This window comes from Ammodytes marinus (assembly GCF_949987685.1).
Source record: "Ammodytes marinus genome assembly, chromosome: 2".
In the NCBI taxonomy this organism is placed as follows: Eukaryota; Metazoa; Chordata; class Actinopteri; order Uranoscopiformes; family Ammodytidae; genus Ammodytes; species Ammodytes marinus.
Window position 1 is genome coordinate 19,143,104 of NC_137231.1, and position 72,089 is coordinate 19,215,192.

The following is a 72,089-nucleotide window of genomic DNA, read 5'->3' on the forward strand; positions in this document are numbered from 1 at the left end:
TGAAGTGATGACTTGAATTGATAGTAAAACTTTTTTCGTCTATCCCAAATCTGACTATATAAAAACTCTTTTCCCTCAGACTGAGTGTTGAAGACTTTAATGTGTGCGCATGCATGCATATGATAAGCATGTAAGTCCTAGTGTAATATGTAGATGTAGATGTGTGTGTAGATTGTAGATGTGTGTGTGAGCGCTTGCACATTCCACAGGTGTAATACTGCAGAATGTGTATGCCAGTTTAAATTCACTTGAAACCCCCTCCTTCCCATGGCTTGCACAGTTAATATTTATGCGGGCGCTATTTTCTCTCTTCACATAGACACAGCCTGAAGGCATGATTTCCGGCTCTTCTGTCCCTCCCACCTTGTCTGTCTCCTAGCCCCTCTCAGTATGAGTAATTGCTTTCACAGGTAGTGGCTTGTCGAACGCATTGAAGTGCAAACCGGTGCAGTGTAAAGTTGTGGGTGCTGGAAGGAAACTGTGATAGGAATGGGGGTCGAAGGAGTCTTTTCTAGAGAGTATGAATGTCCCTTTTTTTTAGTAGTCATTTACATCTTTTTCTTTTTCCCTTCAATCTCTACTTTGTATTCTCTTTCTCCTATTTCTTTGCCACCCATCTCGCTCCTTATGTTCTTGGAGATATTTTGACATCATTGGACAGAGGCATGACAGTGTGACTCGTCAGTTACCAGTTGAGTGCTTTTGATTGACAACAGGACACTTTTCTCCCTGTGTGTGTACAAAAACAGCGAAACACCTGAATAGCTTATTGTAGCGTCTGCATATGTACCCTTGACTCCTGTAAATAAATAAAAATAAAATAAAAAATAACTACATTGACAGCAAACATTTTTAATACATTTTATATAACCTGTCATTGACAATCCCATTTTAATTTTTTTAACCATCTCATTGAGCCGGACAGATTCACCAATACTTACCTACAATATTTAAATGTAGGGGCAAATACAGGAAAACTTAAAATACTAAAAACAAAAACAAGGGTCCAATTATGCTTCTTCCAATTGCCCTGAAAATGAGTTTATAATCCTATAGTGGGATGAAGCTGGAAAGATTCCGATCCTGCTGTAGTGTGTTCCAGGTTGAAGGGAAAGAAAAAGGAAAAGCCACTTTGCCAAGCTATCTATATAGACTGACAGGATGTTGAAGGTTATAAAGGCCTGGGAGCGTAGGCTATACAGCAGTGTTAGCGGGACATGTAAATGGATAAATACTGTATGTTGGCAGCAAACCAAGTACAGATTTGTAGATGAAGATATACCAGTATAAAAGTCTACGTGTGGATAATGATGACTAATTGACCAGAGAGTACAGAGTGCAATAATGAGTAAGAGGTTTTGCCTAAACTTTTTTTTTATGTTGTTTAGTTGGCCACACTTTTAGTGCTGTGCAACCTGAACACCTGCTACACAGTACAGTGGAACAGCAGCATCTGACTTCTTGAAGTTTAGAGAAAATAACAGACATTTCACTGTAAATGTTAACTGTAATGCCTTTAAAATACTATTTGACTTTGACATTTGTCTAAAGGCTTCAGTATCAGATGTGTTTGCTAGTTCTACATTGATCACACTCAGCTGATGATGATTGATCTCAGAGTGCCTCCTGCTGGTGTTAATGCAAACTGGGGTTTCAGCCTCTGGGTGCACAGTAGATGAGATGGGATATAAGATGGCATTTGTCTTCAAATAATTGATTAGAAAAACCAGTGATAAGTGCTAGTGTGCTACCCCAGTAATATTATATTTTGGTTATTGTTATTATTATATATGTTTCTTTAAAGCTACTAAAAAATATTTAAAACAAGCCTGGTCCCATTGGCTCTCTCAAAGTGCTGTCAAAGCACTTTGAATTGCCTTGTGTCTGAATTGTGCTACATAAATGTCTTGATTTGGGATTGCAACCAGAGCAATTTAGTTAAGTCTAGATGTAACGGTTTGACTGATCTGTTGTTTATGATTCATCTTTATTGATTCTATTCACCACAGACGACCCAGGAGATCAGGCGCAGGCAACTGTTTGCCTAAAATGTGAAGATGGTTTCTACCAGTAAGTCTCTTCGGTTGAAAGCTTCATTAAATCTGAACCCCCCTATTCTCATGTCCTCATGTTGATACTATCTGTCTTTATGTCTGTCTGTCTGTCAGGTTAGGCACAGACTGTCATCAGTCTTGTCCGGATCTGACCTACAATGTGAATGAAACCATGGTGTGTGTTCCGTGTGAGGACAAACAATGTGTCATCTGTGACCAGTCCCAGTGCTACTGGTGCAAAGAGGGATTCTTCGTCTTTGGTAACATTTGTTTTTTTATGACAAAATTGAACAATTAGGATGTAAAAATAATATGCTGATATTGGGCAAGAATAAAGGGAATCATTAATGTCTGGATATGGCAGACGTGGGGCACTGTACCCTGAGGAGCTGACAAATCACCGTAAATAGTAATTGTATTGTCCCTACTGTATCCCGAATTACAATTACAATTCAAAACATTCCCCTACGGGACAATTTTAGGAAAATTATGAGCTGCATCTGATTTTGATATAAAATACTGTAAGTTAGTAGATAGATATCCCAGATGGCATAACAACAAAAAAAAGTGAACTTTCAGACTGCAAATTATTTACTTCATTAAAAGAATAACAAGTGAGATGGCATATAGTGGAAATAAAAAAAAGTATTCTTCTTTTGTGTCCAGATGGAGAATGTGTTGATAAATGTAGGGAAGGTTTCTTCGTGGATGAGGAGAGCCGGGACTGTGAGCCTTGTCACCGGGCCTGTGGGACCTGTGGAGGGCCACGATACGATGACTGTGACTCCTGCCAAGATGGATTCACCATGGAGAACGGGGAGTGTTTACAGGGCATACAGTTGGCCCCCTGCTCTGAGAAACACTTCAGAAACAGTATGGAAAATGTTATGACCAATCAATTAATCTAATTTCCTTTGCTTCGAGAAAACTAAAAAGCATGTTTTGTGCTTGTAAAAATGTGAGGCCGTCTTTCTACAGCTTCCCTCACTTAACCGTTAAACCCAAGTGAAACTGAATGTTCCGATCTCAGCTACTCCAAGAAATGTAGAGCTATTACATTTATTTTTCTATATATATTTGGGTGCTTAATAACACATCCCTTTGTCCATTTTTCATCCCATTTCCTAAGGCTTTCAGTTAGTTTGAAAATGTATGTCACCCCCTCTTCTTTATTCCTCTCTTCCAAGTCATTACTGTCTACATATTTTATTCTGGTTTTCTGCTTGCTGTTTACCATCAGGTCAGGGCGAATGTGAGCTGTGCCACTCGTCTTGTAAGAGTTGTTCTGCTGCAGGGAAGGAGAACTGCACCAGCTGCTTCTCAGGTAAACATTTGCTATCCGGATGCCATATTACATGGAGCTTCCTAATTTGAAAAATGTTTAGTATTTTTTCTTTTCTCAGACCTTTCAGGCAAACTTCCTATCAACGCACATGTTTTTTTCTTTACCAGACAGTGTGTATGATACAAAATCTAGCCTAGATTTGTCGACTGCTGACAATCTTTAAAATCTTTATTCTTTTTCTTGCATCAGTGGTGTTGAGTTGTGTGTCTGTATTCAGGACGCTTTTTGACGGCTCGACAGACGTGCATGTCGCGTTGTCCATCTGGTTCATTTGCCAATAAGACGTCCAGCCTGTGTGAAGACTGCTCCAAAGGGTGCGTCTTGTGCCAGGATGTCCAGCAGTGCCAACAGTGTCGCAGGGGGCTTTACCTGCTAAATGGAGTGTGTTTGGTGGAGTGTCAGAGGTGCTTGTCCTTTTTTTCTCACATGAAAAACCCTGCACCTTCATATTACATCAATGAAACCCTAATTGTTCGTTTCTCTGCCTCTTTCCCAGAGGGTTTCCTCAAGGAGGTGTTTGCCAGCCGTGTGCCCCAGAGTGTATATCCTGCAAGGGAGATGCCTATCACTGTAATAGCTGTGAGAGCCCATACTTGCTGCTGGACAACTCCTGCAGGTCACGCTGTCTAGAGGGCTACTATGCCACGGAGACAGAGTGCCATCGCTGTCCTGCTCACTGTAAAGAATGCAATCAAGATGGCTTGTGTAAGAGTAAGTTAACTGGGTGGAGCAGTAAAAAGTATATGGATGGAAGATGTGGAGTGGGGGATCTATGGCAAGGTGCTGTTTTGAAAGGTGACTTAGTTTGGTGTTGAAGTAGAAGAACAGAAAAGGAAGAGTATTCTGCCCATTGATCACACATGAACACATTGATCTACGATTCTTTTTACTGATGTTTAATGTGGTACTTTGCCTCGTCACACAGCTCCCATCTTGTGTAAACACTGTCCAAACACATTCTAAACACTGTAAAACAAAGAATACACACATAGGAGCGCTATATACATGCATACATACATACATACATACATACATACATACATACATACATACATACATACATACATACATACATACATACACACACACACACACACACACACACACACACACACACACACATACACACACACACACACTCACACACACACACACACACACACACACACACACACACACACACACACACACACACACACACACACTCACACACACACACACACACACACACACACACACACACACACACACACACACATAAATACATACATACATACATACATACATACATACATACATACATACATACATACATACACACACACACACACACACACACACACACACACACACACACACATACACACACACACACACTCACACACACACACACACACACACACACACACACACACACACACACACACACTCACACACACACACACACACACACACACACACACACACACACACACACACACACACACACACATAAATACATACATACATACATACATACATACATACATACATACATACATACATACATACATACATACATACATACATACATACATACATACATACATACATACATGCATACATACATACATACAATGTATGTATGTATGTATGCATGTATGTATGTATGTATGTATGTATGTATGTATGTATGTATGTATGTATGTATGTATGTATGTATGTATGTATGTATGTATGTATGTATGTATGTATGTATGTATGTATGTCATACATACATACATACATACATACATACATACATACATACATACATACATACATACATACATACATACATACATACATACATACATACATACATACATACATACATACATACATACATACATACATACATACATACATACATACATACATACATACATACATACACACATACATACATACATACATAGGAGAGTGGGTTGAGTTGTGCCAGCTGGGAAGAAGTAAACCCCCTATTTCTAGAAAACCATAGAAGAAATTAGCATATAGAAGTTGTTGTTATAGAAGTTAAACGTGGATAAGAAGAACACGGTAGTATGAGTAGTATGTAGGGCTGATTGAAGGAAAGAATGAGATTTAAAACTTTCATTATGTAAATCACACCTAGTCGTGATTGGGCTACATTAGTGAAACATTTGGTCTTTAGTGCAAAGGAAAATGCACAAAATAAAGGCTAAAGCTAAGACATAACAATCAACAATTTCCCTCAGGATGAATAAAGTTGTATCTTATCTTTAATACAAGTCAAGAATAATATTTGAGTTATTCATAAGGCCTCCCCCCTAGGTAAGCAATTAAGTCAAGTAGGCCTACAATTTGTTTTGTAATGTTTCATCATAGGTTCTTATAGTAATTAGAAAAGTCTGGTTTGTAATATAATAATAATTTTTAGTTGTAACTTAGATGAAAACTTATATTGAATTACTCTTTATTCTACTCTCTCTCCCAGAGTGTGATCAGTACTACTTCGTCCATGAGGAAAAGTGTGTGGATGACTGTCCCACTGGCTACTTTGCCAGTGAGAAGCAAGACGAGTGCGTGCGCTGCCATGTTGATTGTGCCTCATGTGACGGACCTGACTTTGATGACTGTGATGTGTGTCGCAACGTGAAAGCTGTCCGATACAATGGAGAGTGTCTGCCTGACTGTCCCAGCAGCACTTACTATGATACAACTACTAATGAATGCAGAGGTAGGGGAAGGTTATTTTTTGCTCATGCAAAATAAAAAAAGGAAAATTATATTCCATGATTGTCGTGTTATTGCTTTTTTATTTTCCCAGATTGTGACAAGTCCTGTCTGACCTGCTCGGACAGTGAGCCCTCATCCTGCCTCAGCTGTGATACCAACATGCGTAAAGATGCCAGCGGACACTGTGTCTGGTACAGTCGGTGCTCTCTGAGCTCATACATGAACCAGAACGGGGAGTGCCAACAGTGTCACAACTTCTGCCATCGCTGCTCTGGGCCAGGCAAAGACCACTGCCTCAGCTGCAACCAACCACACTACCTACTGAGTAAGCTATTTGGAATACGCCAGAATTAGAAGAAATCTTTTTTTTTGCACCCAAGAGTGTTGCTTCTAATCCACTAAAAAGAAACATTCACCTTTTTTAAGATTGTAACTTTATGTCTGTCAGACACCACATGCGTGGAGGAGTGTCCTCTGGGTTACTATGCAGAGGACCAGGATGAACGTGTGTGTGAACACTGTCACTTCAGCTGTCAGTCATGTGCTGGCCGTCACAGTGTGCAGTGTGTCACCTGTAAACCTGGATTCTTCAAGCAGGGGAGCAGCTGTGTCGAAACCTGTTCAGAGAGGTTTGTAAAAACACACAGACACACAAAGTCTCCTCATTCCTTTTACAAAAACAAAACAAACAAAATAATAAACTGAATGTGTATTTCCTCTTTCCTTTTCAGTCACTTTGGCAACACTACCACCATGGTTTGCGAGCGATGTGACCCCTCTTGCAGGCAATGTTGGGGTCACGGTAACAGAGAGTGTCTGAGCTGTCGGCAGGGCTATGTTTACCTGATTCAGTTTGGACAGTGCCTGAAGACATGCCCAGCAGGCTACTACCAAGACAGACGGGCCAAGACCTGTCACAAGTGTCACCCCACCTGCAAGAGCTGCAGTGGTAAAGGAAGCCTTTTAAAGGCTTATTTCTGTAATGTGTTTTTGTAGGTTTTCACAGTATTGAGCATGAATTGCTGTACCAGTTTACCTTTTAAGGGGATTTACAGTGACATAAAAATATTAGAATAACTTTTAGTTCAGTTTCGTTTTAGGGTTGTAATGATACTTTGCACATGTGGCAGAGCACCTCTTCTTTAGGCTTTCTCTTAAACTGCAAATAAAACACATTATGATGATTTCTATAGTGATACATTTCTGGCAACACAGTGCAAGGGTCAAGAGCAAGACAAAATATATTGAATATATTTTGGGAGGCATTTTTTATAGCGTTTTATTGGAGAGTACAGTTGAGTGAAAACATCTCTCTTCCACCCACCCTTTTCTGCGGGGCATGGCATACTTCTGATGTTCCTTTTGATAAGCTTTTAAAAGGCTTTGGAAATTCCAGTCCAGCCATGTGATGAGACTTGAAACCATTTCTTATCGTGTTTTAACATGTTCTCTTTGTCTCTCTCCATCCAGATGAGGGCGCTCTGGCCTGTCAGTCCTGTTATGAAGGATACACGTTTATGGGAGGCATCTGTGAATCCCAGTGTCTTATAGGCTTCTATGCTGCTTCACAGGTGACAGACCTAAGTGTTTACATTCAACTAACCTTTAACATATTTAGTATATTAGAGCAAAAGCTGCCTTTAGGCAAAACTGCCCTGTGAGGCATGAATCAGTAGTATGTGGTGATAAAATGTGTGAGAGTATAACTAATTCTGCTTTTGCTCCAGGGCTCTAAGTCCAGGATGGATGAGCCAAACTGTACGGCTTGTGACCCAACCTGCCTGGACTGCCGAGGTCCCAGCTTGTGGAACTGCACAGTGTGCCCCGCATCCCAGATCCTGTCCAATGATGGCCGCTGCTTGACCTGCTGTGGAAATCAGACACACCACGATAAGCCTTTACCCAGGGAGTGTTGTGACTGCACCTCCCTACAAGGTAATCATAAACCCACACTGGAACACCTCCTGGTAAATGTTGTTTATGCAAGCATGACTCCTCAGTGACATCCATCTTTCTTTTAGTAAGTTCTGCTTTACATTCATTTAATTGCACTGTGCAGTTTCAAGAGAGGGGGATTTGCAGAGCCTGCAACATATTTTCAATACATGTAATTCTGAGTATTGAATAATGTTATGATTATAAATCTATCTATCATACAAAACTAAATAATTTTGAGGAACCTGGAACAGAATGTAAGACTAGAATGTATTTGTATATTTGATGACCTTTGTCTAATCCAACCCAATGGTTTGCTTCATCTCCTTCTTCTCAGTGGAGTGTGTCCTGGGTGTCAACTTTGTGATAAGGGCAGCTGAGGAGGTTCAAGACAACACGGCCAAACTCTTTGTCACTGCCTGTGTTTTACTTGTCCTCATTGTGGGCAGTGGGGTCTTCCTTTTCCTTAATTATCGATCTAAATCGCTTGCCATCGCACCAAAAATCAAATCTGGAGGATATGAAAAACTGGAAACAACCGGAGGCATTGCCTCACAACCCACCACCTCTTCATTTGGGGAGTACAGTGACCGAATCATTGACTGTGAGGAGAATGAGGAGGAGGACGATGACGACGAAGACATTGTGTACATGGGGCAAGATGGAACGGTGTATCGGAAGTTCAAGTACGGACTCTTGGATGACGATGAGATTGAGCTAGAGTATGATGATGAGAGCTTCTCATACAGATGAAAGTAAACCAGATGGGATGTTGGGTTGGGGATATGGCTCATTTTTCTGATACATGTTATCTTTAAACAAAAAATACTTTTTTAAGTTGGATATCTTCTGATCACATTTGCGCAATCAGCCAGTGGTTGGTTAAGGAGGTTTACAACACACTGACATAAAAGGCATTTTAGTCATACCAGTGAGCTACAAATCTACACGTTAACATTTGTGATATTTATCTGAAATTGTAAAGAATGATAATTGGCATAATTAAAATTTTTAAACCTGGTTATTGTGATATATCAACATCTATTGTACCAGTTTAATTGTCCTCTAGCCATTGTTGTTACACAGGCCCCATATCTAATATGTGGTTCTATTGTTGGCACTAACCAGGTTCTTTCACGTGTGTCTTTAAAAATAACAGAAGGTTGGATTCACAACACATTGTCTATGCTTGGTTTGCCTGCTGGTTGTCTTTTACAGTATCTTTCCAATAAAATTGTTATATTTTTTGTCTTTGAATGGCATCTTTTCATCAGGAGTTAAGCCTTATGTCAAACCATCACCAATCAGAGGGGTGTATAACGAAGTGAGTTGTACATAGCCCAGCTCATAGCTGACTCGAAACCTAAAATTCCAATCAGAGATAATGACTACACTGGGGTTATTTACTTGATTTCTAACCCAGATTTTCCCATTCACCTCACAAAAATGGTAACCCTTTGTTTATCCGTTCATTGGTCTCATCGCTCTAATGTTTTTCTGAGGCTCTAGTTATGTTATTTGTGTGCTCTACGGCACCTTTGAAGAGAATCTGAAAGATTGTATAAGAAGATGGAGCTTTTTAGAGCAGATTTTAATCCAAACTCTGAAGAGAACCTTCTCGGAGCAGATGATTAACTGTCTACTCACAAAGACTTTTAGGCTTATTTACAACATCGCCCTCTTATTCTCCTGAGACCCTTGTGATGGCATGTAAATCTGTTGCAATTTGTGTTTTTAACAAATCCATGTAAAAATCAGGGTGTGTAAATCTCCCAGGTAACATTACAAAAATATTCAGTATAGTTTGGCAACAAAGCACATTGCAATGAGTTCAAGCTGCTGGAATTTAAGAGTTTGGTATGTTTCATTCATGTAGTCTATGGCTCAAGTTTGCAGATATAACTTGTTTCCTCAATGTGTATTTATCGCTCATAGTAAATATCGGAAGTTCCACAAAGTTTCAAAAGAGTGGATTAATAAACGGGTGGTGCTTTTTAGCCGATTTCAATCTCAAACTCTGAACATAACCTCCTTCATCACCCTGCCAAAGGGAGCCTAAATTGCAGTTTACGCAGTGTAATAATATTAATAATAGTGATAATACTTTATTTATATAACTTAAAGGCCTACACAACAGAGCTAAAAGTTATTTCACATTTCAGAACACAAAGAGTGGTTTAAATAGTGATACATAGGACACATAATGAAAACTGGATTCACATGACCTGGGAGCTATTAAAGAAAAACACATGGATTTCCATAAAAAATATCGATATAAAATAAAAATGCACTCAAACCCTCATTTGCGACACTAGATAGACTATATTATATTTGTTAACAATGTATATATATTATCAATCAAAATTAGGGTGCAATGAGTCCAATTTAGAAAACATTGATTAGAATTGATTATCATTTTCAATAACATTTAATTTTCAATAACATAACAAAAAAGGTATAATTACAATATATAGACGTGTTATATCCAGCTGTTTAAAAGGAAGGCCAACTTATTTTGTGTGTAAGCGTAAGTTTGCATCTAACCTGAAGCACACTAGTGTCCTTGGTCCATTTAATTTGTGTCTGTAAAATTTGGTTTGATTCCGTTCTCAGGACGATTATCAGCTCCACACAGGGCAAATTGTGTCCAAGGCTAACCTCCATTGCTCTATGCTAAATTTGAACAAGTTGTGACTGCATCTATAGGCCTACTCCTGGGTCACGACTCACAATCACAAAGTACTCTGGTATACGAGCTCTATTCTTTCAGCTGAAATAGACTACCTTAAAATCTATTCAGTTATATTATGTTATTCAACTTTATCACTTTATTAAATACATATAATTTCTAATAATGTTTATTTGTTCACTTCCCCTTCATTCTTGTAGTTAGTGCAGTATATTTTCCGGCCTTTACTCAGAAAAACGGCGTTGGTGGTGGGTTGATGAAAGAAGATGCAGTTTGAGGCAGATGAGGAGGTCTCAGGAACAATTATTTTTTATTCAAACAACAAAACTCATCCTGCAGTCAAAAACGAAGCCAATAAGAATTTAAAGTGTTTGTAGCCAAATAAACTAATAGAGGTACCTACACAAAACAAAAAGCTATGAAGAGTTCCTTAGTTTGAGACCTGACTTTTTCCAGAATTGTGGCTGCTTTTAACCCTAACCAGCTCCACCCTAATGGTCAGAGGGAAACCTCTGGCCCCCAGAGGACATCCTGAGTTTAGTCATCACCTAGAGTCGATATGTCACGTTGGCCAAGAAGTCTGATTCAGACACTTTTAAGACAATGCTGATGATGATGATGATGATGGCCAGGGTCAATAAACTACTGTTAACTCTTAGCCAGACTGTCTTTGATTAGCTCACAAGACAGTCACATTTGTGTGAAATTTGAATGATCTACAGGTCAGCCTTGAGGGTTTCCTCACTCAAGCAGCTGACATCCCTGACTTTGCCCCCTGCCAGATGAGGCTAACTGTCTTTGACTCCTCTGTAGCAGTAGACCTTAATATAAAATGTATAGTAACATAATACACTACAGTAATCTTAGAATGTGTCATAACAAAATACACTATATTAGCCTCCATGCAAGCCACATTCAACCTCATAGAAACTTCAATGTCAGTAAAGAAAATACACATGGCCAGGCTGAGAGAAGAATGTCAACATTCAGAAATTGCAGTCATGTATTTTACTTGCTAAATAAAACTTTAATAAATTGAAATACAATACAGACTTAAAATATCCAAATTCAATCCAAATATATAGCTTGACTCATATATTTAATTCATTAAGAACAATTATTTACAGAATTTGGATTGTATGTATACAGATTAAACGTAGTGTAGGGTTCTCTATTCAGACTTCTATATTATTCTTTCAATTTTACATTTTACACGAGATGTACATGTACTGTCCTTCACATGAATGTTTAATTATTTATAAGGTAGGCTGCAGTTAAAAAAATGATATTTAAAACATTAAACAAATTGCACAATAACTTGCTTGGTTTTGTAACATTAGTGTTCCTCATATTCTCTTTGAACCCAACAGGCTCATAATGGAAATATAGAGAAGTATCGAGAGAGTACCACTTAGAATACAGAGGGCAAATATGTTATGATTTTAAAAGCCTATACTTAAAACGATTTATTATACCGTTTATCAAATAAATAACCATGCTTCTGGCCATTACATAATTCTTGGCAACAATCATTTAGATTTTTCAAGTTTTATGCATAAAATATACCCTGAATCCAATTTATGGTCCATAGTCATTCATTTTTAGGGCATTGATAATCAATAGAGTTCTTTAGTCACAAAAGACAGAAAGACATTTTCTCAGGACAATTAATGGAAAAGCAAGGATAATTTAATACCATTCAATTTACATTATTTCATAATGTAATCTCCCTCTCTTCATACAGATGACTTGCATTCATGCCACATTGTTGCATAAAGTCCTCTAAAGGTGCTACGGTTGTTCTCATTACAGACAATAACCTATACTTTCTCTCTCACATCTGCTAAATAAACAAATCGCTACAGAACTTGTGTTGTGTTGTATTTTCAGTCATATGTGGTGTTCTTTATAGACAGATTTTTACAGAACTGCTAGGATTTTGTAGTCACCTTCATCTCACAATATGTAATATGAGGTAACCTCCCACATTAAAGATTCCAAATATTCAGTTGGACAAGAAGTGAGACCCAAGAGCTTCATACACAGTTAGTATTAGATGAGGCAATCTGGTGCAATTATATACAAATAAACATAACCTATTTAGTGATTGGATGTCTGCAATAAACCCATAGATGGAAGCCTAACAGCTCTTTAAACAATAACATTTACAAAGTAAAAGAAAAATACGATAAAAAAAGATTGGTTGTGATGATTATGTCCATGTGCAGCCATGGTAACAGTAAAGAGATCTCAGAAGAGAGACTGTACATTTTCACGAGTAGATACAGACACAAACACGTGCATTTTTTTAAACCTCTGTGTTTTTCTGTCAGTGACCATTCATAATAGTCTGTGTTTCTGATGTGGTTGCAGTCGGTGGGGGCAGGGCTGAAGATGAGCTGGAGGCATTGGTGAAGAAGTTGTCGTCTCTCAGTTTGAGGTGCTCTGGGAGCTCTAGTTTGACCTTGGCCTCCTCAATGTCGTTGTTGATAGCCGTAATGAGGGCTTCTATTAGGAACAGAGATATAATGAAGAGTGAGTGTGACATAATGAGTTTATAGGAAAGGGGGAAATCATGATGCATTAAGATGAAAAAAAACAGTAAAGTCAAATTTAGAGACACTGGAGATCTTTGAGGCCAGATGGGTGTCCTATGAAGCTAGTTCTATATTGCCCAACTTAATAGGCTTTATCCGACTGGATAAAACCTAAAACCCCGATCAGAGGTACAACGGTGGTTGTTATCAACTTGTTTTGTCAACCCCGGTTCTCTTTTTCAGGCGCTGTATGGGTTACCATAAAAGTTTGACGAGTCATTTGAGTCTTCTTTTACACAAAATGGAGCAATTGCGTACCGCTGACTACACTCAAGAGGCACAGGTTGTCAGCTTTGAATAAAAATAAAATAAAAAATAAAGCCAAAAGCAACAGTGTTGCTGCGAATATGGCAAAACAGGAATGCTGCAAAATAAAGCTGAATCAATATTTTCTTTTTACCACTCTTAGTACTTAGCCTATGAAAGGTGACAACTGCACATTTTAAAAGGTAATTAAACTTGACACAGCATATTGAAATACTATACTAACGAACTGCAGTTTTCTTGACATCGAAAACTCTGGCATGAGCATTGAAATACCTTACTAACCCTCACATTCTACAACACTCCTTAGATATCCTACATACAGTCCCCTCAAAGTATTGGAACGGTGAGGGCAATTCCTTTATTTTTGCTGTAGACTGGAAACATTTGGGTTTGACAACAAAAGATTAATATGAGACAAGAGATCAACATTTCAGCTTTCATTTCCAGGTATTCACATCTGGATCTGATACATAACTGAGAAAAAAATCATTATTTGTAAAGGAACACCACATTTGTAGGTGAGCAAAAGTATTGTAACAGACTTAAAATTATTTAAAGTGAAACAACTTAATATTTTGTCGCAAATCCTTTGCTTGCAATAACCGCATCAAGCCTGTGACCAATTGACATCCCTAAACTTTTGCATTCTTCTTTTGTGATGCTTTTCCAGGCTTTCACCGCAGCCTCTTTCAGTTGCTGTTTGTGTTAGGGGGTTACTCTCTTAAGTCTCCTCTTTGGCAGGTAAAATGCATGCTCTATAGGGTTTAAGTCAAGAGATTGACTTGGCCAGTCTAAAACCTTCCACTTCTTGCCCCTGATTAACTCCTTTGTTGTGTTTTGATCTTCCAATCAGTTTGGTTGCCATCATGTGTTACATCATCAATGAAGATTAATGAGCCCGTCCCAGAAGAAGCCATGCAAGCCCAAGCCATGAAATTGCCTCCACCATGTTTCACAGATGAGCCTGTATGTTTGGGATCATGAGCAAATCCTTTCTTTCTCCAAAATTTTGCCTTTCCATCACTTTGGTAAAGGTTCATCTTGACAACAACACAGTAACCCATGATGGCAGCAGCAAAATGAACTCAGAAGTCTACAGCAACATTTTGTCTGCCAATTTAAAGAAAGATGCAACCAATCTGATTGGAAGATCCTCCATCATGCAGCAAGATAATGATCCAAAAAAACTGCAAAAACAACAAAGGAGTTAATCAGGGACAAGAAGTGGAAGGTTTTAGACTGGCCAAGTCAATCTCCTGGATTAAACCCTATAGGGCATGCATTTTACCTGCTAAAGAGGATACTGAAGGGAGCTACCCCCCAAAACAAACAGCAACTGAAAAAGGCTGCGGTGAAAGCCTGGAAAAGCATCACAAAGGAAGAATGCAAAAGTTGGGTGATGGCAATGGGTCTTTATATACTTTTGGAGGGGACTGTATGTGAGATGAGAGAGAGAAAGAGGTTTGTCGTACCAAGTGAGTTGTAGCTTCTCTCTGGACGGATGTAGCCCACCATGACAACACTGAGAATCTCCCCATAAAAGTCCTCTTTGAATGTGTGAATCACATGGGTCTCCTACAAACACAATGAAAAAAAGACAGCATTTTTACAAAATTATATCAACCTTCAAATGTGATGTACGGCATTATCTGAAATATATCAAATAAGTCAGTTGGGTAAAAAAAAGGGTCAACAATGGCAGTGCATGGAGTTTTGCCTGCTATGCTTGAGGTTTGAGTCACGGCAGAGAAATGTAAATGTAAGAAATACAAAATGGTGGTTTAACAGTGAGGACGTGACAAGAACTTTCCCAGCTCATTACTCACGCTGATCACAAAATACTTTTCACTTGACACAAAATTGCCTTTTCTCAATATTTCATAACATTTTTCCAACAGCAGATGAAATGAGTCTGTCGCCACATGCCGTCATATTGTTTGCAAGATAAATAACAAATTGAAACTATTGAATTTAATTTGTTCCAAAATGTTTTCCTCTGTTCGTCTCCGGAGGCAGAGTTTTTTTTTACGAAAAGACCAATTCAGTCTCAGTCTTAAAGTCAGTAAAACCAACAAATGTAACCAAATGATTTTCCACAATGATCTTGTGATCATTACAAGTTTTAAATCCTTTATTTATGGTCTGTAGGCCTCATTGGTTTGAGCTGATACAATTATTTTCTTGAGTAGAAAAAGCACAACATGTGGATTTTGTTTTCGGTAATAAATATTTAGGTGTAACATATTGTGCTATCATCACAGACATTTGTTTTTAAACCATTTGACATTTATAAATAGTGGCTCAAATTAGGCTTCATCCATTGTGTTCCCAGTCAAAAGGCAATGGTTCGATTTCATTAGGGAATGGACTAGAGAATGAACTTATACATGAACACTTATTACAAACCACATTACAAAATAAATGTCTGAACACATAAAGAACAATTTTGCATATCGCCCAGTGTTATGATTAAATCTATGATCAAGAGCTTGAGCTTTAAGATTGATCAGGAAGAACATTATCTAGATAGATCGACAGACAAGCAGAGTATGTATGAATTAATTGTATAATATAATGTATAATTGTAATGAATAGATTCCCACAGAAATAATTTTGAGCTGTGAGAAAGTTCCTTATACTATTGAAACAATTCTGCGATTGTTTGTAGAAATTGCCAACAGGCGTGTGATTCACCTTAGGGCTGTACTACGGGATTAACAAACTATCAGAACAAAATAACCTATAACAGAAGCCTTCTATAAAATTTAAGTTTGCACTGTTGTTCACTATGGGCAATTATTGATCTTTATGATGTTTTATTGGTAATGAAATGCAGCCGGTCAGCTATAAATCCTTCAGGATCAGGGGAAGATATTAGCCTGGCTCCGCCCGCCTACCTACTTCCGGCCAAATTTCATTTTCCCTTCAGTAGTCAGTCTGGGGACGGGGCGTATTAGTGGGATTCTGCTCAGGCAGATTTCTGCCTGTCCTATCAGCGAACAAAACGAGTGGCTGAGAACGATGACGTCGAAGTCGCGCTCCAGTTTCAGTTGAATGCTGCGTTCCTTTATACTCGGAAGAAGGAGATTTACGACTTGGTAGTTCCGAGTTCCGACCTGTCTGTGTTCCAGTGCATCTGCTCTCAAAAGTATGGACGCCGACAACCTTTCTCATTCAAATAACTAAACGTTAGGCTCTAACAAGTTACCGTTGCCAGGTACCGGTAGATCCATAGACTACAATATGTAGTGAAGCAGGTTCACTAACGCTGCTTGACAGTACACTTCACATTTGTAGAAATATTCACAACAGATTCATGGAACCTCATGACAATCATTTTAAATGAACTACAATATTCAGAGAGAATACTTTAAAATCAGCCACATTTAACCGGAACACATCAGGAAGGTCAAATTACTGAATGCAATCATTCAGGATAAGATGCTCACACACATGACATGTAGCCCTGGGTAAAATAACTTCTATGAATAACAGCGATTCATTCATTTTTGTCCCACTGTGGGAAATTTGATTTGTGAACAAAGCTGTGGAGAAAGACGTGTGCTTGTAACCCCACCAACACTGCCCTTAAACCTTGGAATGTTAAAGACTATTTACTATTTACATTTCATAGATTGATTTGCCATGTGCACGGCTTTTGAGGTAAACACGAAACAGTTTGCAGTGAATGCAGCTGTTCCTGTACTAACCATAGACTTCTTGGTATTTTTGTAGTATGGGTTCCAGCCAATGCTCATCACCATTTTGTAGACGTCGCAATTACCGACGCAGGCCCAGCCATAGTAGATCCCTGTGCCGATATCTGCTGGAAGATTGTCCACCACTGAGTCTGGGAAGTTGGCTGAAGAAAGGGAGAGAGAAAAGAGGTAAAAGTCAGAAGAAAATGTTAAGACATTCTCTATTTAAAGAAAGCTTTTAACAGGTTGTTAAGAATATAAAGGCTACAAAACCCTCCACAAAAATGTTGATCACAGCATAATATTTGTTACAGTATCTTACGTACCCAAACACGTACTTGTGTCTACGCTGTTTTATAAGTTCTGCATGTTTAGGCACAAACCTCGTCTGAAAAAGATGACATTACACTATGTGTGACCTACTGTGTTGTGAAATAATGCAACCCGTCTCTGTATGTGGGTGGTTGACGTGAACTCAAATCCAAAGTGGAAAAAAATATATTTCTAAAATGCATGTCAAATGACATATAATTATATTGCTTAATATGTGAATAACTCAAAACTGAATATGTCCCTTTTTAATCCATTATTTATTTAGCATTTTATTAACTTTTTTGTGTGGCAGTCCTAAATATTGTCCACCGGTGTGACATCATTTTAAATGTTAATATTTAATTCAGAAATTGTATGACAGATTAGACAAATATGCACAATCCTTATCAATTTGTCCTAATAATATTCCCACATCAAAAGTAACCAATAAAAATTCCCAATCATGTTATTATGCTACTATAAGATGTACACATAGGGACTTTACCCAAACGTCTGCATTATATTCATTATAATTAGTATAAAACCTAATGAAGCTTCATACTATCCTTATATGTGCATAGTGATGATATCATTATTATACTATTCAACACTTTTTACATGAATTTGTGCAGTTAAATGGCTTTTCCACTATAATTCAGTTTGTCACACCACAGGACATTCCGTCACACAATTGGACAACAAAAAGTACCGGTAAGCCCCTGTTTTGTACAAAGTCTCATTTATTATTTCTTTTTCAAAATTAATTAAATTAATTAAAATAAAGTTACAAATTCAAGTTAAAATGTTTTTATTTGAACAATAAAGTCAGAATAAAGAAGAAGAAACTAACGTTCCCATAAAAAAGACTTGGGGGCCACCGTAACATTTAGCAAGATAACATGGACATTTTAATAAAATTGACCTGGCTTATTACTTTTCTTGTTACGTTCAGAAGGAGGAATGGTGTTGAGAAGGCTTTCTTTATAAAGCAAAAGCCAAGGGGGGCAGGGCGAGCCGCAGGGACGGCAAGGCTGGGGCGTGGAAGGCCAACAAGGGAGGTAGCGTGCAGGTGGGCAGGAATCAGAGCGGGCAGGCACTGCAATGTCGCTCTCCTGTGCTGAGAACAGAGGTGGTTGATGGCCAAGGGAACATTCGAATGGAGAAATACCGGTAGCTGCGCTTGACAGGGTGTTGTGGGAATATTCAATCCATGAAAGGTGAGTGCTCTAGGATAAATGATTCCTCCGGGCGACCAGGAACAGGGAGGGGACGGAGCAAACTTGAGAGGGGTTGATGAGAGGACTTATTGCGGGCGCAAAAATGTACATGCGAGTACAAAGGTGCGCGTGTCAGTCTCCATGGTGGGCCACCAGAAGTGACGTTTAGCAAGGGACAGGATGCGGTTGACATCCGGGTGGCAAGCGAAACAAGAATTATGCACCCACTTGAGGACCTTGGAGTGGACTGAGCTTGGCACAAACATGGCTGGATCAGGTTGTTCCCTCTGCGCATCCCTGATCTGCGTCTAAATTTCCCACCTGACTGCCCCTACCACACAGCCATAGGGTAGGATGGTGTCTGGAAGCATGGAGACCTGATCGGAGGAAAAACTGTTGTGACAAGGCATCGGGTTCCTGGAACCGGGGAAATAAATCAGAATGAAGTTGAATGGGCCAAAGAATGCCCAGTGTGCTTGGCGGGAATTGAGACAATTGGCAGACTGAATAGGCCATGTTCATGTGATCGGTCCACACCATGAAGGGAATTTCTCCCCTCTCCATCGAGTGCCTCCACTCTTCAAGCGCCAACTTGACGGCAGCAATTCCCTGTTTCTGACGTCATAGTTGTGCTCCGCAGGTGACAGATATGGAAAAGAAGGCGCAGGGATGAAGCAAGAGATCCTCGGTGAAGTGTTGTGAGAGGACCGCCCCCACCCCGGAGTCTGAAGCGTCTACCTTGACCATGAACTGCAGAGCAGGGTTGAGTTAAGTGAGAATAGGGGCTGAAGTGAACCGCCCCTTCAGCTCAGTGAACGCCGCTTCGTCTTTGGGGGTCCACGAGAAGGGGACAGCCGGAGAAGTGAGTCTAATGAGGGTGGCTGCAACTCAGCTATAATCTCTGACAAACCTTTGATAGAAATGTGCAAAGCCCAAAAAGTGCTGGAGCTGCAATCAGGGTCTAGGTTGAGGCCACTATGCCACTGCCTGGACCTTCTCGGGATCCGTCCTCTCCTGCCCTCGCTCAATGACGTATCCAGGAAATCCAAGGAATCCACATGACACTTGCACTTCAACGCTTGGACGATGAGTTTGTTCTCCAGTCTTTGTAGCAGCTGTTTCACATGCTGGATATGTTCCTCTTGAGAGCAACAGAAGATGAGTATGTCGTCAACAAAAACTGTGCGTAGTGAGAAGTCACGGAGGACACTATTATCCAGAGCCCGGTAGACGGCGAGGGCGTTTGGGGGGAGGTTAGGAGGGATAAGGGGCAGGGAGGGAGGTTAGGGGGAGGTTAGAATAGAGGGAGGGAGGTTAGGAGGGAGAGAGTGATGGTTTTGTACCCGTTGATAGAGCCTAAGTCCACTGGTGTGACAGCCATTTCCACCAGTGTGACGCTGATTTCATGTCACACTATAGGACAATGCTGTCACACCAGTGGACGTTTTCAAGATCAAGGACAGTTTGCGGCCTAGCTATATGAGAGACAGTCTTCAATCCTGACTAACAGTGTTAAGGTTTACATTATTTTCAATAGTCTATCAATTTAAATGGATGAAAATGTCCAGATCAATACTTAAATTACGTCACACCAAAGGACTGCAGAATGGATCCCATTTCCAACAGTGCACGGAAATAGCAATGTTACGAAAATATTTGAGACAGACCTCACCTTGTGTGCAGTCCATGTGCTCCAGTGAGGTCTACTGTACTTCCTGGATGAGGAAGGGCCCCTCTTGATAATAGGGTGCCCAAATGAATGCCTAATTTATATCTACAAAATGGCGTCACACCAGATGGACACCAGTTTTGCGGACAAAATGTAATGCGTCATAATAATTGTAAATGGGGACCTTAAGACTTATAACATATAGTTTCATTAAGTTAACACTACTATAACATCTATTCAAACATTTGAATGTATTTAGACCTATTTTTCATTTAATTACGGTAGTTTTAAGATAAGCAACTCTACCCCGGACAGTCACGCCAGTGGACAAATGTCATGTTTAAAACTAAATATTTACATATTTGAATAATAATGCTCAATACTTGCAGATGTATTAGTTCTGGAAGATTAAACTGTATTTAAAAACAGATATTTTAATTAAATATTTTAAATTTGTATTTATAATTGACACCATGAACACAAAAATGGAGCGTCACGTCAACCACCCATGTGCTCTTTATGAAGTATCTGTTATAACCCTTGCCTGATTTGCATTAACTAATACAAGGGCACCTTACCATATTGTTTGAAAAGTTTGTGAAAAAATATAATAATTAACCGTTATGTTTGAGGATTTTGTGCTTCATTTGTGTATGTTATTGCACACGTCTCGATCATTAGCCTACATAAGCTGATATAACATCTACATATTCTGTAACCAATTTGAAAGGTGAAACATTTTGGTTTTCCAGGGTTCATGCAAGGGTGTAAGAGAATAGGTATGATATAATAATATTCATAACAAAGTTCAGATTTTCTACGAAGTGGATTTGACATATTCTTCAGGTGACAGCTTAAAGTGATTAACTCACTCATCAATTTGCCGTTTCCCGTACATTCACTTTGATTAAGGCGTTACAACATTTTATAATAGGTCCATGGATACAACATGCTTCTCGAAACAGCCACGATTACATAATTTAGCTTTCATCATCTGTCAAGCTCCGTTACGCAACACAGTTATACAGTAGTAAAGAAAACGTCCGCACGTTGCGTAAATAGGTGTCATCAATGCCGTTCAGTGAGCCGGTGTCTGGCAGCCAAACGTGTTGTATATTCGGTAATTTTGTATCCGCCAAATTATTTGAAAAATGCAGACACACTAAAGATCATTACCAAAAAATACCGATGATGATAAAATAAAACGTTACTCTGGTTCCCTGCGTCAGCGTTAAGATTCACACTGACCTGACGTTACCTACGTAAACTAGGTTGTAGGTTACTGAATCAGCTTTATGTCCGACGATAAACTCACCTGTGGGAATTCCTAGTTCTTTGCTTCCTCTTCCGAAACCTCTAATGACTTCTCCCCGGCAGAAGTACGGAAGGCTCTTCATGACTAGTTTCCCGTTAACAACTGTCTTAGTTTTAGTTGGTATGACGGTACAGAATGACCTCGAACGCCACAAGGAAGTCGGACTGGCTAACCAGCAACCAATTTCTCAGCTAGCAAAATGTAACTCTTTACCTTGTAAAGTTCAGAGTCCGTCCTTGTGGTTAGCTACACCACCATACCTTGCGCGAGTTGTGTAAATAGTTGAACGTTACTCAATGAGCAGCGATGGTAAAAGTCCACTAGCTATGCTAGCTAAGCTAACTGCTGTTAGCTTCATCAGATGCACCCTTTTCCTTGAACGGTTATAAACAAAGGTGTTGGTTTTACAATACTCAAAGGATGGCAGTCCTGGTTTGGCGAAGGTCTACTTGCTGTAGGATTATGACGAGAACACTGGTTCTGTAACAGAGCAGGTAAAATTACATGTGTACCATATGACCATAAATATTTGCTCCTGTGACGCTCCTGCTGATGTCAATGACCGCGTGACCAAAGCGGTCCAAGAGTCACTGTGTTGCCTTCATGTGTTGTAGGAAATATAATAGTTCCAAATGAGGCATTCAATGACCTAACTAGGCTGGTTTGACCTTGACGCTTGAATAACTGAATAAAGTGTTTGTCATGGCTCGGTTTTTTTCTTTCTTTTACTGACAACATTGGGTGCCACTAGGACTATACTTTCCAAAGCAGAAAACATCCACACATCGCATGGGCCAAATACACTATGACTCCTTTTCCCCATTTGGATAAAGCCTAGGCATAGTACTTTTTTTATTATATGTATTTTTAGTCAACTAAACATATGAGTTCATTAGCCTAATGAAATAAATTGTATCTGAAAATGAAGGAATATTATCTATAGTAGTTTCTAGTATTACTTACTTCAGACATGAAGTGTTTCATTAATTCAGCCTGACAAAATACATTAAAATCTTAAGGATATTGATAAAAGAGAGATCATTTAACAATCATCAATTATTCCAAAGATGCATTCAAATGTTTGCTGAGTTTGAAAATGCCACCATACTTCTATCCAACATTACATTCCTGTGCAGCAAAAAAAAAAACCTGAAAAACCCAATACACCTTAGCTTCATTTTCATGCTAGTGAATTGTATGCAGTTGTGGTGTTTAAATAACGTAGTCTTATGTGTTCATTCCTGTTTGCCATCACTAACAATGAACGCACACTTCAGCACTCCGCCTGTTCTGCCTGTTCTGCCTGCGTTTGAGTCCTTCCCATAGGTCCTTCCCCTGACACCCTGACAGGCAAACATATCAAAGGCATTTTAAAGTCTTGGCATAGAAAATACCTCTGAATTAATTTTTAGTAACCAGGTCTCTGCACACTGCTCTTTTTTTGCCTAGAGTAGACCATGACAGATGTATGCAGCCAAGCCGAGAACAGCAAGTAAGGACTGATAAGGAACTATGTGTGTAATATTAGTTCAAGGTGGTGACTACCATTATTTCGACACTGGTAATAAAATCTACCAAAGGTAGAGCGAGTTGTACAGTATGTCAGCAGAATATTTTGTGGAATTGCAATCAGAGTTAAATAATATTTAGAGAAAAATAACTATATACTACTATAAAATGGTAAATTTGCCTCTAATTATATACGTTAAAATGTCTTAAAGAACATGAGTCAATGATGCCGCATGCAATGATTAAGGAATTTAGATTTAATTGAAAATGAAATGTTTGAATGATTTTAACTGTCATGTCATTGGAAACCATGTCAATGTTAAAGCCTTCACGGTGGGTGTTTGGGACCTCTGCCGATGACTATGGAAGGCCTCCATTTGGGTGGTAAATGGGGTGACAGTTTGTCACTCATTTAAAATTAAATCACTTTATATCACCCTAACTATTGCTTAGTCTGAGGCTTCAAGCTACCTACAAAGCAAGTTCTGCTGACACTACTTGAAAATTTAATTTTTTTTTTCTTAGCCGTCTAAATGAGTTTCCACTAAATCGGTTTTCATAGTGTCAAGGAGAGAGAGAGAGAGAGAGAGAGAGAGAGAGAGAGAGAGAGAGAAAGAGAGAAAGAGAGAGCAAGAGAGAAACACACAGACAGAAAAAGTTAATGTCAAGATAACAGGATTTAGCATGCATTAAGACATTATATAAAACTGTTATAATAACTTAAATAAAATGAGTCAATGATGCGGCATGCAATGAATGGAATTGAGATTTTATTTGAAAATTAAATGTTTAAATGATTATAACTGTTATTGTCATTACTATTATTGGACACCATGTCAGTGTTATAACCTGGGTGTTTGGGACCTCTGCTGATGACTATGGAAGGCCTCCATTTGGGTGGTAAATGAGGTGACAGTTTCCACAATCTCAATTAATGCCACTAAATGAAAATCAAATCACTTTATATCACACTAACTATTGCTTGGTCTGAAGCTTTAAGTGACCTATAAGCAAGTTCTCCCGACAGTACAGTACTGGCAAATTTAACTTTTGTTCTAAGCCGACTAATTGAGTTTCACCTAAACCTGCTCTCATGGTGTCAAGGGGAGAGAGGGAGAGAGAGAGAGAGACTCACACGCAGAGAAAAAGTTTGTGTCAAGATAGCAGGATTTAGCATGCAAACCGTATTTCATTGAACAACTTGGCTTTCAGAATAAAACTATACAACTTGTTCGTCTTCTTAGCAAGGACACACCTATTCCGCTAGTGTTAAGACTTCCATCCCTGTTTTCAAGTCAAGTCAAGTCAAGTAAAAAAAAAAAAAAGTATAATTAAATTGGGTCACAATGTTGCACATAGATTACGTGTAGCTTTAATGTAAATCACTACCACTATGTTCTCAGAAGAGTTCTAATAACAAAAAAATGAAAACAAACAAACGATCAATTAAAATGTGAGGGTCAACTCAAAATTGTTTATTTTATTCTAACTGTTCGTAAGGATTTGCATATTGCAAATGCAAGTGCAGGTATCAAAGAAAGGATGGTCAAATAACAAAATAACAATAGCCTAATAAAATAAAAAGTTATTTTAACCCTCATCCTTCCTGAGATTCCCGAGCCCCTGAAGGGTATACTACGAAGCAAACTTAACAGAGCCCGGCTCTCTTTTCTTGATCTGGTTCAACATAACACAAACCCTTGCTCAGAGCTGACACGTATCACAAAGGCGGTTATCAACTTAATTATGTTGAACGAGGGTTTCAGCTTCAGGCTCTGTGCGCATCCCCATGAAATTTGACTCCGCTTCTGCACGAAATGGACTGATCTTCTAGCAGCTGACATAAAAAAGAAGTGTGCGCTTACTTCACTCACTCTGGTCAGTCTGAATAATCACAGAACAGTAGACACAGAGAGCTGAAAGCAAAACGGTTACTGCTAATAAGGAGAGAGTGGAATGCTGTCTGAAAATAGGCTATTCATTTAGTTTACCGATCGTTCACTCTGTGCATAACGTGACATTAAAAGGAATTAAACGTCAAACTTGAGTCAGAAGATTTAAACAATACACCATTTAAATTACACTATAAAGGCTGACTTTGCTATATTTTTCCACTGTAGGCTAGTTGATCATAATATTTCTAATCAGGCATTGTGCAGTGGACACCAGCCCTGCATGTTTTAGATGTGTCTCTGCATCAACACACCTGATTCAAATTAAAAATCAGTTCAGTTCCAGTAAAGCAAAGTCATGTTATCAAGTCAGTCCATACTTATTAGGAGCTGTAGCTCAACAAGGTTAATACTGTTTACCGGGAATTGGTCCGTCATACATGGTTTTACTTTGAAAAATAATAACAGGAAGTTTTCATAGCCAACAGTTGTTTTTATTTTTTAATTTTCTTAGCCAACTGTTTAAAATGCGAGGGGCTGAAACCGAAACGGAACTCCAGAGCTATCAGAGGAAGAGAAGACGACTCAAATCTCATCCAAGGCTTATAAAGTCACAGGTAGGAAGCATTAACATGTTCTGTTGCTTGAGTGAACAAAGGTTGTTAATGACTAAATATCCTAATGTTATAATTTTTAAATCATCATACTGATTTATCTTATTTCACTAAAACAACGAGGCATTATTTTACTTTTAGTCTGTCGTTAGGCTAGGCTACTCGAGACCGGTCTCGAAACCAACTCGGTAAAAATAAATAAATAATAAATAGCCTATGCTGTAGGCTATATCAGTAGGCTATAGGCTACTTAGTGGCGCAAAAAGTGGGTATGCACTATAGCCTATGCGGCGCATAGGGGCGCCAATGCGATCGGGGGAAAATTATTTGGAGTCGGCATTTTTCTGTATAGGCTATGGGTCAATGACGAATAAGGGTTGTCATGATGGTTATTTTGAAAATCTTTCAAAAATATATTTTAAAAGCATCCTTGAATCAAGTTAAAATATAAATTTCGTGTTTCTGTTAGTTTTATTTCATGGGAAATGGGATTTACACAATTTTCTACTAAAAGTAGGTCCAAATGGACCTTACAATGTCAAATGGTGTAATCACAAAAGAATAAGAAATATTCATTATGTTGTCCACCATTGTGTAATATGAGTGTAACTCATAAGAATAATAACTTCCATTTCAAAATATCACATGAAAAAAGATTTTATTTGGATAACCAAATATTTCTTTATAGGTCCATGGGATAACCCCTAAATCAAAATTGTATGGGTTTTTGCAATTTTGAGTGGGACGTTAGCTGGAAACATCTTGTTTTCTAAATAATTGTTGACCAATCGTGTTAAAAGTGTTAAAAAGTATTTAATACATTTGAGAAGAGTAATCAATTCTGGCCTACATTAATTTACAAGTACATTTTGATTTTTTTAGGAAAAATACTGGTTACACCATTTGACACAAACCAGTTACACCACTTGACGGTGTTGCTTCTACAGCCAAAAAGTTGAAAAAACAACACTGAAATCAGGCACTACAGTCAAGATATAGTTACGCTCATCCCTAAATAAACACATACATGTATTTGTAGATAGACTAACTATCTTATCAACCAGGGACGTGCAGCGAGAGTTTGGGGAGCAGTAGCTCAAGTGAGAAAAAGGACTCTTTTGTGATTATTATACTGTATATGTTTTTAAAAATAGTAGCACATTTCTGACTTACTTACCAATTTATTTTAACACCCTAAAACTCACGCAATTGCTTAATATTCAACAGATTTTTACAAAATAACATTGGTTTTCTTGAGTATTCACTAGGTTTATCACAGGAGCAGGCAACAACAAAGGACACTATTACAGATATTGCCTATGCTGTGGGCCGCCCCTGAGGTGCAGTAAAGAACTGGTCAGACATCCTTATGGTGTGACACCTAGGTCTGGACCTGGACCTGAAGACATAAATCAAATACTTTGGACCTTATTGTCCCCTAAGGGAAATTCTTTAACACAAAAATGTACGTTAAGACATTCAAACCTTTTTGTAGACTCAGAAAAACAACAGAGTAATCACTTTGTCAACTTTATAAGAATGAAGAAGAACAAGAAAAGGTAGACCTGTTTTCTGTTTTACCTGAGGGGTCCAAATACTTTTCACAATTCATAGAATAACACCCAGACACAAGTAGCAGGACGACTCAGGTAAAATAATCCAGCCAAAACTGTACAACAATATATCAAAACCAAATTTTGTGACCATGTGGCACAAAAAGTAAAGGAAATGAATGCATAATTGTATTAAAAAACTACATTTATCTGATATGGAGACACCTGAAATCATCAAGGAAATAATTTTACTGTAACTCAAATTTAAAAAAGCTCTTCAAGACTAGATTATTTGTTGAGAGTTCAAATTAAATGGATGCTGGGCTTGAAAGATTCTACAATTCCTGGGAGAACAAATTGATATTTATTTGGTGATTAACACATTACTACAACTAGGTGTGAAGCCAACAAGGCATACTGTATAAGGGGTCAAATTATAAGTTATTCAAGTTCCCTGGCCAGCCTCCATTCCCCCTCAGCTCAGTTTTGTGGTACCCAGTCCACCTGCCCTGGATAAGGGTGGGGGAGTACATAATGTTATGATGTTTAAAAGGCATAGGTAATCTCTAGCGAACACTTGGCGAATGTTTGTTTATGTTTATACTAACCACGTTAATATTTGTCTCTCAGAGCCAGTGCCCCGCCTAGCCCGTTCCCCGAAACGTCAAAATCGTAAATATAAACAGCTAATGGCTCTGAGCCAGGCTTTTTAAAATTGGTGTTAGTGACTTTTTTTCAGTGTGCCGTGCACACAGGACGGACATGAAGTGGAGGGTAGCAGAGGAGTAGATATTGGCATTTTACCCAAGTTACAATATTTAAAATGTGTGTTTAGTCGTTATGGTTGTGCAAGTTTTAAATGGTTATAGTGAATATTTCTGTTAAAAATAATGTTAGGCTCAGTTAGGTTCTTGGCCTCTGAAGACCATGGGCCACCCAATAAAGCTTTCCCACTTTCTACCTCTATGGCCCTGACCACAACAGTCAACACTGTACAATATCCAGCCAGCTCCTTGAGACATAAATAAATGATGCCCTCACATCCCTGTTAGCAAAATATGTGCCCTTTCAACACCATTTGCAACGGGTTATTTTTAATTTGACATATTTGTTTTATTCAATTATTAAAAATATGTTTAACTTATTTATCCTATTTCTAGTTCATTGTTTTCAGTTCAATTAGGCCTATGTTTAAAGTCCAAAGTCATGGTGTAAATAGAAACAACCTTGTTAAAAGTTAAATAAATGCATGATGTTCTTAAATCAATGATTAACTGTCTTTAATAATCGTGATTACACAATGTAAATCAAAATAATCATGATTATGATTTTTTCATAATCGAGCAGCCCTACCTTCTTGCAATTTCCATGGTTTAGATCAATTAGAAACAGTCATTATTAGTATTTTGACTTCATATCTACAGGTTCTTTATTGTGACGTTATCAGTCAGTAAGCTTCATGGTAACACAGCGATTGACAGGCTAACCTAAATGCTCTGTAAGGTAAGGTATCTTTAGTCTCTCTTCACTTCACTGCATTGCTTGTGATTAGACCCTGGTCTTCTTGAAGTGTGAAAGTGGGCAATCGCCTATTTTTAGTAGTTGGACCCGGGATGTCATATTTGTGACTATACCATCTTCATCACTTATTGAACTTTGTTTTGAAGGTCACCATTGAATTGTATATCTGGGAATTGTATGTTTCTTTTAACAATTGCAGTGCCCATTATCACTTCTCTTATCTTGTTTTCAGGGGCAATGGAGTGGAGTGACGTATCTAACTGGATCCATGATAAGAAGAATTGATCTAAACATCAAACAATTGCCGCTCATTTATTGCCATGCCTGTATGCAGTGAAACCAAATGTTGAAGTTACTGGGCCATCAGACGTCATCAGAACTAATTAATAAACAGCTCAGTAGTGCATATACCAAGTTGGCTATATCTATTTCTGACACTTAATGTTTCCTAGAGAGAAACAATAATTGAGTGACTCTTTGAAAGAACTCCCACTGTAAGAGCATTTTAGTTGAGGTGCTCCTATCAAATCATGAGGCCAAGAAGCCCACTGCTCCTGGCACTGAAGCTCAGTGTGGTACTTGGATCACTATGGACACTTTTCCTGCTAAGTGGGCCCACAATAGACTTCAATCCCACATACATTCTCAGGTACAGGTGGTTGGAGTATACAGGTGATGATGGTAGCCCGGAGTCAGTGTGCAACTGCACAGCAATCCAGCAGGGAGACAAGGAGACACTGGAGCAGACCAAAATACTGACTATCACTAAAGACTTCCGAAAAAGTATTCAGATCCCAGACGAATATTATATTAATGCAACCCAAGACTGCAGGTGTGTTGCTTTAAACTATAGTAATTGTACAACTATAAGCCATTGTTTTTAAATGAAGTTAATTGAATCATTCTGAGGAAAACAAAAATGAAGCAGCATACATTCCCTGTGGTATTTTCTAAATTTTGTGTATTTACAGGAACTTCAAGTTAAGCAGGAAGTACTTAACTTTCCCGTTAAGCCAAGAAGAAGAGGACTTCCCTCTTGCATACTCTATAGTTGTGCATCAAAAGGTATGAAAATTAAAATTAATTAAATTACCTTTTAAAAAACATACTAGGTCTAAACAATTAACTTAATATTTCCTATATGCAGTATCAATATTCTGGTATGATATAAATATCTTATACAAACGGTATTACATTTTTTCTTTTCATATTTTATAGGTGCAGAACTTTGAACGACTGCTACGAGCCATCTATGCACCCCAAAATATTTATTGCATCCATGTGGACAATAAATCAGAGGGCTCAGTCATCTCTGCCATTGAAGCCATTACTTCCTGTTTCCCAAATGTCTTCTTAGTCAGCAAACGTGTGACAGTGGTCTATGCTGCCTGGCCACGTGTTCAGGCTGACCTTAACTGTATGGCTGATCTCTACAATGCCAGCACAAAATGGAAATACTTCATCAACCTTTGTGGCCAGGATTTTCCTCTTAAAACCAACTTGGAGATTGTAAGGGCGTTGCGTTACCTGAGGGGCGGCAACAGCATGGAGTCTGAAAGAATGCCTGAAAATAAGAAGTATAGGTTTACAAATTCTTTCGAGGTGGTTAATGGGAATCTTAAGGTAAGGTTAAGAGATAGGTATTATGTATTAAATGGTGATATCTATTATTTGCACAGTTAGTTTGACATGGCAAAACCTTCTATTCAGATTGACCGTGGTCAACATTAATCACTAATTCCATATCTCAACTGTCTTAGGTAGCGGGAAAACAAAAGACGCCACCTCCTTTTAACCTGCCGATTATGTCAGGAGGTGCCTACATTGTGGTTAACCGAGGCTACGTCCGCAGCGTTTTGGAGGACCACAGAATACTGACACTGATCGAATGGTCCAAAGACACCTATAGTCCTGATGAGTTTCTCTGGGCAACCATTCAACGGGTCCCTGGTGTTCCTGGCTCAAATTGGCTCAACGCCAAGTACGACATGTCAGACGTTAATGCAATTGCACGGCTGGTGAAGTGGCATTGGCATGAGGGGTCACAGGGTTCACTGGAGGCGGTGTACCCAAAATGCGAAGGCAACCATGTCAGGGCAATATGTGTGTATGGGGTTGGAGACTTGCAGTGGTTGCTTACACAGCATCACCTCTTTGCAAATAAGTTTGACATATACACAGATCCCGTCGCTATCTACTGCTTGGAGAAGTACCTGAGACAAAAGGCACTGGCTGATTTGCATTAGATTTTTCATAGAATTTAGGTTGTTCTTAGTTTTGACTCCAGTACATTTCCAGGGAGCTTGTGAGTACTTGTTACTTTCAGGCAAAGGCTTACTGTCAGCTGGTGATTTTTTTTATTTTGTTAAATGCAATTGGCCACACCCGTAGGAGTACCAATACCCGCACTCAGCTGGTTATCAAGTGAATAGCGATATATCATATTACGCTATTCACTGAAATTAATGAATGAAAGATCATTCTTTGTTGACATATTACAAATACACCCATGGTCATATCTCTAGTCAATGTTCCATAGGTCGGAAATGTGAAATTACAGTTTACGTTTCAAATGCATAGACTAGGTTGCTATGTTGAACGCGAACAAACAACATCTCTGCTTTCAAGAACTCTCAGTCCAACCTGAGAATGCACATTGATGTGTATAAACGTTATTTCCTCTCCAGATATATATATTTTTTAAAAGTTGTCATGACATTCATGAACGGTTATTAAGATGGCATTTTATAACATTATAATACAAGCTTGAAAGTGGCCGCCCTACTTGCCATATGTTTCACTGGCTTTATGACACATGGACTGTTGCCAGACTCTATGTTGGCCGTAACTCTTGTGCCTGTCATTAAGAACAAAGTAGGCAATATTGGGAGCATGGACAATTATAGGCCCATTGCACTGGCAAGTGTGATTTCCAAAGTTCAGGGGCCTCATTTATCAACAGTGCATAGAAAAGGTTCTAAATTCACTCTTACGAATGAAATTTAGTATAAGTACAAAAAAATCGGTATTTATCAAACGTGCGCTGGCCTATCGTACGCACACCAGTAAGTCATCAATCTTGATAAATCCCACATGTTCTTAAGTACCATGCTCGTTCACGCTCAGACCATTTGCATTCAGAAACGCCTCCAATTAACCATATATGGTCACAACACATCCCTTATCAACCATGTGAATGTGTTTTATCCCTCTCCGCTACAATGGCAAAGAGGGCAACGAAAAGAAACTTCTCCAACACATACATGGAAACCCTTGTAAACGAGGTTGAATCAAAGCAAAACATATTTTGTTGGCTCACTTAGTGCAGGCATTAAAACAAAAGAAAGCTTGCTGCATGGGAAAATGTGATATTTTCATATTTGATATTGACAACTTTACGTGCAGTCATTCATAAACTCTTTCAATAAATAAGAGATGAAGATAAGTTCCTAACAACATTAGAGTTACTAAGTGAAATGAGTGATTGGCGAGTCTGGCGAGTCACCGCGGCTCGTCCAGCTCACAGCTGAGTGCTGTCAGATGAGACGCACAGAGAGCATCGGAGGGATCCTCCGCTTCAAAATATGTAAACGTGTGACACATTTAATGAATAATCAATTAGAGCTTACCTAAAAATAAGTGAGCCATATAACTATTTATTGCATTTAGGATGTTGGCTCATTTGGACGCTGTTTTGACCGTCTGTTTTCATTGATGTAGCCTATTGGCGATTTTATATCTAGCCTACTTCAGTTTCATGAGTCGTGATCAGTGTTCTTAAAGAAACTTAGATTATAAAACAAGAGGTCCAAAACACAGATGATGATTAAACAAACAAATGTATGACTTTATATTACCCTAGAAATGCACGGGTGGATTTGACGCGTGGCGATTATAGATATAAAGAGAACGCTGGCGGTTCTAGTGTTTATGCAGACGTTGAAACTCTTAAATGCTTTGCTTTGTGCTTGTAATATCGCTATTCTACCACTAGATTCTGTTCGTAAGCATGGTCAGAGTTGTGCTTACATTTACACACATTCATAAGTCTAAGTACATTTTGGTAAATTCCATACTTTGCGTGGCAATGTTCTTACGCCCTACTTACGCACAGATTTGTGCGTAAGTAGCCTACGGTTGATAAATGAGGCCCCAGGAGAGTATTCTTTTCGATTGGGTGATTATATTAATACCAGAGAGAGACAATCAGTTTGGTTTAAAACCGAAGCATGGCACTTATTTTTTTTGTATTCATATAAAAAGAAATAGCAGAAATGTGTAGAGGTATTTGATAGAGTCAATCACCAGAAGCTATTTACAAAATTAAGTTATAGTGCAGTACGCTACCAGTCATACCTTTGGAGACATTCGTATAGGTGCCTTTTATAAGTGGTCGGAATGTTTTTATTCTAAATTATGTGTGTGTTGTCTATTTTTTGCATTGTATGTCTTTTAAATGGACCTTGAGTCTAATAATAAAACTTAAAATACTGGTTCTTTGACCCTGACCAAAATTTTGATTGGGCCTTCTAGTTGAGTAATATTTGACCAGGATTATCTAAACTTTGAGTTAAGAACAGGGTTTGAATACTCTGTCCACCACTGCTTTTCATACAAGAAATGCACCTCAAAGCTTCACATGTAAATAGACATAAAATGAATATAGACATGACAATAACAGTAAAAATAAAACAAAATGGGGGAGAAATAGGAAGTGCTTAGCGCTACAAAGAACGCAAGGCATTTTTTAAGATACCAACTAAATAGAAAAGCATATGTGGATTCATACAGGTACCTGGGCTTTCACATTAGTAATAAAATGGACTCTAGTGGGATGATTAGCGCTTTATATAAAAAAAAGGCCAGAGCAGACTTTATCTGCTTAATAGACTCAGGTCTTGAGGACTTTTTATGACTCTGTTGTAGCATCGGCCATATTCTTTGGTGTAGTGTGCTCGAGTAGCAGCATCTCGGCAATTAAAAAATATACTTTGCTTAAAAACAAGCTTATTAAAAAAGCCAGCGCTGTCCTGGGGGAGACAGGAGGGCCATAGCCAAGCAACCTCCATGTTGGACAGCACATCCCAACCCCTTCATGAGTTAGTTTCATCACTGAGTATGACATTCAGTGACAGACTGACACATCCGCGGTGTGAGAAAAAGACATACCGCAGATCTTTTCTTCCTGCAGCAGTCAGACTGGACAATCAAAAATGTTTAACTGTCTGTCTACTAAGTGTCTTACTGTCACTTGCTTTTTAAATGTTAACTTGGTTATTATTATATTTTGCATCCATGCTGATGCTTTTGATATTATTATTTGCACTATTCGGTTGCTGCTGCAGTCAATAAAAGAAAGATCCATAAAATAATAAATCAGTGAAAAAAATAGTCATTTAAAAACAGCATTTCTGACTGCATGTTCAGCATGCACATTTGTCATGGTGCTGCTGTGAAAGGCACGGTTTTCAAGTGGCGTTTAAAAATGCAAACAGAGCCTGCCTCTCTTACAGTATATCTTTGGGAAGACTGTGTTGTTTTATCCTCATTTACTTTAAGAAAGTTGTTATTCATTCAATTATTCATTGCAGAAAGGCAGGCGATGAGGGAGCTCAAAGTATCTACAACATTCAGCTCAATATGTACACAACAGACTGTCCTGTAGGATTCATTGGTATTAAATTTGACATTATTAGGTGACCATGAGTGGGTTTTTATTTTTTATAAACTTATCTGGGTCAAAAAAACTGTTGGCATTGTTCTTTTGATTACAAGTATCCAATGTGAAACGTGCGTTGTGGTGTATGAAATAGCATACTTTTTGAAAAGATTGTTGAGGAGGAACACATCTTTAATGAAGTAAAACTTTTATTTAACAGCAAATGAAAACATTGCAAGCCACAAACAGATACAAATATAAGAAAAAGCAAATAAAAGTGGATATTCCCCAACCTGAACAGTACCTGAACAGTAGGCCTGCTCCATACAGTACCTTCCTAACCATTACTCAACATACAGAATTTCTTCCTCACTCCCCAATAATGTCTCTCTCTCACACACACACACACATACGCACACACGTGCATGCACACACACACACACACGCACACACACACGTGCATGCACACACACACACACACAGATCAGAGCAATCTCAAACTGTATCAACTAAAGGCATGCAGGACTTCTTGCAGCTTCTTGGCTACCTTACTATGATATGATGTTACACATATCTTCACAGTGATGTGCTGTGTTTATAGAACAGCCCACTTCCAGCTTTTTTTTACCATGAGGTGTTGAGTGAGATGTGACTTATAGTGTATAAACTCGCTATTACAAGCCAAACAGGCTTGTGCGGTATGATGCTGCTTTGCATGTGGAGGCCAGAGAACACAGATGTGTATTTGTGAACAGACAGGATATAATACAGTCTTTGTTTGAATGTATTTGGTTATTAGATGAAAGAGTCATGAGCCTTCAGAGAATCCACACTCATTATCATTGGTTAAAAAAGGTAGACATGGCAACTGGCAGCATATTAATACATTGATACATGATAAAGCAAGATAGTAATTCTTCCAAAGTGAAGTCAAAGAAAACAAAAGCTATCCAATAGGGAACACAATCAAGTGCTGTTTAATGTACAGTAGTTCAGGATCAAACATCTTCCCTTCAGCACAATGAAAGTCTCTGCACTGTAAATACAGTATTACAATCAGCGCCCTCAAGTTGGTACTTTCCGCAATGAACAAACTGCCTGATATTAAGTACCACACCTTCCTCTTTGCCAACCCACTGCTAGTTGTTGGTGTAACAACTAAGCGCTGCACACATTATGCTTCAGGCTGGCCTATACTCCGGAATGCTGCTGATAGTACAAGGAGAAGCAGTCAGGCATCTTGTAATTGTCAAACAAGAGAGTTCCCCTTCTTGTCAGCTCTAAGTGAGAGAGAGGATGAGAGAGAATTGAGAGACATTATAGTTAAACTTGCCAATGAAAGATATTCGATAAATAAAACAATAATACTAAACAGAGTGCATACTTCAGAAAAGGTGAAACTAGGCCAGTTGCAAAAGCTCATATTTTTTTAAATAAATGTAACTATGCACCTTGATTAATCATGTTCACTGCAACACTGCTAAATCCGCATTTGTTCAGTGGTTACCATGCCTTTGTCTTCCATTTAAGCTGAGTACCAAAATATTACATGCAAGTTCAGCAAGGTATAACTGGAAACATGTAAAGTTACAGTCTTTGAGCTTTGTGTCACAAGGATTTCTAACGTGGCACAACATCACTGGATACCACAGCAGTTATTTATACTCTTTCTTAGTTGTGTTCATTGTCGGCATATTTTCTTATTGCATGTCTTATTAAGTGGGCAAAGGTTTCCTGTTCATTACATATTGGGGATATTATTACGAAATGATTTCCTTCTTTATCTCTGTTGAATTCACTCACTGACAGAAAAAAAGCCGACTACTTACTAAGCCGCAGATTCTTGCAATTCTGTATCCAGTCTGGGTTAGCATAAGGTTGGAAGGCATATGGCAAAGGTTAGTAAGGGAAGTACACAAATGACTGGGAACAACCACAATGTCAGTATACGTGCAGTTGCTAGGGATTAGTAGCCTGTATCCACATTGTCATAGGAGGGTTAATGGAAGGAAAGGAATAAAGTGTGAGTTTTCAAGGCCAAAGGAGTGAGACAAAGATGCACTGCAGTGCGTAGGGTGCAATCGCTTTCCAACACTAAACCATTCATAAGAGTCAATATTTTTCTCTTAAACACTTTCCTACACATTAGGTAAATACGTAGCTTTCAGATTGTATACAGCACATAGTTCAAGGGACAAGACATGGCCTCTGATGGATAAGGTGAGTGTTTGAGTGTTTTAGGGAGTCTGTAAGCTGCAAACAGACCCTTTTCCTTTAAACACTGTACATTTGAATAGAGATGGCTGAAGGAAAATAAATCATATATGAAATCCTTATATATCCATATATACAGTGCATAAGGAAAGTATTCACAGCGCTTCACTTTTTCCACATTTCGTTATGTTACATAACGCTGGATTAAATGTATTTATTTTCCTTCAAATTCTACAGATAATACCCCATAATGACAACTTAAAAAAAGGTTGTTTTTAATTTATTATAAATGTTATTATAAATAAAGAACAAAAATATAATATGTACATAAGTATTCACAGCCTTTGCTCAATACTTTGCGAAGCACTGTGAATACTTTCCGTATGCACTGTAAAATATTTCACGTATATACCGTTTATGGTAGAAACGGACGATGCCATCATATTTGAAATGGTGTTACATGTTCCACAGAGGCCATCCTCAAATAAAAACAATAGTCTCATCTTTTGTTCTAATGTTTACATTACTGACTATCAACCAATAGTTGTGAACATGGCTGTACTCTCTCAGTAGAAAAGTAGTGTAATGTTGTTGTTTCTTTTATCTAAAGACTGTTTTTGTTGCATGAATTCTAAAGGATCTAGGACAGTGTAGACAGAAGAGAAGGACAGGGCAGAGAGAGGTAAAGATATGCAGCAAAGGGCCGGCCCAGAATCAAAGCTAGGCCACTGCAACACGGACTTGGCCTTAACGTACAAGGGATGCACTATATCAGGTGAGCCACTGGGGTGCCCTATGGTGTGACAATATGAAATGGTTGAATCAATAAAGCCACCAACAATAATATCCGCTACTACCCGAATGTTTTTGTTTTAGTGTATGTGGTTACTAGGTACTACTCTTTGCGAAAAGTGTTTGGGTTAACTTCACGTGAGTAACTCATCTCACTGAAGGCTACTGTCAGCCAGCTTCAGTTCAAATACTAGTGTAAAGTAACACATATTGCTTTACACTCACTGTGGTAATACAGTATTTTGCAGCTAATTATGAATCAGTCTGTGCTGCTGATCTGTACAGGAGCCTGTCCTACTTTGCATTACATGTAAATTTCTCAACAGCAAATTGTTTGACCAGGCTAGTTTTGGGAGTGACTGTGCATATGTAGTTTTTAGTTCAAGCAACCTCAGGATATATATGATCATTATATTACTATTAATGTATATTTTTAAATCTTCACAGTTTCCAGGGAAGGTCTAATCACAGACTGAGAGAAGAACAAAAATCAATATCTGGCTCATGTTGGATAGGGAGACAGCCAAAGATCAGTCAAAAGTTAGTCCCAGCAGGAGAAAATTCATAGTAGTGCGACATGATTTTAGAGGAAGGAATCTACACAACCAACTGGACAACACAGGCAAGTCAGATGGGTTACCTCATGCATGCAAATTTGTGTATACGCCTCTCCTCGTCATACCTTCGGACAAAGTGAGAGATGTAAAGGAATGCTTAATTTAGACACTTGGATCAAAAGTTGGCACTGCCTTTGTTTCCCTTCTGCTAGGCTTTACAGTCCCCTCCAATAGTATTGGAACGGTGAGGCCAATTCCTTTATTTTTGCTGTAGACTGGAAAGATTTGGGTTTGACACCAAAAGATGAATATGAGACAATAGCTCAAAATTTCAGCTTTCATTTCCAGGTATTCACATCTGGATCTGATACACAACTGAGAAGAAAGCATTATTTGTAAAGGAACACCAAATTTTTAGGCGAGCAGAAGTATTGGAACAGATAGACTTTCAATAAATTAAAGTGAATAAAACGTAATATTTTGTCGCAAATCCTTTGCTTGCAATAACCGCATCAAGCCTGTGACCCATTGACATCACCAAATTTTTGCATTCTTCTTTTGTGATGCTTTTCCAGGCTTTGACCGCAGCCTCATTCAGTTGCTGTTTGTGTTAGGGGGTTACTCTCTTCACTCTCCTCTTTAGCAGGTAAAATGCATGCTCTATAGCGTGTAAGTCTGGAGATTGACTTAGCCAGTCTAAAACCTTCCACTTCTTGCCCCTGATTAACTCCTTTGTTGTGTTTTGGGTCATTATCTTGCTGCATGATGGAGGATCTTCCAATCAGTTTGGTGCATTTTGCATTTTACCTGCTAAAGAGGAGACCGAAGGGAGTAACCCCCCAAAACAAACAGCAACTGAATGAGGCTGCGGTGAAAGCCTGGAAAAGCATCACAAAAGAAGAATGCAAACATTTTGTGATGTCAATGGGTCACAGGCTTGATGCAGTTATTGCAAGCAAAGTATTTGCGACAAAATATTACAGTTTATTCACTTTAATTTATTGAAAGTCTATCTGTTCCAATACTTTTGCTTGCATAAAAATGTGGTGTTCCTTTTCAGAAAATGCTATCTTCTCAGTTGTGTATCAGATCCAGATGTGAATACCTGGAAATGAAAGCTGAAATGTTGATCTATTGTCTCATATTCATATTTTGGTGTCAAACCCAAATGTTTACAGTCTACAGCAAAAATAAAAGAATTGGCCTCACCGTTCCAATACTATTGGAGGGGACTGTATGTAGAAAGCACAGGATTGGTCCTTGGCCTTTTACAACAAGAGACAAACATAACATATATTTAAAGATACTGGCAGATCCAGAATGAAAACATACATGTACATGTATATACTGTATGTGTTTTAGTTCCATAATCAGATGCTGGAAACAAAAGAGGCAACTATTTTTCTGTTTCTAAAAACTTGTCAGACCGGTGAGGCAGTGTGGTGGGGTAATTCAGACTACTATTAGGTCGTATAACAAGCCAACATATTATAATTATAATTACAAACACACTGTATTAACACAAATGGAAAATATCACTGGTCAGATAGTATTGTGTAAGTACATATTATTCAGTCTAAAGATTGTTGCAACAGGCTGACTCACTTGACAATGCTGGGTGGAATGTGTACATACTCCATTGGGATGATACCTCCAAGCTCTTGTAGATTACTCACATACTTGATCTTACTGCTGAACTTTGAGCTGTATAAAACAAAACTTTGTTTTAGTAATGAGCATTGAAGGTGTGTTTATTACAGTACTGAGACGTTAGTCACACTATATTCTTGGAAACGGTTAGGGCAATAAAGAATATTCTCTTCCTACCATCTGTGGTGGTGTCAAATGGTAACAGACTAAGTATGCAAATATGTACGCTCAGTGAAATACAATATCCAGGAAACTGTGACCTTTTATTGCCTTCAATAACTTGATAGCAGCATGCACTTTGCTTATGGTAAGAGATATGTTTTATAAGACTCCTTGTTCTTTGTGATGTGTGTTATAGTGTCATCAAAAGTGCAACATGAGACCTTATAAAAGGTCTGGTGATTCCCAGCAAAGTCCGTATGAACCAGGAAGGATGGACAATGATGAACGTTTTCAGGTTTTTCTTCAATCTATTGAACAAGAGGAGAGGAAGTAGTTGAAGTAGGCAATAATACATTAACTTTTTCAGTTATAATTAAGTATTAATCATTTACTCTTCCTGGTGGTTAGTATGAAGTACAGTTTAGAAAAGGTGTAGAATGACAATGCAAGGCGATGCTCATCTTATGTTTTTTCACAGTAGTGGAGGTCCTGGGTAAGATTTGTATGCGCTTCATTTAGCAGAGAATATCTCAACAGTGAAAGACTAATATGACCCCATTGAACAACATTGGATGTGTGCCAAAATCTCTACCCGGGATGAAAGTCCTGAAAATGACAACAACAGGTTACACTAGTATCACACTACATGGTGAATGGGACTTTTTTTTCCTCTATAGATATCCTCATACTTTTTTACCAGATTAATCTTCATATTAAGAGAAATGCTTTTTGTATAAAATTAGACAAAGTGTAATAAAAAAAGCATTTCTCTTAATATGAAGATTAATGTTGTAGAAATGTATGAGAATATCTATAAAGGAAGAAAAAAAGTCTCATTCACCATGTAGTGTGATACTAGTGTAACCTGTTGTGGTCATTTTCAGAACTTTCGTCCCGGGTAGAGATTTTGGCACACATCCCATATTGTTCAATGGGGTCATATTAGTCTACAACAGTTGAGATATTCTCCGCTAAATGAAATGCATACAAATCTTACCCAGGACCTAGACTACAGTGAAGTTGTTGAACTTTAGTAGAGAAATATGGTAAAAGTGTTAAAATAAAGGTGGAGAGATTGTGTGCCTAGTGTGTGGTTTAATGTAGTTAAACATCACAGTTCTACAGTATTATATGACGCATTATAGATGCAATGTTTGTGTGAATATTACCTTCTGTCTATCATTTGGTAGCACTTTTTCATCCAGGTAAAGCCAGGCATCCTTCTGCGAGGTGTGGCACCATTTAGGTACACAATCATGTAATCTTCTGCCACCATTAGTTCCAAGGTACTTATAACATACCTACACAAACAACCGAAAACTGAGATGGATTTTTTGTTTACACAAAAGGATTGTAACATAAGCAAGACAAACTATTTTCTTGTTAGTTTAATAGAATTAATACAAAGTCCAAGCCCACATTTTGTTTTGTGTAATTTGGTTCTGGGACTGGCTTTCCTGTAATGTTCTTATTAAGGAAAATCTCAATGCCGTGTATAATTTTACACAAAAGAGAGTTTCCAATGTTGTAATAGTTTGGCAGGCCCTTTCCTTTTTACTATCTATGGTTTAAACATAGCAATGTGCACAAACAAGGTACATAAATAAATGCTTTTTTAAATGTTTGGTGTTGACATGAACTCAACCCCATGTGACACCTTTGGGATGAATTGGAACCCTGTCAGGTCTTATTGCACGACTCCAGCGGCTGACGAGTGCGGTTGTAGTCATGTGAATGTGAGAAATTCATGGTAGAGTGGATATAAAATATTGTTTAAAACTTTGCCAGGACGGCAAAGGTTGCTTTGGCTGCATATTAATGGAATTTGTTTTCCACATTATTGGTTTATATGTCCACACATTTCTGACCATGTGGTGTAGCTTTACTTACAGAAAAAGGTTTTCCATTACATAATTGTAATTTTCACAGCTGCTGTCTGGTAAGAAGCATGCTGCAAACACGATGATGGCATTCTGTTGGGCGTAATAACCTGAAAATATACACACGACACTTACAGTGCATTTCATTTAAAGTACATAAGCAGACTCCTGTGCTTTCACCTGCAGGAAACTTCTCATCTTTTTATGTATCTAATAAGTAATTGTCTGGCAGTGGCAGCAATTGTTTGCCCATGTTGAGAATTGCTTAGAATATAGTTTAATAAATACTAACGCGCCCCACACACATCCTACCTCTACTGCGCGTCTACCTCGCGTCTGCGTCTGACTTTTGGTCACAGACTGTGAAATCAACGTAGAGCGAGCACACATCCAACCTCAGACGCACTGCTGAGGCGCGTCGGAGGCACGTCTGCAGCGCCGCTCCCCTTCACCTCAGGAGGCTCGCCTATTTTTTTCTGAGAGCAGCGCGTCTCTCTCGCGTCTCTGTGCTTTAACTGATAGAGAAATACTCTGCTGACAGTCATACCAGCAGCATTCACTCTAGTTACACGTTTACCCGGTGTGTTTATTTCAAAATAAAACATCCCTCAGTCGTATACGCAAATAATCCCTTTATTTCACGATGTAATTGTGCAATCAAAATCCGAGGGATTCAAAACCTAATTTTCAATTAGTTCTGGCATTTCATTTTTGGATAAATGACACATATAGAGATCCAATATAGTGAAGAAATAAAAAAGATCATGATGAGCGCAACAGTTTTCCGTTGCTCTATCTGTGTCTACGGCCTTCTTCTTCCCCGACCACACCCCCCTCTCTCTCTCCCGTATAAATCAGTAAAGTGATTTTTGAAATACTCTGCTGAGAGTCATATTGACTTCATACTGGCAGCTTTCGCTGTAGTTTCACCATTTCCTGGTGTGTCCCCTTCAAAATAAAACTTCCAACAAGCAGCAGCAGCTGCTGAGACGTTGCATGTGTGTCCGAGAAAAGTCCGAGAGAGGCAGCAGTAAGGTAAGGCGACGCGCTCCAGAGACGCAGGATGTGTGTGGGGCGCGTTAATGGTTAAAACAGACACAATAATTGAATATTTTTAAACACTGATAGAGTGCTTGCAATTAAAGGTACATATATGATGTACTTTACTCATGGTGAAATATAGCCAAATACTACTGGATGGGAAGCATCGAGGCATCATTATAGAACAAAGCTACCAAAGATACTGAGGGGACTGGTGGGCATGAATTTACAGTATATGTTTTTTGGTTTGCTTACCTCCATGAGAAATGACTCTTTTGTACGGCTCAATACATTTCATATCAATGCGATGCTCCTGCTCGCCAATCATCACACTCCTCCAGAGCTTGCTATTGCAGTCCTTCTCAGCCCCTCCTTGTCCTGCAACAGTGTCACTCGATGCTGCTCCTGCACCCAGATTATTCTCTTCTGAGTCCCCTGTGTGTGACATCAAGACAGCTGGTATGAAAACTTAATTTACAGCATGACATAACAACAAGTTCATATTTAACCAAATGAGTGTGTTTACATGTCTGTCATCTACCTGCCTTCTGTGAACATTCAAAAAAAAATTGAGCTTCAAATGCATGGTTTCCCGCATGCTAAGACTAACCCTAACCCCACCCATTGACGCATGAGAGCCGGTCACGGCAGTCCCCAGTTTCCTTCTAGTAGCCCTTGTATTAGAATAAGGTTTGTATCGGACCTTGTTGGTTAAACTCCAGTAGGTCCTCTTCATCAGGTGTGTCCAGCTCATCTACGTTGACGTCCAGCTCATCACCAGTACCCAAGGCCTCATCCTCTGTGTCCAGGGCATCTTCTGATAGAAGAGACCCCTCGCTGCGGTCCAGTGACACATTGATTGGTGGAGCTGCCAACTTTCTCCTTTGATAGGACCCGCCTGACAAATCCGTAGTAGATGAAGGAGGATCTGGTCAGAGAGAGATAGTTTAATTATTTTCTCCTAGAGACAGGTTGTAGATACATTGTAATTTTCCTTCATGTAACAATGTTTCAACAGGCCTTGATCTCATAGCTTTAGATTAAGGTGCATTCATGCCCTATAAGAAACGTCTTTCAACTCCCTGACTAAACAAGAAAAAGGTTTGGAAAGAATAGGTATGAAAGAAGATCATTCCATTCTGTTAATTTAAAGTTCTATAGATGTTATGGCAACAGAAGCCAGTACTCAGAGCAGTGCAGTTTTTGTATGAAAAAAGAGAAGTAGCCTACATTAAACTTGTGTTAAGCATTTGTCCATAGACTACTACACATTTTAAAGCTTCTTAAATCTCCAAAAAAAAGGAATAAATATTGATATCCTTCTTATAATTTACTTTTAAGGCATACCTCTAAACTTTAACCTAGGGTGCTACTATAATCATCAGAACTAAAACAGCCATACATGGAAGCAACATTTCTAAAGTTCATCTTACTGTTTACTTACCTTCTTGGTTATCCATCTCCTCAGCAGCTTCCTCACTCAATGGCATCTTCATCATCATCCCTGGTGCACCTTTTCCCCCTTGGGAGTGTCTGCTCAGGGGCACAGAAAGACAGTAATGAGCCACAACATAAATTATAATTGCTATTGCCACTGCCACCATCGGCACAGCTACACAAAGTATTGGGCCAAACAAGCTAAAGACAATCATCTACAAAGAGAAAGCATCTAACTTTCCCCATGACATTGAATGAGGAAGAGTTGAAAATCTGGGTCATTAAAGACTCCGGACCTAAAAGATTACAGAATTGACAAAGAATACCGAGGGAAAGCGACTCACTGCTTCACTCCCACATGTGGGCTGACGAAACAATACTGAGCAGTGTTGCTACCTCCCCCCAACCAAAGCCCCTCTAACAGACCCTGATTAGCATAAGGCCTGCTAACAATAGAGGGAAGCAGCACAGAGAAACCAGCACACATGATGACAGAAACACATAAACATCTCCATTGTATGACACTTACATTTCCCTCACTCTGTTTGCTCCAAACATCAGTGACTAAACCACTCTTTCCAAAAATCAAGTCACATGAACACTTGATTAAGGAAAGGTCTGCAGTGTTATTTGAAAAAAACCACACACACACATACACACACACACACACACACACACACACACACACACACACACACACACACATACACACACACACACACACACACACACACACACACACCACACACACACACACACACACACACACACACACACACACACACACAAGCAAGGGCATGGAGGGGTTGTGCCCAAAGTGGGGGCCATAAAAATTACAATGTGAGGCAAAACGGTCACCCCAAGGAAACTATTAATGAGGAACAATTTAACTTAAGCGTACACCCACACTCTCACCGACCTGCACAGAGTCCATGTACTCACACATGCACATGTATGCATATATATATATATTTTTTTTTAGAAAATGTTAGATTTTGATTAGACTTTTGATGAAGAAAATAATAAAACTTTGGGAGGACATATCATGAGAAATTAGAAAAAACTAAATAACCGGAGATATTGAGACCATTCCTAACGTAACTCAATAGCAGATTTTGTAAAGCCTTCAACAGAAGACAAATGCCCAAATCCAAGTACCTAAAACAATGGATTTTTTTTTTCATGGAATGAGGGCTGTTGATATTGTCCCCATCACCTCCATCGAAAGCTTATTAACACTCGTTTTGTGTTTGTTTCATTTTAAGTACTTTAGTGTTCCGCTCCATGATAGATTATTATAAATAGTAATACATAATAATACATATATAATCACCTAATGTCGTATTCAATCTTTTTAACAAATTAAGCTATTGTGATCATTCAAAGTTTTAAACCTGTTTGCTATTTAACCCATTGATGACTATGGCAATCTAGGATGCATGTCCTTAATGCCTGAGGGTTTTCTGAAAAAATAGTACGAATTGTCAAGTCTACCAAAACCTTAATATCTAAGCCTGTGTAGCACATAGAAACATGAAATAAAATACATTTAAAAGTTAAGGTTCACAGGTTTCATTTAAACATGCTCCCTTAGCGCTTACAAACCAACAAATATTTCTAAAAATCGTCAAAATGAGATGAATTAGAAAATTATTAAATATTGTTAATAAATAGATGCAATGTGTTGTGTGATTTTCGTCAGTAGTCTATAGTAGGCCTTGATTCTGCGCACCAAACACCACTAACTGTTCTGTCGCCGACATAGCTGGCGTATTTTTTTTATTATTTTGTTTTATTTTTTATTTTTTTATTTTTTTTATTGACATGATTTTCAGCAAACCACACAACTTTTGGGTGGTCACGTGGTCTTAAAAAAATCAACAAAACCCACCTCATGTGTATTTGAACCAATGACAGTGCATTCTATGCTGGGAATGCCATGAAAATTAGATAAAGTAATAATGCTGCGCGATGCAGCATCAGGCAGGAGAGCCAATGTGGCATCGCGCAGCAGCCGTCATCAATGGGTTAAGGCATGTAGGCCTCGTTTTGAGTTAAAAAGCAGAATGTAGACCTATTGTTATTTTTACTAAAATAAATACTCAGACGTAACATAGGCTATTGTACAACGGAGTATTAGGGCCGAGTATAGAGAAAAAAAAAGATTTATGAGATTACGAGATTAAGTGTTGATATAGGCTATACTTTAACCTGTATTGAAAAAAAATACACCTATATAAAGATACCATCACAGGTGCGTCAATGGAACATGAGGGCGATGACCTCAATAAAAAGGTTCAACTTGGACAGGAAGCAATTTTTGAAGAGAAGACTTGAAAACTTGTTTAAATATGCATATACAGTCAAGTGCGAAAGTTTGTGAACCCCTTGAACATTTTGGAATTTTATTTATTGTAACCATCATTAATTCATTTTTATCAATACCAGTATTTTTTATATGAAATAACAGATGTTTGTTTATCAATTCAACATTTTTCTTTTCCAGAAATCAATTGTTAAAACAGATAAAACAAATTATTTGACGAATGTTGTATGTGCAAAAGTTTGTGAACCCTGAGCTGCATTGCTTAAATGGAGCAGGTAAACACAATCAGATGGGCCAAATTGAGTCATGAAATGGACCAATGTAGTGAGAGATCTTTAGGGAAGAAATTGGGCGGCACTAGATACAACAGAGATAAAACCAGGTCAGTTTAGGCTCACCAAAGTGAACCCATACAGGTCAGACATGCTAAAAGGGGAAACAATCTCAGAGGATCTCAGGAATAGAGTTGTGATGCTGCACATTTGTCTGGGGACAGCTATAAATTATTTTAAAAAAAGTTTGAGCTCCATCGGTCCACCGTGAGGCAAATCATCTACAAATGAAGAGCTTTAAGAGTGACTGAACATCTGCCTAGAAGTGGACTTCCTTCAAAAATATCCACAAGCGCCACAAGATAAGTGATTTTTCAGTTAAAAGCCAACCCAAACATTACATCTGGTGATTTGCAGACCTCTCTTGCAGCATCTGGGACAGATGTGCATGGTTCCACAATAAGAAGAAAACTCAGTCAACATGGCTTTCATGGGATGGTTGCTGAAGAAGCCTCTGCTCTCAAAAAAGAACAAAACTGCTTGTCACAACTTTGCCAGAGAGCACCTGGAGATACCTGAAGTCTTATTCTGTGGACAGATTAGTCAAAAATTGAACTGTTTGGTCATAACCAAAACCGCCATGTTTGGGCAAAAACGCAATTCTGCCTACCACCTAGAGAACCTTCTCCCAAGTGAATAATGGTGGTTTCAAATTGTCTGCAAATCTCCAGGTGTAATGTTTGGGTTGGCTTTTACCTGAAAAATCACTTTTCTTGTGGCGCTTGAGGATATTTTTGAAGGAAGTCCACTTCTAGGCAGATGTTAAGTCACTCTTAAAGCTCTCCATTTGTAGATGATTTGCCTCACGGTGGACCGATTGAGCTCAAATTTTTTTTTATGAATTTATAACTGTCCCCAGACAAATGTGTAACATCAAAACTCTATTCCTGAGATCCTCTGAGATTTGTTTCCCTTTTAGCATGTCTGACCTGTATGGGTTCACTTTGGTGAGCCTAAACTGACCTGGTTTTATCTCTGTTTTATCTAGTGCCACCCAATTTCTTTCCTAAAGATCTCTCATTACATTGGTCTATTTCATCAACCAATTTGGCCAACCTGATTGTGTCAACCTGCTCGATTTAAGCAATGCAGCTCAGGGTTCACAAACTTTTGCACATACAACATTCGTCAAATAATTTGTTTTATCTGTTTTAACAATTGATTTCTGGAAAATAAAAATGTTGAATTGATAAACAAACATCTGTTATTTCATATGAAAAATACTGGTATTGATAAAAATGAATTAATAATGGTTAAAATAAATAAAATTCCAAAAGGCTCAAGGGGTTCACAAACTTTCGCACTTGACTGTACACAGCAAAAACTGGAGTGTTGAAATTTTGATTTAAACTCCCCAGGTGTTACTTTAACATTTTTTGTGTTGATTAGTGTTCAGTGTTGGGGTTATTTCTCAGAGTTAATCATGTCAGAGTTAAATCAACTCAGATCAACTCTGCATAGATTGAATTTAGCTCCTCCCCTGCATTTCTCTCTCCTTGTGCAATTGACAGGGTAAGTACAATTAGATTACATTTACTGAAACAATTATAAATTGTTGCTATGAACTGCAGTCTTTACTGTGAAACATTTATAGAGAATACTCTCTCTGCAATGCCATGTTAGGAGTCTGTGGTATAGTTTACACTGGTAACTAGCTAACCCTCTTAACAAAAACCAACAACACTTTTTTTTTAACTTTTCAGTTAAACCATGTGATTCTTTGTCCCGAGCCTACAACCAAGAAATGTCCTCCTTGTTGCGGATACATCTCCTTCCACCAACACCAGGGCTGAAGTCTCCAACAGTTAGTGCAGCTGATGCAGTTGAGAAACTTGCAGTCTTTTCATAAGGTAATTATATTATTAAGGTGATTCTCATTATTTGTCTTTTGACGTTGTTAGCAACACGTAGTTATCTCTGTGGCTGCACATTATTCTTATGTCTAATGTTCAGTTTGTTTATCTCAACCCTAGTGCTGCTGCAGTTAGAAGGAGCAGGTCAGCAGTCATACCTCCAGGGCCGCCCATAAGGGGAAGAAAGTGGGAAAGCTTTCTAGGGCCCAGCCACTTGGGGGCCCATGGTCTTTGGAGGCCAAGAACCTAGCTAAGCTAAACTTTTTTTAATTTTTTTGCCATTTTTTATGCTTTTTTTATTTGATAGTGTAGAGACAGAGTTGAAATGGGGCAGAGAGGGGAGTGACATGCAGAGAACAACCGCGGGCTGGAATCGAACCCGGGTCCGCTGCTGGCCGAGGCCCATGGGGGGGGGGGGAGGGGACGCCCTACCAACTGAGCTAAGGGCGCCCCCCTAAACTTTATTATTAACCAAAATATTCACTTTAACCAATTCAAACTTGCATGACCATAACTAAAAAACAAACATTTAATTTATTGTTACTTGAGTGAAAAGTCTGGTGTTTACATACAGTACAGCCGGCGCTCCCTTAACGGCAATTTAAAATGCCTGGCTCAGAGCCAGCAGCTGGACATGTTTATACGAACCGCGGCCAGAACGTATTAAACATTAAGGTTAGTATAAACATAAACAAACGTTCACTAAGCGTTCGCTGGACATTACCTATAGGGAAGAACGGGGTAATGTGAGACACTCTAAGCGAGCTAAAATGAGTTATCAGTCAAATCTTCACATTTCCCATTAATTCAGGATGTTTCCTAGAAAAGGGCATTAGCAGAATTTATTCAAGACAAAGGGCAGTGAAAATACGATTGTTTAAAAAAAAGTTGTCTTGTGTCAGACCAGAGAAATCAAGGGGGTAAACTGATCCACTTACTTTTTCCACTCTGAAACTACCATAACAACACTTGTTGTAACAGTTAGAATCCTGACAGTTAGATTGAAAACCAAATATTCCAAAACTAATGTCGGACTAGCAACAGAATCATGGGGTTAAACACTTGAAAGTAACTCTGATCAAATACACCATATAATTCATATTCAATAATTAACATTCAAATGACAGATAGAACCAGTTAGATTAAGACACAGTCTGGGGGTCAGAACACAGGACCCTTAGAGCCAGCAAGTGTCTGGGGGAAAATAACAATCAGAACCAGCTAGAAAAGCCTGGGACTCGACCCAGCTGTCATTTTCCATCTTTTGAGTCTTTGATTAATATTTTTCTGCATTTGTTTTATTGGGATCATTCATTGAATACAGACATATTACTTACACTGGATCCCAATCCAGAGACCTACGCGGTCTATGAAGGCTATAGCCTGTGAAGGCCGATTCGAAGGCAGATCGAGCGTTAAACGAGACGGTCTCTGCAGGTCTCCGTTTACGAGTTTGGCTGCAACCCCTGGATTGAGATTCAGCTTTAGAGTCTATTGATTTTAAAGGTCCCTCTCCTGTCCCACACATACATACGTGCCAAACCATGCCCTTGCTGACACCCCTTCAACCATCAACCCCCACCTTAAGCCCACATTGTCTTTTGTCTTATTCAAACTAGTCTCCTTGCTACCTCAAATATGATGGATTCATTAAAAGAGGGCACATACACTGTCTCACTTTACCCCACAGCATTTGTCTCACTTTACCCCACATTTGAGAAAAAACTACCTCTCAGAAAATCAGGCTAATCTTCAGTTATCATCATCACATGGTTTCATATGTTGGTAGTTCATCAACATGTATGATAGAAGTTTTTCTACCTGAATCGAATCAATTTGCTTCGGCACAACAATCGATTAAGTTGACAGCAAGAAAATGTACTTTTACATGCAAAAAATATTTTTTTGTGAAAAAAACATGCTTACAACATCACCATGAGGTCCTCTCTTTCATGGCCAAGGAGAAATGAGAGGAGCTTGAAAACATATATCTCACACGACCAAACATGTGTTCCATTGCCTAGATACAGGGGGTGTCTCACATTACCTGATGGCTCACATTCCCCCGTTCTCCCCTATGCCTTTAAAACAACATAACTCAATGTACATTTGCCTGGGCACGGTGTGGAAAATCTGCTGATTGCAGGCCTTGAATCCGTTACGGGTTGGTTGACAGCCCAGAGATTGGCAGCAAAAAGACAATGGACCACACAATTTAAAACTTGAATGCCCAACGATCTAAATGAAGTACAATAAAGTACATTTTGTGCTGGAGACCATATGTTTTGGTAGATCGTTTGATTTGGTCCAGTCTACCATTGATGGTATTCTGGACCATAATAAACAGTATACTGTATATGTTTTATCACTTCTGTTTCTTTGGTAATAGTGAAGATGAGTATTTGAATCTTGTGTGCCTGCTATTTGTTTATCCGAGACGATACACCTATTTTGAGAAACATTTCCTCCACCACCCTAACCCAGGGCAGGTGGACTGGGTACCACAGAACTGAGCTGAGGGGGAATGGAGGTTGGCCAGGGTACTTGTATAACTTATAATTTGACCTCTTCTATGCCTTTAAGGCTTTCCACCTAGTTGTGGCAGAGGTCTGGGATGTGTTAATCTAAAGATAAATATCAATTTGTTCTCTCTCAAACAATAAACTAGTCTTGAATAGCTTTTTTAAGTTTGAGTAACAGTAACATTATTTATATGACGAATTCAGGCTTCTCCATATATCAGATACATGTAGTTATTTAATCCAATTATGCATTACTTTCCTTTACTGTACTCGGACAATATCTGTGGAAGCATTAAACCCAGATTATATTATTAGAAAAGTAGACATTTTCAAAATATTTTAGATTGAGCACAGCAGTGTGTAACTGTTTCAAACATCATCACATTCTATGAACCATTTGTGTGCCATATGGTTACAAAATTGGGTTTTGATAATTGTGCAGTTTTGGCATATGGATTATTTTACCTGAGTCGTTCTGCTACTGGTGTCTGGGCGTCGTTATATGAATTGTGAAAAGTAGTTGGACCTCATTGAAAAAACAAGTTGGCACTGTTTGTACTTCTTCTACATTCTTATGAGGAAGACAGCTTAATTACTCTGACATGTTCCTGATAAATGATCTCTTTTCATAGCGTACTCTTTGTTCACATTTCACATACTGAACATTCTGTGGTCTGACTAGTTTCTCACTGCACCGCTTCAGCAGCTACGAGCAGCTTTATCCTGTTTGGTTTGATTATAGCCGTAACCACCAAGGTCCTGAAAATTTTAAATAGACCTAACAAGTTGTTAAGTCATTAAAAACAATACTGGTTGAATCACATTTTGTCTCTTTGTACGTTTAGCGCAACGTCTGGGAACCTCTGTACTCATGAAGGAGATTGCCAGCAATTTAACTATTTTGAAAGTGTTATTAACTCTTAAATTTAACTCTAAATCTGGACCTACATAAACCCGGATGTAGATGCGATCTGTTTTGTTGAAATATAACAATTTCTGCTTCTCTACACCATTTAAACAACTTAATTTTTACTTTTAAACCTGTTAATTTTGGCTTGATATGGCAATCCTTTGCTGCTTTGGTACTATGGAAGATAAATGTTCTTAGATATTTAAAGGCTTGATCACAGTGTAACATTGATCTGTGCTGCCTCTTTGTGGTAATATTAAGTACTGCAGCTCTCAGGCTTTGGGAATCTCTCTCTCTCTTTCACATACTTATACAGAAACAAGTACAGGAAAGAACTAAAATCAGTTTCTAGCTTGAAAAAAAAATTATATAAAACATTTCATTTGACAGACACCAGTAGTATACATTATTAGAGTTCTTACCCATACTGCGGGGGAACTAATTTCTCTGTATGAGCCCACCTTGCGAGGAGAAGGTGAATCTGACCATCAGCTTGATATTGAGAACACCAGTGTTCAGAAGCACACATGGAGTTATTTCAAGCAAGAATGGGAAATCATTTTGCTTCAAAATGTCAAAAAAAAGTTCCCAAATGCTTTATCAGTGTTAAATTTGAAATGTGTTTATATTTACAAAAAACAATAATGTTTATCAGTTTATTTGTACTGTTATTTATTGAATAAATGTTGAAAAGGATTAGGAAATTATCACATTCGGTTGTATTCACATTTTACATAACGTCCTAACTTTTTTGGAATAGTTTTTTCTTTTTTTTTAACCTTTATTTATACAGGTAAATCCCATTGTGACCCGAAGACTCTTTTACAAGGGAGTTTTCCTTTCCCACGTTACCATTCACACACACATTCATACACCGATAGCAGGCTAACTATCGACATTAACACGAGGCAAGGTGGGTGAAGTGTCTTGCCCAAGGACATAACAACCATGACACAGGTGGCAGGGCGGGGATTGAACCTCCAACCCTATGATCATCAGCCGACCCGCTCTACCAACTGAGCCACAGTCGCCGGGTTGTACAACACAACATCAGACCTCACTCATTCTGCAATTATAAAGAGAGTATTTTGCTTTACAATTGCACAAAAACGAGCACAACGCAAACGGAAATACATATGCACTTTTTGCTAATGAAAAGTTTAAGCTTTTATTGTCTGATACTTTTAATATTTCCTATGCACGCATTCACACACACAAGCTTGCAAGCATACACTCACCCCCACACCTTGTAAGAGCGCTAGGGGAGCTGTTTCCATTAGCTGTGGTGGGGCTCCTGCTGTAATGAGGCAGGTAATGCATATTTAATGAGGCGTTAACAGATTTATAAACACGCACATAGAGCTGCAGATCAAAGCTTGCTGCCAAAAACATAAAATATACTCACACCCACATACACGTGCACAGTTTCTTTCTTTTTCAAACATACACAGCAATGTTGACACATAATTTCTTTCTGTTTAACCATTAATATTCATACAAACACATTCTTCAGGAGGGTAGCTTGATTTTGACAGTCTGTTCGGGTATGTGTGTAGAACATCCACATCTTTGAACAGGCATGTTCATTCTCAGCGACAGATCTTAAAACCATGGACAAATCACATATCTGGATGGCTATGTACTGTACAAGATGAAATATGCTATTCGGGTTGACCAACCCTTAAAGTAAGTATGTAACTTTTCTGCACTTTGGCCAGGCTGACAAAGAGTCGTCATAATTCTATTGATCGTTATGACTCTTGGTGCTTCTTTGGTGATACTTTCAAACTATTAGGAAGTATTCAGTAGCTCCCAAAATAATTGCATTATGTTGGTTTATGTTTTATTTATCAGATCAAGTTCAGTGTGTATACTTTAACTAAGAATCCTCCATTCAAACGTTAGACACAAAAAAGTTAGACATTAAGTTCCATTTGGTTCTGAGCTTTGACCAATTCTATTCTCTTTATATGCTTTCTTTATGTATTATTAAGAAACACTTTTATCCATATGACACCCAGTTCAGTTGTATTCATCAATGATGCCAGATTAAATCAATCAGCTAACAAAACCTCAAGCACAACTGAAGGACAAAAATACCAGAATGACTTTCAGTTTTCAGCTGTTGCTACTAAACCTAAACACGTTTGAGTTATAGAATAATTTAATAATTATATAGCTAGTGTGGATGGCATTATCCTTCTTTAACTTCCACATAAAACAAGTTTCAAGGACTGTTTTTTTTTACGCAACATAGTATAGTAGATTTTATTTGGACATGGACATGACAATGTCATTGGACGAACCAGATGCATTGTTTACAGTGTGTTAGCATAAATGCTAGTTTACAACACCTGTCCACAGGAGGCTTTTTAAAAACAACAAAATAAACAAAACAAAACAGAAACAAGATCAAATACTGATAAAAAACTGATAATTAAAAGAGTAAAAATGCAGAATACAATAGAGTACAGAGCAGCAATATAATGAGTCAAATATATATAGGCTACGTAGAGTAAAACAAAGGCAGCATGATCAAACAATAAACCAGTTGTAAATTATTTGTGTGAGCACTGTTGATTTGATTTGAGCCGTTGTTTAAGTTCTCTGTTAAAAGTGTTGCTATTAGTCTCTAGTTTTAGACTAGTGGGCAAGAGGTTCCACAGTTTTGCCCCCTTTGCAGAGAAAACAGACTGACCGAAAGATGTCTTGTGCATTGGAACAAGACAATCACCATTGATGGAGGCTCGTGTATTTGCCCGACGAGAGCTCTGACGTCTGATGGCCAATTCAGACAACAGTGGTGACACATGGTTATTTACACACTTGAAAAACAATTTAAGATTACTCGAATTAATAAAGTTATCAAAGGTGAAAAGGTTGTGTTTTTTTAGAATGCCACAGTGATGCCATCTCATGGGTTTCCGGTCCATGACTTTTATTGTCTGTTTGTATATTGAAAAGATAGGTTTTAATGTGGTAGAAGAAGTTTGTGACCATGATGTGATACAGTATGACAAATGAGAAAAAATCATAGCGTGCATAAATAATTTGGCCGTTTGACATGACAAGTCCCTTCTTATGAAACGGAAACAGTTTAGATTTAGTTTAACCTTCTTTGCAACATACTTAACCTGCGTAACAAATTTTAAATTCTTATCCAGGATGATGCCCAGATATTTTACTTCATTTACTGATTCAATTAATTAATTTTTGATCCGTACCTCAAAAACATCGGTGACAGGTCTATTACGGATGGAGAAGCACATAGAGACGGTTTTCTTCACATTAATGGTCAACTGAGACAGCTCAAGCCATTTGGAGATGCTGAGTAATGCTTGTGTCAGGTGCTCACCTGCTAAGCTGGGTGTTTTACTGGACACATGGATAACAGTGTCATCAGCATACATTTGACAGTTGGACCCCGGACAGCTGTTTGGTAGGTCATTGATATACATAGAAAACAACAGTGGACCAAGTACAGACCCTTGCGGTACTCCCATGCTGCTGGCACGCAGATGGGACCTGACCCCATTGACCCTGACACATTGCTCTCTCCCCTCCAGGTAAGATGTAAACCACTGCAGAGCTTCTGATGACATTTTGAACTGTTTTAACTTGTTCATTAGAGTACTGTGGTTTACCGTGTCAAAGGCCTTTTTTAGGTCTAGGAACACTGCCCCAACAACATTTCCTTTATCCATTGAAGCTTTTATGTTTTCAAGCAAATAACAATTAGCTGTTTCAGTTGAGTATTTCTGTCTAAACCTGATACCATGATAGAAATCAGAGATATTTTATCTCAACAAGTTGAAGAAAAAGTACTCCACTTGCAATTATCAGGTTGCAACAACTCTATCAAGACAACTGCTGGGGGTGTACTTACAAAAACTAGCAAAACTCGTCATATCTCTCGGCTCATATCTCTCTTATATTAACATATCTACATTGTCTCCCTGTAAAATCTGAACAGAATATAAAATATTTCTGCTCACATACAGACTCTATATCTGTATGTGATATAGATATAGATATATCTATATCTATCTATATCCAATCTAGGATTAGATGGTGATGAATGTTTTATAATCGTCTTCATATCTACACAGGTTGGCTGTTACACACAGATCACAGATTTATACTGTGACATTGTTTATAATTAAGCAGCCCTTGCTAAATAAACCTGAGCCCCATCATAACTGTTTTTTCCCTATATAAGTACACCCAACAACCCATTTCCTGAAGCTTTCCCCCCTAATGTGACTCAATTTCAATTACATATCATTGAAAGCTCACAAGTGTTGAAGAGAGAGAGGGAGACAGAGAGAAGGGGAGTATAATTCAGTACACGCTTTTCATATGCGGTATTTGCTCCACTAAAATGGCCTGTTGCAAATAGCGCTGGCCTCTGAGGATAAGGTGCTATTTGTAATGCACTGAATTTGAAATATTCCCTCATTTAAATACATTCAAATGGGCCAGGCGCACCGTGTGCGCTGTCTGCTACACAGGGCAGTTTCAGTGCAGTCTGCGCGCATTTCCGCCTTTGTGCGTCCTCTGTGGATATGGATTTTGGTTTACAATGACTGAGTATGCCTTTTAAACACAAGTATATGATTTAAGGTGTGTTTCTTACCTTAAAAGGGGTGAATAGCTATCTTGAAAAGCTTCATGGTTTCCAATCTGTTGTTCAGTCGCCCATTTATCATGATCAACAGCTTGTTCCTCAAAGTGATCCACCATATTTGGCTGGAATCTGTCCCTTGTTGGCTCTAAAGTTTGTAAATCTGTGTGTTGAAAAGAAGAAGCTGCCATCAGCTCCTCAGTGAAATTTAGCAGATTGGAAGATCCAAACTGTTTTCTTTCTTCGCTCTCATTTTTCACTTCTTTAGTCCATTTTGATAGGGATTTCTCAATATCAGTTTTCTCCTCCTGCTCTTCCTCATCATTCTCTTCTTCCATCAAATCTCCAGAAAATGGTAATCCAAGCCCTCTGTCAGTAGAAATACCTGATTCACTTAAAGGGGTGCCAATCAAAGAGCTTGTGTGGGAGACCGAACTATTAGTAAATAAGGGGGATTGTGGTTCAGATGTGGATTGAGGTGTGTCCTGTCTTGCTAGCTGACCCCTCCACACTTGAAAGTCATCCAAAGATATAGGACATGGCGTAGGTGCTGAGGGTGACTGCCCACCCTCATCTGAGTCTTCCATTGAGATCTGTGAATGCACATACACTTCCTCTCTGGTTTTCAAGAAGTGATCGGATGGATATCTCAATGATGGAGACACACTTCTGGCTACAATGCTTGATGTATCTTCATTTTCCTCTTCTACCTGTGTTTGACAACAAACTGCTGGGATTGAATCTGACAGATGAAAAGAGTTATTTTTTGATTGGCTGGGGCTGATCATTTCTGGAACCATGTGTTGCTCAGTGGCATTGTTAAGACTTGCTTGGTAATGAGTGGATAAGGCAGCATGACTGTGCTCTGTATCAGCAGGTGTACTTTCAGTAACTGTGATCCTTTGGTTTAGCCTACTTTGGTCTTTTGACTCATGGTCCTCTCTATGTGCAGCTTGGGCCTCGTTTTGCAGTACTGTTACAGCATAGGAAAGCATGCTAAATGTCTCCATGGACTTCCTTGTTCCTTTTGATTGTCTGTCCCCCATTTTAGGTCTATCATGCCACTCTCTCTCAGTTTCTTTGACTGTGCCAGACACAACGATGTATTCCATTTCTAGGCCTGATGATGAATCTCCGTCAGAATTGGACCTTAGTTCATCTCGACTACCTGGGTGAAGGCTGTCAGGGCTATACTTGAGTGTGTCTCTCTCCCCCCCAGAGCTGGAGCTCAGAGACATGGTTTCTGTTGTTTTACCCTCAACATTAACAATGCTCTCATCAATAGGGCGACCTTGGCTTTCAGTGGCATCACCCTCATCATTGTTGGCCATTGTGATCGGCAGATCATGTGATGATGAAGCTGATTCTAAGCCATCATATGTATTGGAAACAAGAGTGTCCCAACTAACAAGGCTTGTGGATAATGATTGCTGAAATTGAGTCTTAGCAGCTTCTCCTGGACTTGAATGATGATTGGCCAAATGTGTCTGAGTTACACTTGAGCAGTCCACCAGAACAAATGGAGAATGATCACTGGGTTGTTCTATCGAATCAGCCTGCTGGGATCCTCCTCGAATTTTGTTGTTGTGCTTACTCTCAATTAAACTTTTCCCACTCCTGATCATATGACCCACCTCAGTAGTTCCCTCAAATACGAACACCTGGTTGGTTGGCTGTTCTTTGTCTAAAATTACAGCTCTGTATTCAGTATTTCCCGGAGGATTAACCTTCTGGTAATGGTCATGCATCTCATCTATCTTAAGGGGTTTTGTTACAGCTACAAAAGGGCTGGACTGCCCATCTAGCTGTATCATGTCTACTTCAGGGCTAGCATTGGTCTCTGATGAGGATGTCAGGCCCCAAGTGTCAGCTTGTAAATTGTCATATTCTGAAGTGGATGTGACCATACCAGGAACAGTTAGGTCAAATATGTCATTAACTTGGTAGGGGAAAGTCTCATTATCGGAATACTCTGATGCCAAATTCTGCAAAACAGACTGTTGGCTCTGAACGCTGTGGATGCCATTGTCACCTGTTTTTTCACACTGTGGTCTACCATCTTCGGCCTCTATAACTATTTTCACATTGTGTTCAGTACCTCTCAAGCACACTTCTTCAGAAGTCAGGCTAAGTACTTGATTTCTAGCTCTCTCCTCCTCTTGAGTTTTTTCTTCTTCCAACAGCTTAATTAAATGGTTCTCAGGAGAATGTACACCCAAAGATCCCATGTGACTAAGGTCCTTTCCATTTTCAATTCCTTCTGGGCTTGTTATTGTGGAAGAACTGTCTTCCTGTATGGTGGTGTTCCACATCACCATTCCACCATCAGATAGTCCTGGTGGACTTTCCACAGATGCGCACACCCCAATAGTGGGGTTCAACCCACAGAAAGAACCAAAGTTTTCATTCAAGTTGTCAGGGGTTGTGAGAGGTGATAAACTGTCGTCCCGGATTGTCATATTCCACATATCTAGTGATTCAGGATAAGACGTGGTGGTTGCACTGTCTGATTTGAGAAATCCCTTCTGAGCTGAGTACACCCAGAAGTCTAGATGTTCCATCTGTCTATCTCCTTTTTTTCCTTGTACCCCTTCATCCTCTTCTTTAGATGTGTCCGGAGTTAAAGTCTTTAGGATTGCTTTTTTTTTTGACAATGAGGATGCTTTTTCATCCATCCCACTGAAACCAGAACTGTATTTTCCGATTACTTTCTCCTCGGGTGGTGTCAATTGAAGATAAGACAAAGTAACAGGATTCCATTGATCCTCAAGTAAATAATCTGGGTTCCAGTTGGTGTGGGATTCAGTCTGCTCAGTGATCAGACTAAGCTGGGGTTCAAGGCACCTTCCCCTCTGGTGGGCATGTTCTGATTGTGAGCTCTCTTCCCTGCGTTCCGTTTCAATCATATCAACTGATTCTTCCTGTTTAACTTTCTCCACAATATTCGGTGGACTCTCAGCTTCATTCGTCCTAATCCAAGCATTATTATCACTTGAGGCTCCTTGGGTGTCAAAGCCAAGTTCATCCCAGGTCTCTGACAAAGATGATGACACGCTGTCCTTGTGTTGCATACCATTGATCCTTTCAACTACATCTTCTGGAAAGAACCTGACCCCGCAACTGCTGGGTGGGCGGCTACCTGACATGCTGTTAACTGGGGTTGGAGGAACCGAAGAATCAATCATGTCATTCCCATGTATTTGATGATAGTGGGCATTTGAAGAAGGCCTACTTTCAAGCCTGCCTAATGAATTAGAAGCAGAGATATCCAGCAAGCTCAACTCATCAAGTTCTGAAAAGCTGGAGCTCCCTGCTCTTCTTTGCCCTTCATATCTGCCTAATTCAGAATTTGCGGTTTCACCTCCTGTTGGCATTGAGGGGTTACTGCTATGTAATGGGTCGAAACTAAACAGGTCAAAGTTGTCACTCTTATTTCTGCTAGAGCGGTGCTTCTTTCTTTCAGTTGGGGCAGGAGGGGAGAGGGATGACAGCCCAAGGGGAGAAGGGTTTCTCAGAAAGGCTCCTGGCCATGCTGCTGGCCCACCTCCTGCTATAACCTCACCGACTGGGCTGTCATCACTGAGGAACACAGAACTCTCCTTGGAGGAGCGGCTACTACGGATGGTTGTCATACCACTGTCAGGGCTCACAAGCTCGCCACCAGCACCAAATCCTACACCTACTGTGTCCTCATCACCATCCGCCATGACCCTATAAACAGAGATAAAACAACACTGTTATTTTATTGTGTCAATGTTTGCCCAAAGTCCATGAAGGAACGATATTCAATCTCTAATTTCATACCACATATCACTTTCACTTAAACTAAATGAAACTCAAATAACGAGGAGCATTTAATTACCTTGCTATTTCCACCACATCTCCACTGCCTCCCTCAGCTCTCTCCGTGTCAGAACCATCCATGTCATTGATACCAGATGATCCTTGGGAAAACTCCACGCTGCCTGCCACTCCCTCGGTGGAAGAGGTCCTACTGCTGGGTTGGCAGGCTAATACAGAGCCCCGCCTGTCAACAAATTCCTTAAGGAGGCCCTGTATTTCTTCTACAAGCAGAGCAGGAGTACCAGAAGATAAGGAGGTGTGCATTCGGATGTTGTATACCTGTAGACTCTCCCTGGCCTCCAGTTCACCAGAAAGACACCAGCTGGAAGACTCTTCAAACTCACAGCAGATCTGCAATGAAATACATTGCAACTGTTGAAATATTTATTTATTTTATTATGACTTTTAAAGCAATAGTTTTTGCATTTTGGTAGATGTCCTTAATTGTTTTGTTTTTTGCTAAAGGGTAAACAGCTAGCAATACCCTGTCCAAAGCAAATAACAAAATATGCCTACCAGTACCTCTAAAGCTCTCTAAGTATCACAATCTTGTTTTTTTATTTGTAAAAATGTACTTGATTTTAAGGGGTGTTATCAAAGGAAAATTCAAGATGAGAAATAAACATAATTAAGTCTTGCAGTGATAACTGAGTGAGATCTCTCAATTTTCTTAGATCTGTCTTTTTTTCTCAGTTAAAAGAAAAAAATTAAGTAGTGCAAGCTCAAATATGTGTAGTGATTTTCCACTTTTACAATCAAGCCTACATTACAATGGCAGCATTGAGCGTTAGCGTTAACAGATCATTTCCTAGATTTAAACGTAGGTAAGTTAATTGTAATGCATGCGTAGAAATGTAAGTTAACAGTTTATTGTTACATCCACGGAAGTTATGATAACATTAGCAAGCAAGTTTTCCTACTTTTCAGCTCTTATTGCAACAACTAGGAGGATTTTTCTTTATTTCACTGAAATGATTTGTGGGAATTAAAGTGCCTTACAGTTTGGTAAAGTCTTAAACTGATCAGTGTTGATTCTTGTGTTTATAGCTTATTATTATTATTATTATTATTATTATTATTATTATTATTATTATTATTATTATTATTATTATTATTATTATTATTATTATTATTATTATTATTATTATTATTATTATTATTATTACACGCTAATTCTAATCATTTGCAATTAATTAGTTTAAGTCGGACTTTTAAAAGTAAGAGAATTAAACGATTCTGTCAAATGCTCCTAGGGCATACTCCTCCCTGGGCCGTTCCTCCTTCCAGTTTGCGGCCGCTGACAGCTGGAACCAACTTCAAAAATCCCTACAGTTACAATCCTTTACCTCTGTTAGACTCTTCAAACAGGCCCTAACAAAATGTATAAAGCATACCTGTAGCTGCTTCAGTCTAAGATCACCGTGATCTAGTACATTTATCTATTGCTATGCTGTATGTTACTGCTGTTTGTCTAATTTCTGTTGCTATGTTCAATATGTTATTTTTGTCTATGTGTGATTTTACTGGCTATATTTCAGTGTTGTCTTGTTCTCTCCCTCTCCCCTTTCCCCCAGGAGGTCATTCACCTCCTACCAGGCCATTGCTTCAATAAGACATTGTTTCTTAGCAAGTTTTGCCTGTTTAAATAAAGGTTGATGATGAGGAGGAGGAGTAGACATTGGATACAAAGGTCTCTTATATTGAGAGGACAACTGACAGAACAGTTGCTCAGTCCATTGGGACTTGGCTTGGCTGGTTCAATTCCAGCACGGGACCAGTCACTTTAGAGTGGGAAATAGTTGCTTGAGAGGTGCCAGAACACCTGCTGCACTTCAGAGGCAAGGCACTGAACCCCTAACTGCTCGGGCCTATGTTATTTTTTATAATAACATTTGTCAGATTTGTTTCAAAGTTAAAATCCCAGAGTTATTTCATGTATACAATGAGGAAATCCCCTCTTTTTATGATACTTCTCCAATTACACTTTATTTGTCTTAAAGACGTTTCCTAATTAATCTCTTTATTGCTCCTAATATATCAGACATGACATGATCCCAGAATGATTAAAAAAGTACTAGCTCCAGTTAGTTGCAAGAAATCAGAACGTTTAACAGATTAGCAAAAAAGAATTTGGGCATGTACAAGATTATTTTTTGGATGGGAATTGCCAAACTAAGATAACTGCCTCCTGTAGTCCTGTATCAACTTGACAAATATGGTAGTGGTGTCAATCTTCAAACATAACTCTCTTCAAGAAAGCAAGCTATTTTTGACCTATTTCTTAAATGTCCTTTATCAATTTTCTGGAAAGGCGTTGACTTGTGTTGTCACTGAGCGCCCTTACCAGCCTCATATGCCACTTTACCCAATCTAAGAGGTCCATATTTCTCAACCCACCTCATGTCTAGTTGTTTGATAATCTTTGTTAATTTTATTAAACTAAAAATGTATTTCCAGTTACCCGAGTTACTAATAGAGATGTCCACATTGGTGGTGGCTGTGTTAGTGGCATTACATTTTACTTACCTGGTTTAGGATATCTGTGTTGTTTGAGTAAACAGCCACCTGTTGGCGGGGGTGATGAGGTGTATCATTGATAGACAACAGAACCACCAGACAATCTATGTCATGGCAGTGACTGAATGATTTCAGCTCCTCCACATAGCAATGCCGGTCCTGGAGAAGAGATAAAAGAAAGACAAACAAACCATAATGTTAATAAATAAAGATAGAAAAAGGGGGACGGGATAAAGTTTGGAAATGTGTAAGGAAAGCTGCTCGGGAGTTACAACTTTTTTTTAAAATAATTGTATTAATGAGCTAGTAATAAAAAAAAATATTATTACACTTTATAATAATTATCTCAAAGTTTTTACTAAAAATGTCCTAACACTTTGGTTACAACTGTATGGGAAACCATGTTAGACCACTGCTTTTTTATTGTGCATAAGATTTTTTTTTTCTTCGTAAAACTAAAGTCGTTCCAAGTGAGCCGTCATCTGTAGCAATGAGAGACAAAACTGTCAAAGTGCACAGAGGGGTAGAGAGACACTTGGTGATTTATTATTTGGAAATTAACTGTTTGCTCTTAAAACAGCCAACATGCACATATTATGGTAATTCAATGACACACACAATGATTGATGGATGGAAAGTTGAATTAATTAATAGTTTTGTTTGTCAAGGGAACTTGCTTTTCTTTCTTTTTGAAATGATTAACAGCAATGTTATGGCAACCATAATATGCAACACAGGGTAACACACAGAGTGCGCAAAGTGATTTTCATTTTGAAAACATATTTGCCTGATTATTATACATTTGTTGTATAAGTGTTTATTTTGTGAAGTTTTTTTTTTAAATTGTTGTTGTGGTTATTTAGGAAGAACCTTTAAACAATAGATATACAATAGAGAACATAGAGAGTAGTTTTAGAAAAGCTAATGGAGGAATTCTTAAATTGACATTCATGCGTTTCTCTCATAATACGTATTTCGGTTCATGTTGCCTGACTTTTCTATAGTCCAAGTTCCTGGCTAGCTTGAAAGTTTATTTGTATTTTTTTCCTGTGTGTTGTGTCTTACAGTGAGTGTGTTCCTTGTCCATGCTGGAGCCTGTGTCTCTGTGTGTGTGTCTCTGTGTGTGTGTGTGTGTGTGTGTGTGTGTGTGTGTGTGCATGTGTTTTTCATGGGTCCACTGAAATTGATTGATGAGCGCTGCGGGCGCTGTATCTGCCCAGGCTGTGTCAATATTAACCTGTGAGGATGAGGGGGCTACAATACTCTTCCCCCAGATCTTCCCTCCATCCGATCCTTCTCTCTCTCCACAATATGGCTGCTGTCAGACTGAGGCCCATCAATCCTCACACACACACACACACACACACACACACACACACACACACACACACACACACACACACACACACACACACACACACACACACACACACACACACACACACACACACACACACACACACACACACACACACACACACACACACACACACACACACACACACACACACACACACACACACACACACACACTAACAAACAAACTGTCACTTCACTGGCACACTGCCATTTCTCAATACCGATATCCTGATGAGTGCAATGAAGCCTCCCAAGATTCGTTAAAACACACATATTCACTCACATAAGTACAAACTCATACCCTAACTCATGCGGATATAAAACATAAATCCGCCTACAGTCGTCTACTAAGTGAACAAACATGTACCAGTTTGTACACATATGAGCTCTGGCAAAGCAATAAAGTATTTGTGATTTACACTACAATATACAAAGAAATGCTAAAATGATGCTGATAGTTTATAACTACTACCCAACTGTGTGCATATATGCACACAAAACTGCACACACACATACTCACACACACAAGCAGGGAAATATAGTCAGAAAACGAGCAGAGTGCAAATCTCTGAGATAACATGCAGGGCGACAGTCTGTCTGCCATTTGGCTCTTAACTGTGTAAATTACTACTCATAACACCCTGCCCCTCCTCTTTCTCCCTCTTTCTGCCACCCCGAGATTCACAGATTGTTTTTTCTAATAAATTACCAACATACAAGCCAAAAAAAAAATAAAGACTTGCTAACGCCTCCAAGAACCTTAGGATCCGGAAACCTGTTCCTCATTTGTTTAGCTTTTGGTAATTTGAGATATCAAACCCCTGACTTAATACTTTTTTGGATACTTCACATAACAGGAAACAAAATTCTACCAATGCAGATATTTTGAGTATAAACATTTGTTCTATTTCTTCAAACTTGATCAAAATAAAGCATGCTGTAAACAACTTGGCAGCTTTGCCACACAAGTACTGCAGATGAGCTATAGCAAATCAGTGAGGACTGTTAACCCTGCATTGGTCAGTGTACTTGCATTTTAATGTTAAGCCTATTTAAACTCAAAAAGAGAAACTATGACACTAAAGCCACTTTGCCTTTGCTTCAACATAAATAACACACTAAAAAAATGAAAAGCAAAATGAAATATTACAATAAGAAGAAGCAGCTAAGAAAATGAGGAACCAACACAAAGATAAAGTGCATGGGGAAACTAGGCATAACACTTAAAACATTGATTTTCACCCATGGCCATGATGGTGATCGTCAACAAAACATGGTGTGAATGGACTAAAGCGGACGGAACATGTACTTCATGTCATAGAGACTTTTTGTTAAAAAAAAAATGATGCATCTTTAAAAGTTCTAATGGCATCTATGTTTCATTTACCCAAATCTTCTCAGTTTATTATTATTCTTTTGCTCCCTCACCTGTGTATCCCAGTTTCCCTGTCACCGTTTGTCTCTTCATCTCCCCCTCTCTATATCTCTCTCTCTCTCTCACACACACACACACACACACACACACACACACACACACACACACACACACACACACACACACACTCTCGCTCTCTCTCTCTCTCTCTCTCTCTCTCTCTCTCTCTCTCTCTCTCTCTCTCTCTCTCCATCTCTCTCTCTCTCTTTGGTTGGCTTTGCTCCACAGGTAGCAAGTCTTTAGCGGCTGCTTGCAGTTCTCCCAACCTGCCATCATTATGCACAATAGCCTTAGGTACAAAACTCAGGCCTCATAACTCACGCCCCACACGCGTAAATTCCGTGCAAACACAGTCAAAGCAAAAACACATTTCCTGCTGTCGCCACATCTCCGGCAAAGAATTAATCAAGCGTTCATCCATTTAGGCTCTTTGCATACCCTTTCCGTCAAAACACAGAACGCAAAGAGAGCTTTGTGTTCTTCTCGGGCGATCGTTTCGCCACCCTGATGAATCCATCAAGCGAGTTTTGATTTATACATCTGTCTGTGATCACAGCGGTACAGCTACAGCAAATGGGGTGGCAAGGAGCGAGCTGACACCACCCTGCTCAAACACACACATGCTATTGCACGCACACATGTGCAATATAGGCTATATCACGCACTTAGCACGCACACACATTAACACCCAAACTCACACAAGCGTGTGCTCATCACCAACCAACAGTCATATGCTCTCGTTCACACTCGTGCGCGCATACACATACACAATAGTATTTCTGCTTATTAAGTTTTTGGAGAGACAGAGGGGAAAATGGAGGGGGTAAAACTTTGCAGAGAAAGAAGCCCAAATGTCTCTTCCGTCTGTCTGTCTCACATGGGCCTTCTCCGCATGCTTCATTCACTCAGCTCCAAGTGCAGGGATTTGGGGGCCAAGATGCAAGCACTGAGTCTATAAATGTTTTGTTTTGTTTATCTGTTTGCCCTCAAAGCCCAAGGAAGCCACAGGGGGAGAATGGAAATGAGGGAAGAAAAAGAATAAGATTTTCACAAGAGATCACGATGAGGAAGATACATTAGAGCAAGTTGCTTAAAAACACAGTATGATGACTGTCTTGTGCGGTGGTTTTCCAAACGTGTTTGAAAAAATGTAATGTATTTTTGTAAGAAAAAAATGTTAACAGCCCAACAAAGGCATGGAAAAATATCTTCCCAGAGCAAAAAAAAAGGAATTCATATTTGTATAGTCCTTATGAGTGTATATTATTCTGGATGTGTTCTTATATAAAAAACTGAAGTGGCTACTTCAAGAGATACTTTCTGGATACTCTCAACAAGCAAAGTCACTAAGGAGCAAGAAAGAACAAACCAGGAAGTCAGAGAGGAGAGATAGTAGAGGGGCAGGGCACCCTGACTTCCTGGTCTTCAATCTTAATCCCTGGGAGGCCCACCCTGCACCTGCTGTCTCATAGTGCCTCTCATCAGAAAGGCATTTACAGAGTGCTGTTGCTGGGGGCCCCTTCATTAGCGAGTATAATTATTTGTGCAAGTGGCGTAGGGCAAAACTGGCCTCGCATAAACAAACAGAAAGGCCGCAGGACTGTGAACAAACAACACATTAGAGACAATCAACGTCGCCAAAATGAAAGCTAAGGTGTACTTCAGATGGAGAGATGTACACAGAATAGGAATAATAGTAGAACCAACCAATCAACCACATACAACATGAAAACGGAAACATAGTAATCAACATTATGTGAACACACACACACACACACACACACACACACACACACACACACACACACACACACACACACACACACACACACACACATTATGTTTGATTTTGTTTACACACACTCAACATCACTATTATTTGGATTATCTTGTCAAGTTGTTATTATCAAGTTTAAACCACAATATGAACTGGTATTATTTTCCCACCCACCCCATCTCTATAGGCTCAAGAGCGGAAATATCTTGCAAAAGACAGAAAACAAATAACATTAAACCCATTCTTAGATGTCCTTATTAACACATGCAAAAAACACATTACTCGCATATTCATGATTCTGTGTGTGTGTGTGTGTGTGTATGTGTGTGTGTGTATGTGTGTGTGTGTGTGTGTGTGTGTGTGTGTGTGTGTGTGTGTGTGTGTGCGCGTTTGAGTCTGTGTGTGTGTATGTGGCTGTGGGCTCCTGTCCTTCTCACAGTTCATCAACTCCACAGCATGGCAGCACTTTATCCGACCAATGCTTCATCTGCCAGCTCTAATTACTGAGCCGTGAAGACCTCTGATACACAAACACACTTACTGGGATGAATATGTGAATGACGTGTCTTAGTGTGTTTATTAAATTTGAGCTTCATGAAAGTGTTGTAAAAAGAAAAAAAGGAAAAAAAGCTCTCATATGATATGAGCAAGAAGAGCTGTTCAACCTGTCTTTTTACCATTTGCCAACTTAGCTTCTGACTGTCACGTCTTCCACATCCACAGGTGATGCTGTGTGTCCTTGAGCAAGACACTTGACCCCAATGGGTCCTGTGGGGCCTCTTTCGCTAGCTGACCAAGTGCTGCTACCAGTCCATTATATTAGACAAACTGCCCACCTCTGTATACAGGGACAGCAAGGGGAATATAATCTCAGTTGGCTTGACCACAGTAAAGTTAATATCAGTGTGAGGGGGGAAAGACGGTCTTTTCTAGTGAGAAACACAGAAACAACAGCGAATGTAGAAAATGTTATGATGCATAAGAGACAACGTAAGCAATCTGCCACACGAAAATATATAATTACTGAAAACAGTTATGAAACACAGCATTTTACTAAGTACTTTATGTCTTGTATAAGTTTCCTAGAAATAATGCCTATTCCAAAAAATCCAAGCAAAAATCGAACACTTTACAATAAGGGTACATTCATTAACTGTTAATGTTTCGTTAATGCTTAAAAGGCATTAACTAAGCATAAACTAACTGTAAAAAAATGCTTAGTTAATGTTAAACAAGCATTCACTAAGCTTTAAGTAACAGTTGTGCTTAGTTAATGCTTAACAGAGCATTAGTTAACTAATCATAGTTAATGGTTCACCAAAGATTTATTATCCTTAAATAAATAAGCATTAACACAGGGCTTCTTACAGTGCCAATTACAGAGTCTAGCTTTTATTAACCTTTGTCCACTCAGGACTCTTATAAAAAGTGAAATTGTTTGTGAATATTCCATGGAAATTAAAGATCTGCGCTTCAATTAAAACAACAATAAAAGCCCTGCCTGTGTTTTGAATGCGCTGGGCCCTGCCAGTTGTTTACTTTATTTCACTCACTTAAAACGTTTGTGCATTATGAAGTAAACAACAAGATAATTTTCATACAGAATGAAAGTTACAATATTCAACAAAGCAAAGTACAATGTAACGTGACAAATATTAAACTTTCTCCTTTCACAGATGAATCTACAATGTGCCATTTATTATCAAATTGACACTTTCAATAACCAATGTTTGTGCTGAATTACAGAAAAAGCATCACATGCAGTAGCCTCAGCATCATGGAAAACTTTTTTTCATTATAATTACATACATTATAATTCTTAATAATATAGGAGCACACATACTGGCTAATGTTTGTTTGTACTCTAGAAAGAAATACATTAGTCTCTATACGATGTGTCCACATAATTGCACTTGACACACTGATGCTTTTTCTTCTACTAACTAGACAATCACAGCCTTCTTTTAAACCCCTAAATATAACTCTGTCCTCTTTAACTGCTATCTCACACACACACACACACACACACACACACACACACACACACACACACACACACACACACACACACACACACACACACACACACACACACACACACACACACACACACACACACACACACGGACAAACACATAAACCATTAAAGACTAATTGAATCTAATTTATTTAGTTTTCGGGAAAGAATCATTTAAGGAAGAACTTCCTTTAGCCCCCTCAATAAATGACACTATGACACTTTCATACCGTTTTACTCTCTTTTCAAACACAATTAAAAAATAATATATAAATATATACACACTGCAAATGACATGCATATAAGGAGTTCATTTGGAGCCCGATCGCAGGTCATTAGTAACCCACCATGACGCTGTTGAGTTGGAGGGTCCGCTGGTGACACAGGCCCCTGGCCATTTATCCTATATTAAGTCTCTAATGGGCCCTCTCTCTCTTTCTCTCTCTCTCTCTCTCTTTCTGTCTTCCGCTCCTGACACACAGCATGTAGGCACAGCGTTGGTAAAATATGCACAGAAAGTCCGGTGCTCACACACAGACAAAGCCATTCAAATGAATGGTTATTTATTCGCTAAACGAGGATCTGGGTGTTTAATGTTCCTTGGACGTTAGGTAGTTTTCTGGGGGAGGCAGAGCCATACCCCTACGGCTACAGACATCATTTATTTTACACATAGCCTAATACTGCACGCTAGGCAGCCGCTGAGAAAAATGGGCTTTGGAAGTGAGAAAGAGATAAAAAATAAATAATGAATGATTTTTTTTGGGGAGGGGTAGTGGGAGGGGGGTGAACACATTAGAAGTTGCAGCGGGGAGAAAAGCAAGGGGTAGGCTTAAAGGCTTAAAGCACCCTCTCTGTGTGTGTGTGTGTGTGTGTGTGTGTGTGTGTGTGTGTGTGTGTGTGTGTGTGTGTGTGTGTGTGTGTGTGTGAAGAGAAGGAGCAGGAGCAGGGAGTAACGGAGACAGGAAGATAGAAAAATCAACACAAACATGAAAATCATCACAAATGCATGTGGAAATGTGCAAGTGTGTGTGTGTGTGTGTGTGTATTGGAATTTAGGGCGGGATGGAAGGTGATACCTGGTTGTGTGTGATGCTCTCAGAACTCAATCTGCATCTCATCCAAATGAAGAACATCACAACATCAGAGGGGCTCCTCAACTTACACAAAAATACCTGATGATACAAAACCGGTCTGATCCATCCAAAACATTAAAGCCATCAAGGGTACGTAAAAAAAAGAAACAGTGTTTTGTTCTATTTTGTTCGCAAAGTTATTTTCTTTTGGAACTCTCTTTTAAAAGACTAATCAGGTTATCATAAGCTTCTTTGAAAACAACAAAGTGGATGACCTTACATCCAAATATAACTACCATGATACTTATCTTTCCACATTACATTTGTAGATAATATATTTAAGAACTTTGGGTGTTTAAGCTTTATCAAAAATTTAAATATCGCATACATAAACAAACGTGACAAATGGACACATTTAAAATCTTTGTAATTGACATGAAACTGGTATTTAAACCTGAAACTGTCCAAATTACAGTACCATTATTAATCCACTGAGTTTACAATTATAATCTGATTTTGCTGGCTTTTCTGCCTTGCACAGCTGGGTTCACTTTATGCCACATACTGTATTACTATACTCATTTGTAGGTCTTTGTTTTTTTGATGTTCAATTTGTCTGTTAAGGTTCCTTAGTTTTTCATCTGTATCTCCATGTCTTTGTGAGTAAATTGTCCTTTAGCAGCAGTTTACCCACTGTTCCAGCTTCGTACTGACCCATGTGTAGAGAACAGTCCTGTGTGCCGTGAACTAATGCACAGCACTGTGTGTACAGCAGCATGACCATATAGAGAAGTCGGGATCACTGTGACATCACTGTGAGCCAGAGTTAGAAAAAAACCTGCTGAAGCCAAACAAAACAGCCTGCAGGGCTCACTTCCAAATGCGTGTACCTCACTATTTTTGAACACGACTATCGGACACTGTAACAACATTCATAGGTCAGAAATGACAGGAAAAGCATTATATCTTAAACGATGCCAGGGTTGAACACTCATTTCATAAAGATCTAGTCATGTGTTAAAAAAACTAAATATCAATGTTATAAAGCTTTAGATGTATGTTTTAAATGACTGGACAGGAAGATAATGATTCCAGGAAATCAAGTTTTTTAATGATAAAAACTCACCTCCTTTTCTGTGGTCACTGAAGTTAGTGCTATGGTTATCTCTCCATCAGAAAACTCCTTCAGCTCCATAGTCAG

The 72,089-nt window shown here is 38.8% G+C and overlaps 2 protein-coding genes across 2 annotated transcripts; one reads left to right on the plus strand and one right to left on the minus strand.

The window, feature by feature from the left end:
* Positions 1 to 11,831: 11,831 nt before the first annotated feature.
* Positions 11,832 to 22,358, minus strand: rfk (riboflavin kinase). The gene is made up of 4 exons (XM_080049312.1): positions 21,817 to 22,358; positions 17,316 to 17,467; positions 15,078 to 15,180; positions 11,832 to 13,249 (listed from the first exon to the last, which is right to left on the minus strand). Exons 1-4 carry the CDS (start codon positions 21,896 to 21,898, stop codon positions 13,071 to 13,073), a joined length of 516 nt encoding a protein of 171 aa, XP_079905438.1. The 5' UTR covers positions 21,899 to 22,358; the 3' UTR covers positions 11,832 to 13,070.
* Positions 22,359 to 25,754: 3,396 nt separating this feature from the next.
* Positions 25,755 to 33,407, plus strand: LOC307260665 (beta-1,3-galactosyl-O-glycosyl-glycoprotein beta-1,6-N-acetylglucosaminyltransferase-like). Its single transcript, XM_080040942.1, has 5 exons — positions 25,755 to 25,834; positions 29,138 to 29,737; positions 29,877 to 29,970; positions 30,124 to 30,528; positions 30,666 to 33,407. Exons 2-5 carry the CDS (start codon positions 29,436 to 29,438, stop codon positions 31,149 to 31,151), a joined length of 1,287 nt encoding a protein of 428 aa, XP_079897068.1. The 5' UTR covers positions 25,755 to 25,834; positions 29,138 to 29,435; the 3' UTR covers positions 31,152 to 33,407.
* Positions 33,408 to 72,089: the final 38,682 nt, after the last annotated feature.

Coding starts and splice junctions, on each gene's coding strand:
- LOC307260665 (XM_080040942.1), top strand. CDS start 29,436: ATGAGGCCAAGAAGCCCACTGCTCCTGGCACTGAAGCTCAGTGTGGTA. Junction 29,738..29,876: donor AATGCAACCCAAGACTGCAG/GTGTGTTGCTTT, acceptor GTGTATTTACAG/GAACTTCAAGTTAAGCAGGA. Junction 29,971..30,123: donor CTATAGTTGTGCATCAAAAG/GTATGAAAATTA, acceptor CATATTTTATAG/GTGCAGAACTTTGAACGACT.
- rfk (XM_080049312.1), bottom strand. CDS start 21,898: ATGAAGAGCCTTCCGTACTTCTGCCGGGGAGAAGTCATTAGAGGTTTC. Junction 17,468..21,816: donor AGAACTAGGAATTCCCACAG/GTGAGTTTATCG, acceptor CCCTTTCTTCAG/CCAACTTCCCAGACTCAGTG. Junction 15,181..17,315: donor AAAATACCAAGAAGTCTATG/GTTAGTACAGGA, acceptor TTGTGTTTGTAG/GAGACCCATGTGATTCACAC.